General features: G+C 43.3%; 2 protein-coding genes across 2 annotated transcripts; both read right to left on the bottom strand.

Annotated features, from left to right (window-relative positions):
- Positions 1-11,378: 11,378 nt before the first annotated feature.
- LOC137361850 (putative DMBT1-like protein) lies at positions 11,379-16,215 on the bottom strand. Its single transcript, XM_068026453.1, has 4 exons — positions 15,991-16,215; positions 15,797-15,838; positions 15,340-15,396; positions 11,379-11,383 (listed from the first exon to the last, which is right to left on the bottom strand). Exons 1-4 carry the CDS (start codon positions 16,199-16,201, stop codon positions 11,379-11,381), a joined length of 315 nt encoding a protein of 104 aa, XP_067882554.1. The 5' UTR covers positions 16,202-16,215.
- A 1,619-nt stretch (positions 16,216-17,834) lies between these two features.
- On the bottom strand, positions 17,835-40,710 carry LOC137361851 (deleted in malignant brain tumors 1 protein-like). The gene is made up of 4 exons (XM_068026454.1): positions 40,398-40,710; positions 33,991-34,302; positions 25,368-25,680; positions 17,835-17,973 (listed from the first exon to the last, which is right to left on the bottom strand). The coding sequence occupies exons 1-4, from the start codon at positions 40,708-40,710 to the stop codon at positions 17,835-17,837; spliced, it is 1,077 nt and encodes a 358-aa protein (XP_067882555.1).
- Positions 40,711-72,089: the final 31,379 nt, after the last annotated feature.

The raw sequence follows: 72,089 nt of genomic DNA on the forward strand, positions 1-72,089 counted from the left end.
TTAGCACAGCTGAGGTTTCACTGTAAAGTTACCACAAGTAGAAAACCTTGAAATGAATTCATCCCCCGGATGTAAAACAGCAACTCTCCTGAAATGGACATTTAACCAAAGAATTCACAAACTGTATTGGAACCAGGCTAATAACTCTGATAACTTTGCCATCCACTCACTGGTTTCTGCAGGGATATCGGGTGCTGTCGGAACCTGATAGGTTTGTCCCCCTGAGTTATGTTTTGCAGGTATCAAACAGACTTACAATACAGTAAGTATGAGATATGGGTGTTGACAGCAACTGGTTGCCACAGCAACTTGACTGACTCGTACATAATGATGGAGGTTTAAGATGTTTGGTATGGGTCCCTTGTATCTGTGAGAAGCCGGCCAATCCTGTAAATCATAAATATTGGTACTTTATTCATTGAGAGATACAGCACTGAAACAGGCCCTTCGGCCCACCCATTCTGTGCCGATCAAAAACCACCCATTTATGCTAATCCTAAATTAATCCCACATTCCCTACCTAAACTCGGGGCAATTTATATTGGTCAATTTACCGAACAACCTGCAGGTCTTTTGCTGTGGGAGGAAACCGGAACATCCGGCAGAAACCCACACGGTCACAGGGAGAAATTACAAACTCCGCACAGGCAGTACCCATTCCTAAACCCGGGTCACTGGAGCTGTGAGGCTGCGGTGCAAACCACTGCACCACTGTGCCGCCCTGATTAGCCATTAACATTCTGAAAATGGTGCAAGTAACCAAGGAACATCCAGTTAGCACTGATATTCGGATGTAACTTATGCCACACATGCAGGATCCTGTATAAACGTTGAAATTCGAGGATCTCCTTGTCAACACGGTAATTTCCGAGTATCTCTGTCAATAGATAACATTAACGGGACACAATAAATACTGACAGTTGCAAGGTCTCCTGTAACGAAAATCTTATGGACACAGAAGATATTACCAGACTCCCAGAGATTCTTTTCAAATGCTGTCACTTCAATGGACAAATTGTATTCATTGCTAAGCAATCCCAGAACTGTCTGTCGATAACATAAATCCAGAGGTCTATTTGTAAATGCTGAGAATGCCCTACGATTCTGTAAAAACTAGTACATAGTCTCACTCCCAGTATTCTCTTGCAAATAAATTCTCGCACCCGAGGGATCCCCTGTACACACAACTCCCAATCCAGGGATGTCATGTAATTGTTCAAATGGCGAGATGCAATTACCGCCAAGAGCCGCGAATATACGTTGTTAAATGATAAAACAAATACAGTAAAGCATGCTTCATACAGTTACTAACTGGATATTGTAGTGTTTTGACAATTGTACTGGACATATTGTTCATTTGAGGCTACCATGCACACACGAGCCAGCAGATGGCACTGAAAGAGAAAGTGAAAGAAAACAGAGTAAAGAAGACTCCATTATATTCAAGAGTTTGCTGACTCGGTCCTCAGTCTTTTCCTCATATGTCTTACTAAACTCTGCGAAAGCACAGGCCAGTCCAGAGACCATCAGAGTCATTGATCCTTACAAGGAACAGGCAGCAGTAATGAGGTGGTTAATGAAACAAAAAGACAGTAGTTTACTGAATTAATAGTTGGAGATGGAGGCTCACCAGGAACTAACGAGCAGAGATAGCACAACCTGTGGACACTCTGAACTGCCATATGTATCATAATTTTTATATATACTATATGGCAATTTGAATATACACATTGAAACTCCCAGATCATACGCTTCCAGGCTATTGTTTTCAGATGTTGATCCATTCTCTCCCTCTTTGTAAAGCTACAGGTGACTGTCAGTCATTGACGCAATAGTAGAGTAACATTGCAAGGAGAATCTTATTGACATCAAAGAGAAACCTTGCAGTGGCACAAATAGGTCCCTTGGAAAGTGTCATGAATCACAGTCACTAAACAAACAAGGTCAGCAACATGCTTTCTTCTGAACACGTTATATGTCAAACCGTGTACTTGCCCAGATATTGCGCAGACATGAATTGAAACTTCCCAAAGCCCAGAATATAATTTGATTGACTGTTCCACTGGTGAAAACTGCACAGCGCAATAGTTATATTGGTATAATACTGTCCATATCTGCCTGTGGATTCTGAATGGTGTCATGCTTGCATTTAAACAGTATTGCCTCCCTCTGCTGGTGAATACTGCACAGTACAATTGTTGCATTGATACAGTAATACCTCCATTCTTTTGTAGGTATGACAGTGCAGTATTATATTTATATAGTAATGATGAGTGCAAAGACTAAAATGATATAGTAAAGTCTACCTCATTTGGTGAATACCAGCTTACACCTCTGGTGGGGAAGACAAAGGAGTGCACTGGCTACATTTTCACAGTATTATCCTCGACTCTTTGGAATACAGAATAGTGCATTGCTTATTGTTGCGATCAGGTGACGAGGGGTCACACTACACCCCAATTGTCCTTCTTCTCATTTGACCGCAGCAGGGTTTATTCCTTTCTAAACACTGGATGTACTTAACACTCCAGTGAGTGTTTTACCTTTATCCTTTGTTGTGATCGTAAAAGAACCAATTGGACAAGTTTTCTTGAGTTTAAACAAGGAAGAGGTGAGTTTATTATACTTAATAATTAAACGTTTAAAGTCGGTTGCCAATCCATGAATTTAAAAAAAAATCCCCTTTTTAGAGCAGGTTTTCTTGACAGTATGTTTAATATCATAATGCTTACCACCACTGGTAGATCCACTTCCATAAACTGCACCAATGGCTCCAACTGATGCAATATGTGTTTATCCAGTATTTCATAACTGTTTCATGGTCAAGAAAATAAATGTGCACGGCATCTACAGAATGGCACATTGAACATCAACTGGCCACTAACCATAAACGGACAGTATTTTCATAAATTGACCTCCTGCGGACAAACTGAACAAGTTAAAATAAACTGACCCCGACCACACATCTAAACTATTCAGAAAATGCTGCGTGACTCACTAACTTAACAGGTCTCTGAAGCGGACACATCGCAGCAAAATACATAACCATCGACATTGATTTGTTTTGCGAAAGGTTCTCTTCTTTTCTTCTTGTCTTCGATATGCATCTCTTTAAGGGAGCTGCGGCAAATTGTAGGTGCCTCTCCACTCTCACAGATATGAGGTTGCTTAGCCTGCCCAGTACTCATATTTCGCTTTTACTGTCTTTGCTGACAGATTCTTTTGCACGACTAGGCCCTTCAGAAGCTGGGAACCAAGCTAGCAATGCCAATCTGAACAGTCACCCCTCTGACTTCAACACGCACCAGTTCAGCATTTAGCACAATGCATGGGAATGATGGTGAGATAGCACAGTCTGTGCAGGGTGAAGTTAACATTGCAAGTGAGCAGCACGGGTAGTGGTGAAAGGCACAGTAGAGGACAGAGGAGGCAGGCGAGTGCGCCCTGACCCAAACATTGCTGAAGAGTGTGGGGAATACCAATTCAATGCCTGGGTGTTCACGCAAAGGAAATTGGAATAGTACCAGCAGAGAACGGTTGCGTGGGTAACCTGTCAAAGACTTTCAACATCATGGATGAGACTACGGAGGAGCCATTAGTCTATGACTGGCACCCGGACGTTCCTGTTCATGGAACGAGTTGCCTGTATTCTCTTATGAAGAATGTGTTGTCCTCTACGGAAGCTTACTATGCAAGAGCCCTGGTAGCCACCAAGGCCAGCTTTGATTGAAACCCAACCTGCTGCTATTGGGGCTTTGTTTTCTACAGTGACTTCCAGCCTCGAAAAGTCGTGAAGCAGCGTTGACAGATTTAGTGGTTCGAATGGAGAGGAGCTTTGGTCGGATCAGTGGTGTCCTTTAGTTTTCTCTCATGCAGATCAGTGAGAGATAATGCACAGTCCCATGGGATCAGACTGGCGCTACGGCAGCTGCAGGTAGTGTCCTCTTTCAAGAAGGAAGTACATCTGTGCCCTTGACAGACCCTCGTCCCATGCCCATGCAGGCACCAGCAATGCAGTCCAGATGCACCAACCTGAATCCAGTCCCATTCTCGGTCGCACCGCCGAAAATGCTGGTTGTAAATATCTGCAGTACCATTTTTACGACAGCTGCACGCGTCCACCACGCTGAATTAAAAGGGGCAGCTCCATAATTAGAAAATACCAGCCTTCAAGGGAACACTATTACGTGGGACATGAATGAATATTAATGTGAGTGCAATTTATTAACGTAATATTAGTCAAACTTTTATCCATGTCAATTTGTGCAAAATGTTTTAGTAATAACTTCGGGCCCTCACAGTGTGTGGGCGTGGGAATGCCTCATGCAGGGATTTTCTCTGTCCAGGTGCAGTGGAGATTTGACCTAAATGTAGGGGAAGAATCATCTTCGTGGGTCACTTGGTGCAGGGGTGGGAGGAAGGGGTTTGAGTAGCATTTCAATGCAACCAATATTTAATCACTTGTTCTCAGACTTCACATGTTACTCGCTGCTTCACCGTGCAATGCCAGGCACCACGTGGTCAGCTTTCGGTGTGGTCTCCAATTCTGCTGCACAATGACAGTGCAGTGACTGGCACGACAGAGCCATCTCTCAGTGTGGGCTCCAGGTCTGGCTGCTGATACATGGCAGTGGGAGGGAAATATGAAATAATTGTCAAAGAGGACCACATATCTGCCAACATGATAGGAAAGAGGAAGGTTGAGTCCAGGGTAACTGCTACTGCCGTGAGTCAATAGGGGATCCGGACACCGAGCACGAACCCATACTTCCGCCAATTCAACTTGCTCGTCCATTACAAATACCCGCTATTAAAAAATACAGGAGCAATTTTAGGGCTGAAAAGTGCTAATATAAAGTTGACGTGTTCATTGAAGCCTCATCAAATCGCCGTTTGTTCTCAACAGAATAGACTACATTGTGAGTAACAAATACCATGTATTCAGTTCGAAGTAGGTACAATTAGATGCTTGTTTCATCCAGAAAGAATGTTTGGGATGCTCTCTGTGAAAAGGGAAGAGGGGAAAGAACAGGTGTTGCATCATTCAACCATTGCATGAGATGTTTTTTGTTGCAAGAGGAGTGATTCTGGGATTGACAGAGGACTAACCAAGAGCTTGACAGAGGGAATAGTGCCTTTGGATTGTTGAATGGGGAAGGGAGGGAATGATGCCTTTAGTCGTCACATGGCGCTGGCGGCTGAAATTGCAGAAAACTGTTGAATATGTCGGTGTTGCTGTGGCAAGTGAGGACAAGGCGAACTGGATCATGGCTCTGGTGGTGACGAGAAGGGATGAGGGCGGAATTGCAGGTTACGTGCCTGAAGAAGGGAACTCTTCAGCCGATCAAAGACAGAAGCCAATTCGGAAATGATGATGTGGAAGGTGGCATCATTGGAACTGCTGTAACAGAGATGTAGATACCTGGAGAAGGCAATAGAGACCTGACACGAAGCAGGATGGGGGAGGTAGGGGTGCATAATCGAGCTAGGTCTCTGGGTTGGTGGCTACAGATAGACATTGTGAGCTACCTGCCGATCCTCAGTTTTAGAAATAAGATTTCGAGGAATCGAATTGGGGATGGGTCGTGTAAAGGTAAAGTAGGGCTGGCAGCTAGAAGCAAAGTTAATTCCTTTCAGCTGAGAATGAGGTCAGGAAACTACAATGAAATAGTCATCAATGTTACCAAACAAGATGTCGTGTGCTGGTGGGATGTAAAGGTGTCAGACAACTGGATGGCGAGGCGAGGGATTGCGATACAGAAAGGCTGCACGTCCTGTTCAGAGATACAGGTCTAGGTGGAAGATACATCCTGGTGAAAGATGGACTGTAAAGCGACTGGATATCCCGGTGTGGGACGGAAAAGTACTGACCTGAATATTTTGAATGGGCTAAGTTGCAGATGGTTTGAACATCCTGGTAAGAGATGGACATATTGAGGGTATGGCCGTCCTGATGAGGGATGGACATGTAGGGATCCGAATTTCCTGAATGGATTGAGTTTTAAAGGGATTGATCATCCTCGTGAGAGATAGAGTTTTAAGAGAATTACATGCTCTCGAGAGAGAAAGAGAAGTTTAAAGGGAATGAACATCTTGGTGAGAGATGTAAATGTAGAGTGGTTGGACGGCCTGGGGTGGGATGTAGTTGAAGGAATCTACATATCTCGTTTACAGTGTTGGACTGGATGTCCATGGTGAAAAGGAAACATTTATGGCCCGGAAACCAGAGTAGCTAAAATCGTGGATGGCGACAGAAGAAGACAAGGGGAGAAAGTGCAATGGAAAGAGTTAAGATCCATCGGAAAGGAACAGATTGAAATGTTGAGTCTTACGATGTAGCCTTGTTTGTGGATGTTTGGAGGATTTAGAAGGGGCTGTGCGCGGTCACAGGCACGGGGTGAAGATCTCAAGAGGAAATGAGTTCAAAGATAATATGGGAAAGGATGACATGATGTTCAGTGATGGACTCATGGTCTGGGGGAAGTGGAACGATATGTCAGAGAGTTCGTGTTTAGGCTCCCCAAGGTGGAGGTCTTTACAACAAACAACAACAGCGATTCCATTGTCAGCAGGTTTAATGACAATGTGAGGGTTGAGAGAATAAAGTGCTGCACATCACAGGGAGATAGATAAGAGAGAGTAAAGGGGGCGGAATTCATTTCATATCACTTGCCTCCATCTTAACACAAACCTTCACTCTTTTACTCTCTCCAGTCCATCCTTTTTCCCTGATTCTGTATTTGCTAAAAGTAATTAATCTCGACTAATATATATTTCTGACGAAATCGCAATAACGTTCAAAGCTATTCCTGTGTCTCTCGCCACAGATGATATCTCAGCTGTTAAGTGTTTCCAGCATAATTCGTTTTCAGTTCAAATGATGTTCGCCGTCTGCTGGTGGATACGGGTATTTCAGTAAGCCGACGAATCACAAAAATCACAATTTTCTGGAGAGTAATGCATGGTGTTGCTGCTCTCCCGACAGAGTAACAATTGTGCTCTGCTGATGACTAACTGAAATGTTTAAAATTGACGGCAAAAACGCATGAATTACTGACCAGTTTCTCCTGCTCTCCCACCATACTCCGGGATAGTGTAGCGCAGGAAAACATTATATTGCATCTCGAAATTGTTGTATATTTAGTCCTTGAACCACAATGCAGTCGTTAATATTGACAAAGGCACAAATTCCAACTGCAACATTGAATAAATCATTTTAATTATTTTGGAAGGTTATTCCCATTGTACATCAACACTTACATTAAAAACTGCAGTAATTTGTCCATATCGAGTATGTGGTGGTGGAGGAAGAAGTTACAATAAATGCAGATTAAAGAGACAGACCATTTATTTGTCACCTGACGTGTTCTAAACCTTTTTTAACAGGATATGGAAAAGTGAATCGGTTACAAAACGAACTTTGCATAAACTCTTTATTAATAAGCACTGGTTTTAATCTCTGTAACATTGTTGGTAATTACATCCGGAGTAATATATCTCAGTATTTGTGCAGACAGAGAAATGATCAGAAATCAATTCTGTTTGGTATTTTAATTAAACAGAAAACACGCACCTTCAGACAAAATAAAGAGAAAAGCCAAATCTAGTTATTTCAACACAATGTAAAATGATGGTTGATAAAAATAAAGTGATGTTTGTATCGTAAAACAAAGTACAATTATCATGTTCACACTGTTGGGAAAGTTCATGCCGTTCCTTCAGATTTAACACAGAATAACACATCAGTCTGTGATCCACCTCCAGACATCATACACTGGATTTGAGGCTGACTTTTACCTGAAAGAACAACAAAAACGACTTGAGAGGTTTACAGCAATGTTAACCACCAAACAAATACATCAAATACAGTATATGATCTCCTCAGAATATTTCTGCTTTAATAAGCCTCTTATTTCTTTAGTAAGTACAGAAAATGTTCTCTCTTTTTTTGAGATACAGCACTGAAACAGGCCCTTCTGCCCACCGAGTCTCTGCCGACCATCAACCACCCATTTTTACTAGTCCTACACTAATCCCATATTCGTACAAGATCCCCACCTGTTCCGAAACAGCTGGGACTGCACACTGTCAGCACAATACACGGAACAAATTATAAAACATTGGTCTTACCAGACTGATGGAGATGTAAGATGTTGAACCACACAGTCAGTGCCCATCTTTGGTGTAATGTCTGCTATTGTGAACGTGTCACAGTGAACATCCTCATTGTTTTCAGGAATGGAGGGAGGCATCAAAGCGGGATCAGCGCGGGTCTGAGAGCTGGAAACTGCGGAGGCAAAGATCATGGATTAATGATTGGACTGAAAGCGGGATCAGTGCGGGTCTGAGAACTGTATACTGTGGAGAGAAAGATTATGGATTAATGATTGGACTGAAAGCGGGATCAGTGCTGGTCTGAGAGCTGTATACTGTGGAGAGAAAGATTATGGCTTAATGATTGGACTGAAAGCGGGATCAGTGCGGGTCTGTGAGCTCCATACTGTGGAGAGAAAGATTATGGATTAATGATTGGACTGAAAGCGGGATCAGTGCGGGTCTGTGAGCTGTATACTGTGGAGAGAAGGATTATGGATTAATGATTGGACTGAAAGCGGGATCAGTGCGGGTCTGAGAACTGTATACTGTGGAGAGAAAGATTATGGATTAATGATTGGACTGAAAGCGGGATCAGTGCGGGTTTAAGAGCTGCATACTGTGGAGAGAAAGCTTATGGATGAATGACTGGACTGAAAGTGGGCTCAGTGCGGGTCTGAGAGCTGTATACTGTGGAGAGAAAGTTTATGATTTAATGATTGACTGAAAGCTGGTCCAATGCGGGTCATCTATATACGTATAACGTAAAGGGGACCGGAATTTGTTGGCCTCGGAATGTTTTCCATCTCCATTCACCGTGTTTTTTTTTTTTACCGCTGGGTGACAGCAGATGAAAAGGTTCAGCTAAGACTGAATCAGGCTGTTCAGATTGAGCACATGGAAGATTTCCAGTCAAAGTGTTAGCAAGAGAGATATCAGACAGCGAATAACATAAGGGTGTCTTTTCTAAAATATTTCAAGCATTGTTTTGTCTAATTTCCTTTAATCACAACATGTATTTAAATCAACCAGCAGTCTGTGACATCGCCGAGTGGAACGAAATTCAAAGTAGTGACAGAGAGCTGGTGACTGTGGGAGTTTAACTCACCGAGAGTGGAGAGATCACCGCCAGCACTTGTGAAGAGATCATCAGGACTACTGTCCAGCAACAAGTGACCATCCTGAGTGTCAATGGCTCCAGTCTCAACATCATCATAATCACCCGGAACCAGACCTGAGCGGAAATAATGATTTTCACTGAAATTAAATGGTATCACTGAATACTTAGAATTATATTATTTGACGTCAGTCGACACGGGCCAGCCAGGGTAAACTGTGATCTTCAGCTGTAGTGAGATTAGAGGCTGGCGAATGATGGGACCGTGTCGTGTCACGATAGGCGAGTCATAGCTCATGCTATGTTTAAAATGCAGCCTGTAATCGATTGAAAGGAAGGGGCAGTGTAGGATATTGGTTGGGAGACTGACAACCTGCATGTTTGGCAGATGGCAGCAGCCAGAACAAGGTTGGCGCCCAGGTTTTCGCATGCCTCCATGGAAGTGCTCCTCCAGGCAGCAAGGGCAAGGAGGGAAGCGCTTTTCCATCGGGACCGGAGGAGGAGGCCAGCGAGGCAGGTGGGGAGGACATGGCAGGAGATTGAGCAGGGAGTGAGCAGCCGTGAGGTAGTCCCATGTAAGAGGTTTCAGTGCAGGAACGGAATCAATGCCCTGATGTAGTATGACAAGGTGAGTGCAGTGCCTAACATTAATTTGACAGCCTTAAATGTCACAAATGATAAAAATTAAATTAGAGAAGGGGTGCCTCACTCATTTGTTCAGATGTTCCTACACCATGGAGCACAGCTCAGTGCCCACCTTCTTGGAGAAGCACAATCTTCAGTGACACAGCTATTCTGACATTTGCAGGAAGCAGAGTCTCTGATGGTAAGCCCTCTCTGGTGGGTAGCATCTTCTGCACTCAAGAAGCTGGTTGCGTGTGGCTGTGTGCCCTGCTTATCCACACTCTTTTCCAGCCTCATGAACTGGTCTGTCTGGGTGCTGCAGCGCAACTCCTGGGAACTACAGCTGATTCCATCTCTCATTCTCCTCCACAATGGGAGGCCTCAAAACCGGCGTGGCTTCGACCTATTGTAAATTGCTGCACTCACTTCTCAAGGTCTCCATTCTTTTTACTTGGTGTAGGTAAGTTTCAAGTCTGAGAGGATGCTCATCCTAAATACCTCTGTTATGATCGCCAAGATAGGTCAGCCTCCAGATTGCCAATACCGCGATACAGTATCTCTCCCCCTCCCTCCAGTGCCACAATGCTTTTCACAGCCAAAACTGACCTTCCTCTGACCTTCCCAATCCTTATAGATGGCGAGTCTCTGAAAACTGTTGTCACCTTTCATTAAATTGTGAATGGTTTGGAAAATTGCCATGAATTTCCTGTTTATTGACTCAATTGCCTGCCCAGTGCCTTAAAGTGCAGCCTCCACCCACCAGCTCGGCGGATTCCAGGAATATCACTTTACAGAGTAAATACGTCGGGCTTCCTTTGCACTGCTATCCAGCGGCAATTTCCCTCCCAGTCTGTCGCCACTGTGTGACAAAATTCTGCCCTCCGCTTTAAAGTCACATCTGTCCCATTGAATCACCCATTCAACATACACACAAATGTCACATTTCACCTCCCACACAAAAGTGTCAGAAATCACAATAATTGAATGTTTCATTCCATTAAAGTATTGGTTGCAATCGGTATTATTTTGCAGACATCCAAATTATTTCTCCTTTCTTAAAAACTAAAATCCCTCAGCAAATCCCCATGCATTCAGCAACATCATTTTACAGCGATTAAGTTCTGATATATTTAGTTGTTGATTTTAGATAACAGACTGCGTGATGGATTAAAAAAACGTGATGGTAACAAATAAAAATGTACCCACCCTGAATACTGGAGGAGTTCCCTTCAGGATATTCTAATCCAGGATCCGTATCACCCAAACTGTGACTGGTGTAATATTCAATCTGATTGAGGGACTCAATGGAATCAGTAACTGTTAAACACAAACATGGATGGTTATTGGAGAGATTGATTGGGACGTTCCAGCAAATAACATAATACCGTCATCATCTGGTGACAATGTCCTGGGACTTTGTATCTGACACGGTTGTGAAACATTTATCACAGGGACTGCAGTGGTTCAAGAGCAACTAGGAATGGACCATGAATGTTGGCTCATCCAGCGAGCAGTTAAAACAATACACAGTACAGCTGGTGGGTCAGACTTCAAACATCAGAGCAGAAACAATAGTGTAAAACATAATCAGTTAGCACATTTTCTTAATCCAGAACCCTTCCATCCTGTCCGTGTTTCTTTCCATTTCAGAGTCTCAAACGGACGGTGGTGGCTTTAAAACCGAACCCCACCCCGGATAATGGGGCAGAAAAGTGTAAAGAGTGCAAGGAGACGAATAACGGATTTGTTCTTTCCTGGTATTTTTTGCTACCTGAGAAATTAATCTCAATGGTTAAATTGCCCTCCAAATATATCGCAAGACAAAACTTTTATCGATTTGCCAGTGTTGTTGCCCCAGTATTGTGAAACATAATTTGTAGATTAATGTTAAACTTCAGAATGCAAAGTGTTCGGATATGTTTTTTGCAGGAACCACCGACTTCAGTTTAGGAGTTCCTGATGGAAGCGTGTTTCTGATCCAGAAATCCAGTCACTTAGAGAAATAAACTCTGAGTCAATGTGACTGTCTCCTCCTGAGAGCAGTGACTATTTATGGTCTAGCTTAAATGGAATAAAATGACATGATAGTTACAAACAAACAGAAATCACGTTCTTTAAGCAGTAGCAACGGGCGGGAATCTTCCCAAACCCATTGCTAATCTTGCTATACGCACAGATATAGACACACTCGCACTGTGATATGACTCCTTCACCGGGGATAGCGAGCGGATTTCTGACAGTGTTCAGTCAGTAAACTGACCATTAACATGGGGTATTTAAGTGGAAGTGACATTTGTCTTGTGAACATTCGGCATGAAATATAAAACACAGACCTGAACGCCGGATCTGATAGGAATCCTTGCCAGGTGGAATATTCCCAATCTCTTCATAAATTGCTTGGTATAAACCAGCCGGTGAACCCTTGCCACTAGTGACAGAACCTGTCAGATGGAGGGTGGGAAGATTAAAGTTTATTTGAAACCCATGAGCGTTTAACAGTAAATTATCTGCGAACACATCCAAATCACAGAGACAGAGAGAGTAAAGGGACAAAGTCGGATACAGTGAATGTGGAATAGTTTTGTTGTGTGTATTTTCGTACATGTCTGTGTCAATTTTACTGCATATCCCTATGTTCATCTGCAGCAGACTGAGGACAAATGTGCTAACTGAGGAAAAAATTCAATCAAGTTTGTTAGAAACGATCTCTCCCTAACAAAGCCATGCTGACTGTCCCTGATTAATGCCTGCCTCTCCAAGTGGAGATTAATCGTGTTCCTCAAAATGTTTTCAATATTTTCCCTTGCACTGAAGTTAGATTCACCTGCCTGTAATCACCTGGTTTAACCCTGCTACCCTTCTTGAATAATGATACCACATTCACTGTCCTTCAATCCTCTGGTACATCTCCTGTGGCCAGCGAGGATTTGAAAATGTGTGTCAAAGCCCCTGCTGGATCTTCCCTTACCTCACTTAACAGCCGAGGTCACATCTCATCTGGGCCTGGGGATTTTTCCATTTTAAGCCCGCTAAAACAACAAACACTTGCTGCCTTTCAATGCTAATTTGTTTAAGTACTTCACAACCCCGCTCCCTGATCTCTACACCGACATCGTCCATCTCCATGGTGAACACAGATGAAAAGTAATCCATTAAAGCCGCATTTACGTCATCTGCCTGCACATTGCAGACGGCCATTTTGATCCCTAATCGTTCCCATTCTTTCCCTGGTTATCCTCTTGCCCTTGATATACTTTTAAAAAATGCATTGGGCGTTCCCTTGATCTTCCTCACCAGTGTTATTGCATGCCCCCTCTTCGCTCTCCGAATTCAATTTTTAAGTACCCCCTATACTTTCTGTACTCCTCTCGGGAGTCCGCTGTTTTTCAGCGCTCTGAATCTGCCAGTAGCCTCCTTTTTGATCCTTATCCAATCCTCCATATCCCTTGACACCCACAATATCCCTGGAATTGTTCGTCCAACCCTTCAACTCTATGGGAACATGTTAGCCCTGAACTCTCAATATTTCCCTTTTGAAGGGAAGAGCCCATGGGATCCAGGGCAATTTGACAAATTGGATCCAAAATTGGCTGCGTGGTCGGAAGTAAAGAGTAATGATCGAGGGTTGTTTTATTGAGTGCAAGCCTGTGACCAGTGATGTACCACGGGGATCGGTGCTGGGACCCTTGCTGTTTGTCGTGAACATTAATCATCTAAACCTGAATATAGGAGGTATGAGGAGTAAGTTTGCAGATGATGCCAAAACTTGTGGTGTCGTAAATAGTGAGGAAGAAAGCCTTAAGTTACAGGACGATATAGATGGGCTGGTAAGATGGGCAAGGGAGCAGCAAATTGAATTTAATCCTGTGAAGGGTGAGGTGATGCATTTTCGGTGGAGTAACAAGGCAAGGGAATATACAATGGATGGTAGTACCATAGGAAGTACAGAGAATCAGAGGGACCTTGGTGTACTTGTCCATAGATCATTGAAGGCAGCAGCATAGAAAGATAAGGTGGTTCGGAAAGAATATGGGATTCTTGCTTTTATTAGCCAAGGCACATAATATAAGAGCAGAAAGGTTATGATGGAGCAGCATAAAACGCTAGTTAGGCCACAGCTGGAGTACTGTGCACAGTTCTGGGAACTGCACTGTCGGAAGGATGTGATTGCACTGGAGAGGGTGCAGAGGAGGTTCACCAGGATGTTGCCTCGGTAGGAGAATTTCAGTTATGAAGCGAGACTGGAAAGGCTGGGGTTGTTTTCTTTAGAACAGAGAAGGCTGAGGAGGGAGTATGATTGAGGTATACAAGATTATGAAGGGTATTGATAGGATAGATAGGAAGAAAACGTTTCCCTTAGTGCAGGGGTCGGCAACCAGGGGGCATCGTTTTAAGGTAAGGGGAAGGATATATCGAGGTGATTTGAGGGGAAAAGTATCACCCAGAGGATGGTTGGAGTCTAGAACACATTGCCTGAAGAGGTGGTAGAGGCAGGAACCCTCACAACATTTCAGAAGTATTTCGATGAACAATTGAAATGCCATCGCATACAACACCATGGGCCAAGTGCTGGAAAATGGGGTTAGAATAGATAGGTGCCTGATTGCCGGCAGAGATACGCTGGACCGAAGGGACTGTTTCAGTGCTGAATAACTCTATTAATCTATGACTCTATGACCTGATCTCCTGCTTGTGATCGTTTGTAAACGACTGCCTGTCTAGTGAGGTTACAAGGCTCGATCTCATCAGCTTTCGGACTGTCTTGTTACAGAGCCTGTTCTGGTCGGGTCCTTGGCAGTGCTAGGCGCCTATGCTGTCCCAGCTACAGAATCTTTCTGAAGAGAGAGAGGTCTATTTCTATAGGAACTTTATATTATTATGAAAAGTGTCATTTATTAATCGTCCCATTTCTTATAATAAATCAGGAGTGATTTGGATGGGTGAAATATGAGTGGAAGCGTCGTTTTGGAATGTTGAAGCACCGCTGGTGAATACAGAAGGTCTTATACAAGTATCACCTGTCAAAATAACAGTCAGACACGGTTAGACAGCTCGATATTGGATGCCCAGAGCCGGAATCTGAAAGGCTGGAACTGATAACCAATGGATGAAGGAAGATTAACAGACAAATAAATAGTTGAATGCACAGCTTAAAAAGTTGAATTAAATTTCCGGATCCTTTGTTACAATAAGTAAATTCTTCCAGAGTTTCATGTATGATGTGCTGAACTCTCACAGTGAATGTGGACACTTCAAATCACTCTCCATTTTAAATGTCACATTTTACTAAATCCAGAGCACATTGACTGGAGAAAATCAGCAAAAAAAAATGTGTTTCTAACAAGGCCACTTGACAGTCCATAGAAATATGCAAGGAACGAGAGTTTTGACTGCATATGACACAATATCTGGGACCTTTCGTTGGATCCGCGGGAAGATATGAACCTCACCTCTTCTGATTGACTTTTTCTGTATAACCACCATCAGTGAGATCAACACACAGAATAGCAGGACTCCGAAGCAGACCGCAACTAGGATGGAAGTAGTTTTATATCCCTGTTCTTAATGACAATAATACAGAAAGGTTTAACACATACACAGTCCGTCTTGCACAATAACATATTTACAAAAGGGAGTTAATAATTATATCCACTGCTTCCGGGCGATGAGTCAGGCTGAACATTCCGCAATATGTGTGGTGCACATTGCACCAGAGGGAAGTGTGAGCCAGTCTAAATTACAGAGACAGTGCCCCCATGTTTCTGATGAGAACACGACAGTTCAGGTCCAGCCAGAATCTGGAATTAGCTGAATTTCAACCAGACCATTTGAAATATGCGGTGAGGAAAAAATATTCCAGTCAGTGAGAAAGTGCTCATAGCATCTTGAGAAAATGACTACAATACCAATTCAACTAATTCAAACCCTAACGCTGGCGAGGATACTAATAATGGTAAGTACCTGCAGATGTGGACGGGACAGCAATTGGAGGCACATCGAGCCCTGTGGAGTATATTGTACAAAAGGTTCAGGAGGATGAAATTTCAGCACTTTCCATTTAAACAATAAATACTGTTCTTAATTTCCGGAACTAGTGAGTCAATTTAACAAAACAATGAACCCTAACCCCACTCTCCAAAACATGTCGCCCTCACCGGAACAAATCACACTGGCATCCTCCTTGTGATCACAGTCAGACTGAGCCGGCGATGAAGAAGGACAGTCGGCCAGAGAAGATTCGCTTCCACTGCATTTCACCTCATCCAGCCAGATAACACCGTCACCCTGGGAAAAAGTAGCTCCTCCTGGGGCCAAAAGAGCGTGACCACAATCCAGCTGTCTGCAGACAACATTGGCATCGGCCATATCCCAGGAGTCATCACACACCGTGCCCCAGCTGTTATTGCACAGTATCTCAACTCTCCCGGAGCAGTTGGTGTTACCTCCAAACAGGCGCAACCAATGTCCAGAATCTGGCAAAGAGAATCAATGGTTATTATTGATGTAGTATAAGAAAGGAGTACATGTCAGATAGTTGGTATAATAAAGAGGAAGTAGCACCTGGTGAAAGCCCACGTTTACAATCATATTCTCGAATGCAGTCCTTTGATCTGTGGTGCTGCTCCTTAGTTACTTTTGCTTCTGTTCAGAAGAGAAACATGCTGACTGTATCGGACACCAATGTTTGAAATGACACTCGCACATTTAGAGGTTTGTTGTGTTACCTGAACAAACAACACCAGCATCCTCCCTGTGTTCACAGTTGTGTTTACCCCACGGTTCTTTTTGACATTGCCAAAGGAACGATTCGTGTGAAATACATTCCATCCCATCAAGCCAAATGGGTCCAGATCCTTCTCCAAATGACTGAGCATAATAATCGATAGAACTGAGGGGACCGCACTGTAACTGTTTGCAGATCACTTCTGCATCAGGTCCATCAAGTCTCTCCGAGCACACTGTTCCCCAGGTGCCATTGTAGAACACTTCCACTCTCCCCTCACAGCGATGCTTCCCATTCACCAGCCGCAGCTCTTTGTGCTCTGTCAATGACACAAGAAATATCCAGATAGTTAGATTGATAACTCGTTGTATGTTCATACTGCACAGCTCAACACATGCTGCACCGGTTGTGTTCACTGATTTCCAGTAATTATTTCAGAAAAGCGATAGAAAAACACCGACTGCCCATAAAGTAATAAAGAATAATCAACACCGATTTCACAACAGAAAGACAAACAACGTTATTGAATTATTTGAAGAAGTTACAGAAAGATAACAGGGATAATGCAGTCGATGTAATATGCATGTTTTTCCTTCAGAAGGCCTCTGACAAGGATCATGACTGGGGTCCGAGCCTGTGAAGTCAAGAGATCAGTGGAAGAATGATAGGAAACCAGCTACAAAGCACACCGTCCGGGTACAATGTGGTAACCCAGAATGGCGCAAGGTGGGAAGTGGTGTTCCACAGGTCTGGGGTCACTGCTGCTCAACATTTACATGAACGATTTGGATTTAGACAAGGGAGACTTAATTTCAAATTTTAAGATGACAGCAATTTGGGGGTATAGTTAACACTAAGAAAGACAGAGACAAAATACGGGAAGACGTTAATAAACGGGCCGAATGGGCATACAATTGCCAAATGAGTTGAATACAGATAAGCCTAAGGTGCTCAGTGTTGACAGGAAGAATAAAGAGGCCACGTACTTCTTCTAAAATAAGAGTGAAAATGATATAGATCAGCAAAGAGACCTCGGGATACAGAGGCACTAATCACTTCTGAAGTGACAGAGACCGAAGCGAGTGATCATAAATATAGGATAATCCCGAATAAATCTAATAAGAAATTCAGGAGAATGTTTTTTTTACCTAGGGAGTGGTTTGAATTTTGAATTCCGAACACATGCAATTGCTGAGGTGATTTGCACTGATGCCTTTATGGTAAAGCTATGCAGGTACATGAGGCAGAAAGAAGCTAGAGGATATGCAAAGAGGGTTAGGTGCAGTGATGTGGGGCGATACTCGTAGGCAACGTAAACACCACATTGACCAGTTCGTCCGAATGGCCAGATTCCGTGCTGTCCAATGTATGTAATTCGAAGTAATATCTTCCCTGTGAAACCACGTGCACAACACTATGGAAAATGGGAACATGGAAGCACCTTTACCTGAACACATGATCCTCACATCTTCTTTATGAGAACAGTCGTGGTTACCCCACGATGCTGAGGGACATTCCCAGAGAAATGATTCGTTACTGGAACACTTCAGTTCATCCAACCAAACTGGCCCTGAACCTGGCCCACAAGATGCAGGAGGTGCCAGGTCCAATGCCTTTCCACAACCCAGCTGTTTGCAAACCACGTCAGCGTCCGCCAGATCCCAGGAATCATCACAAACTGAGCCCCAAGTCCCATTGTAATAAATCTCCACTCGGCCATTACATGGGCTTCCACCGTCAGAGAGCCTTAACTGCACGTGGTCTGTAGGATAACAGTACATGAGGATTATACTTTCAATAGACATTCACATCATCACTCAATACAACTGATTTTACCATCACCAGCTCAAAAAAAGAACGTTAAATGCACCTGTGGACAGGTAAATAAAACTATACAACAGAATATCTGTTTACACTTACTTCTTACATAGAATGTAAAGAACAGCAATGTTTCAGATGTGCTATTACATCTGGCTTTGACAAGTTCTGGTCTCCAGTTCCCCTCTTATGTTTTGAATGCTGTGTACGGTGTTAAACAGGCAATGACTCACACGATTAGCAGTTAATCTATACTCATGTTATATAACTGTATCTGTTCTTTATCCATGTATGTTACCCTTATTTGTTATCTTGGTCAGACATTTACTGCCATCTCCTATTTCCCTCATCTTCAATTACAAGTGACTTGCATTTATCTAGCGCCATTAACGTAATGAAACATCCCAAGGGGCGATACAGGAGTGATATCAAAGAAATTTTAACACAGAGCACCGAAAAATATATTAGGTCAGATGACCAAAAGCGAAGTCAAAGAGTTAGTTTTTATGGAACGTCTTAAAGCAGGAAAGACTGGTTGACAGGCAGAGAGATTTAAGGAAGTAATTCTAGAGCGTGTGACCTTCGCAAATAAAGGCACGGCCGCCAATGGTGCACAATTAAAACCAGGAATGCTCAAGAAGCCAGAACTGGGAGCTGTCAATCTGGAGCCGATTGCAAAGACAGGAGCTGTGAGGCCAGGAAGGGATTTGAAACCAAGGATGATAATTTTAAAACCGCTCATTGCTGGGAAAGGTAGGTCAGTGAGCAGAGGGCAGATGCCTGAGTGGCAAATGGTCGAGACAGCGGAGCTTGCAGAGGTTGAAACTCGTGAAGCCAGCCAGGAGTGCATTAGAATCATCGAGTCTGGAGGGAACAACGCTATCGACAAGACGAGATAAGGGCAAATGCGGGTGATGTCATGGAGGTGAAAATAGACAGTGTTAATGAGGATATGGAGATTTGATAGGAGGATCACCCTGGGGTCAAATATAACACCAAGATTGCAGGCTGTCTGGCTGAGTGACAGACAGTTGGAATGGCGAGAAATGGAGTTGGAGACAAGGAAACATGCGATGGGGACTGATGGTTTCTATCTTTTCAATACTGAGTTGGAGGAATTTTCTGCTGATGCAGTACTGAATGTCAGCCTGGAATTCTGACAGTGTGCAGGCATTGGAGGGCTCAAGAGTGTTGAATGCGAGGTAGAGTTGGATACAGTGAGATACATGTGGAAACTGAGGCTGTGTTTGCGGATATCACTGAAAGGCAGCATGTAAATGAGTAATGAAGTGTCAAAGGATAGATCCTTTGGTGACACTATAGCTGACTTTGCAGGAGCGGGAAGAGAAGCCATTGCAGGCCACTTTCTGACCATGACTGTATAGATAATACTAGAACAAGCTGAGTGCAGTCCCACCCAGCCGGGTGTTAATGGGGAGGAATTGGAGAAGTATTTCATGATCAATCATATCAAAATTTGAGACAAGTCAAGAAAGAGGAGGTGGAATCGTTTATATTTGTCACAATCACTTCGGATGTCATTTGTTTTCGTCCTGTGGTGTGGATAGAAAATTGACTTGCGGAATTGAAACATGCAGCTTCATATAAGATGAGCATGGATTTGGGAGGCGACAACACATTCAAGGACTTTGGCGAGGTACGAACAGTTGGAGCTGGGGCAGTAACCTGCATGGACAGGTGGTCAATGGTTCCTTTCTGAGGAGAGGTGTAATGACTGCTGATTTTAAAGAGAGGTGCCTGAACATGTAGAGAGAGAGGGAGAGAAAGATAATGGTTAATAATGCCAGCTAACATGGAACCCAGGAAGGGAATGTTTGTGTTCAGTAGTTTAATAGAAATAATGTGTAGACAGCAAAATGTGGATTCCATCAACAGCACAGGTTCAGAGAGAGAGTGAAGGATTCTAGGAGAGAAACAAGAAATGTGAATTCAGGGTGATCGTATGGGATGGAGATGGGAACTGATAGGAAGTTAGGCCTGGTGGGTTGGGGATGAAAGGGAAGTAGTGGAGGTGACTGAACGGATGTTTTTGAACTTTGTGACAAAATGTCTACGAGCTCCACTCACATATTTTTGGAGTTCAGGGTGGACGAGGCAGGGAAGTGGTTCAGGAGGAAGATTTATGATGGAGAATACTTGCTGTGCGTTTTCTATGCCTTCCTGGATAGTCTTTGTCAAACGGGTGGTTTTAGTGAAGATGAGGAGGACCCGATGATGCTTTATGTGATTGATCCATTCAGAATTATATTACCAGATAGTTCGCCACATGTCACCATTCCTTTCTGTTTTTTAATTATTTCAGGGGATGTTGGTGTCACTGGCAAGACCAGCAGTTTAATCCACCCTATGTATTACTTCCACTTCATATTGGAGAATGCAACGTCTGCAAAAATAGTACCCTTAAACATCAGCCTTGCAATGTGCAGTATCTTCGTGTAGAACTACGTTCTAGGGTTGTGTTGATTATAACATTATCATAAATCAATTTAATATTAATTGCATAGGAGAATCAATTACTTTTGTAAGGATGGGACTCTGTCTTTGACAAGGAACATATTTGAGTAATTTTAGAGACATAAACCGCATGTCTGAACAGAAAATATGCAGACCTCTCTGTCCAGACAGACTGCTGCAATTATGTTCAATGAGCAAACGAAACTTGTGAGGCAAATTAACAATTGTTATTGTCTGTAAAAAGTCAATGAACTAAACGACTAATTCTATCAATATATGACTGTTGGACCGGACCAAAGAAGGCAGAAAACAGGATCTCTCTGCAAAATGTTGGACAGGATCAGGAAGCACCTATGGGCAATTGAACTCCAGATGTGTAGACCTCCTGGATGAACAGAAACCAGTATTTAATCTGGACTGGACAAAAATGATTGGACGAATTGCATCAGGCACTTTGGAAAATAAACATCAGCAATGTGACCCATCAGATAGAGAAGTAGAAGACAAGGAGAAGACACATGGCTTCTGAAGGTGGGCATAAATGTTGGGTGGAGCTTAACATCTACCTAACTGAAGAACAAGATGACATACTCTACTCTGTCCAGGGACTGAGTGTGTAATAACCATTCAGCACTGTAAACTTCTGACGTGAAACGCTGGAATGTATTGATTTCCGCTGTTCCCGAAGAAATTATTTACTGTAACCAATCGGTATCAAATCTGAATCATTAACTATCTCATATGTTGTAAGTTCCACTCTGTCGTATGGAAATAAATGTTCATTGGAACAACCCGAAAACATCTGCCCACACTTACACTCTGCATAACGCAACATCCCCAGAACACATGCCTGCATTAACATGCTACACAATGAAACTTTAAAGCATATAGTCCAAAACATCTGTCTACTTTTATCCACAATATAATGAAACTTACACCAGAACAACTCCCACACAGCTACCTCCACTTATATACTGTACAGTAGAACTGATTGCAAGCTCGGCGCCGGATTTGATACCAGAGCTGAGATTCCAATTCCGTATTCTCTTTTTCATAAGGCCGTTATCTTTCACCTCTATCATCATTCACCTCCCTTCCTGCCTCAGCCCATCTGCTCACCCATGCTTTGTTTCCTGCAGAACAGAATATTTTAATGTTCTCCTGGGCGATCACCCATCTTGCATCCTCCAGAAACATCAGCTCATCCAAAGTTTTGTTGCCTGCCCTACATGAAGCCCCTCTCAGGAACGCCATGGCACTCGCCGATCTATTGGTTTCCCCGCCATCAATACCTCGTGTTTCCAATTATGATCTTCATGTTCAGCCACCTTCATGCTCTCCCCCTGCATCAGTATAACAGTCTCCAGCCTGAAACATTTCAGGAACTCTGCTTTTCTCTGAATACAGCTTCTTGTACTTCACCCACTTCAATTGCCTACAACTTTCAGTTTTGCCTTTAACCATCTAACCCCCAGATCTGAATTTCCACCAGAAATATTTCCGTGTCTCCGGCTCTTCAAATCCAACCATCTGACTAAGAATTTCGTCGCCCACTCTAACATCTCTTTGTTTGGCTCTGTGTCAGTTTTCTCTCCGTTTACATTCCTGTTAAACCCCTTGTGATGTATGTGTTAATTGAAATTTCTGTAATACAAACGTTCTTGCTGTTTAATTGTGTCCGTGTCCTCTCTCTCTGTACACCACCCCAGCTCCCCGACCGCCCACCATCCTCTCCCACTCTCCTCGAGTGAAATTACTGGTTTGAGAAACACAGGAACAAGTAACCGATATTATCACTTTTCTCAGCAGATTAGACATTTCACTTTTATGTTTTTGTAAAAGCAGTGAAGAATTTGCTTACCTGAACACAGGACCCCAACATCCATACTGTCAGTGAGAGACGAATTCAATGTGAATAAGATGCAGTTCTGGAGCTGCAATTCGTTTCCTTCACACTGGACATCATTCACCCAGACGGGTCCTTCACTCTCTCCGTCCTTTGAATAGTTATAAGCGGCTGTCGCTTCACCGCAACCCAGCTGTGTACAGACTACGTTGGCATCATTCACGGTCCAGTGTCTATCTTGCAATCTCCCCCAGCTGCCATTGTGGTAAATCTCCACTCGCCCATCACACCAGCTTCCCCCGTTAGTCAGCCTTAGTGACCAATTTTCATCTACAATATGAAACACATTGAGAATGTCGAAACTGAAGCAAAATATCTCAGAATTTACTGCCACCAGAAATGTCATTAATTTTAATGGTTGCTATTTCTGTCATCATTGTTCAGAAGGCTTGTTGAAAGATCTTCTTCACCATTACCTTTTCTCAGTAAATGCATTTCAGAGACGTACCGAGCAGCTTACGGTTGCTGAAATGGGGACAGAGGGTAAAATGAACTGGGGGTGAGACCCGAGGGACTGAAGGTCGTCCTCCTGTCCACATGTACTGATATTTCCAGCTCTCGCCCTGTACTTGAAAATATCATCAACCTTTCTTCCAATTTATCCTCCTTATCTTCACATGGTCCATCTTCAACTCTTCTGTTCTCTTCTTCAAAATCTCTGTCTCTGATTCTGGGGATAGGTTATTAACTAATATAAAGAATAAACCCAGTGACTCTCACAGTTACCTGTCTATGCTTCCTCACCCCCCAATTATTCGAATGACTCTATCACATTTTTTCACTTGCACCACGGCAATGTCTGGTGATTCAACCTTCCATACCAGTGGTTCCAGATATGTCTTCCTTTTTCCTCATCCGAGGACTCTCCTCACATCCTCATCCACCCACCATGGTTAACAGGGCCCTCAAGCACGACCATTCCATTCCCCATACTTCTGCTTTCACCCTTTCCCCCCTCCCAGAACCATGATAGGATCCTGATTCTCCTCATTTTCCACTCCATCAGCTTCCATATTCAACAGACCATCGTCCACCATTTCCACCACCTTTAATGTGATGCCACGACAAAGCACATCTTCCCCTTCCCTCCAATTTTAACGTTCTGAAGGGACCTTTCACTCTGTGGCACCCTGATGCCCTCTTCAATCATTGTCAACACCCCTTCCCACAGGACCTTCCCATGAATGCGCAGGAGGTACAACCACTGCCCTGTTACCTCCACCTTTCTCACCATCCAAGCCCCCAAATACGGCTTCCAAGTGAAACAGCGATTTTCTTGTCCTGCTTTCTCTTTAGTATACTGCACTCACTGTATTGACTGATCATGATACCGTCTCCTTTACATTGGGACACCAAACATAATTGAGTGCTTACTTTGCACAACATCTTTGTTCAGTCTGCAAGCTTTACCTTTAGCTTCCAGTTACCTGTCCTTTTCATTCTTTATTCCGCTCCCACACTGACCTCTCTCTCCTCTTTCTCCTACACAGTTCCAATGAAGGTTAACGTAAGTTTGAGAAACAGCACTTCCTCTTTCCACTAGACTCTTTACAGGCTTATGGAATGAACACTGAATTCAGCAATTTCAGATCAGATTCCCTCCCCTTTTTTTCTTTTTTTGGACGATATTTTGCCTTCCAATTTGCAACACTTCTAGAAATGTGTTTTTTACTTGGCCCATTCCTATCTATTTTTGCCTTGCACTGTCCCATTTACCATTTAATCTCTCCTGTCTTCCACCATATCACAGATTGTTCCTTTCGCTCTTTCCTTGCTTTCCCCTTTCTTTAAAAACTGTTAAATCTCTAAGTTATGATGAAAGATCTGCAAACTGCAAGGTTGATTCTGTTTCTTTCACCATAGATGCAGCCAGAACCTCTGAGTATTTTCAGCACTTACTGTTTTTATTACCTATATTTTAAATTGTGAAACGTGGGAGCAATTTGCGTTGAGCAATGTCTCACGTACAGCGATCAGATAACAGAGCAGATAATCTGTTATAACAGGGCGTGGGTTGAGGGATAACTGGGAGAATTGTAATTTACATCAAGTTTGTGAAATAATCAAAGACATGGCATATTGGTGAAATAACGAGTTACTTCACTCGCTGTCATTTTAATGCCCTTGATGCAATGGAAATTAAAATTTATCTCATGTTATTTAGCTGGAAACAAGTTCACAGTGTTTTCTATTGTACAGCTGATCTTTGCAGAGACTTCCATGATAATTCATATTTGAACGGCCAACATTGATCACAGTTTCAATGCTCGAGCAACATTTCTATGCTTTGGCAGTGGTCCTGGGAGCAAATTGCTGATTCTATGCCCCTTGAATAATGCCCTAGATTTACCACAAAAGAGATATTATATGAGCGATTAGTACTAATCATGAGACATTGTATGTATTCAATGTTTACTAGAGTGAAGCTCTTTGATTCATTTGTAATTTAATTTAGACACTTAAACCCACAAGCACATCTCGGAATCTTAGTGTCAAAGGAAGCATGGGATCAGCAAAACTAGTGAATCAGCGACCTGTGGAAATAGTCAATGATGCTTGACAGCAGAACAGTTGGTGTATTTCAGTTCAATGACTGAGATGACTCACCCGTACAGATGACACTGGCGTCATTTTCATGTGAGCAGCTAAACTGATCCCAGGATGAAACAGGACACTCCCACAATCGCGTCTCATTCCCCCGACACCTGTAACTTTCCATCCACACTGGACCAGCTCCCTTCCCAAAGTGAGCTCCTCCCGGTATTGAGGTTACTGTCCCACACTGAAGGTGCTCACAGACCACGTTGGCGTCTTCCAAATCAAAGTAAACGTCACACACCGTCCCCCACTGGTCTCCATGTAGCACCTCCACCCGGCCTGAGCATCTGTTCGTCCCATCAACCAATCGAGGTCCATGTTTCCCTGTATTGGAAACAAATACAAATCCAAATAATTTATAAATCATCCTCTGCATAGAAACAGCAAAATAGAAAATGGGTATAACATTTGAATCTTATGTACACGATTATCTATCCATACTTTACACAAATTATCTATCAAAAAACAATTAGAATTACCACAGCAACACAAAAGCAAAATACTGCGGATGTTGGAAATCTGAAATATAACAGAAAATGCTGGAAATACTGAGCAGGGCTCGCAGCATCTGTGGAGAGATCAAGAGAGTTATGTTTGAGGTCTGTGTCCTTTCATCATAATAATTACTAAAGGACCTCTTTATGAAGTTGGCTGAACACTCAAAAATTAACACCTCTTGTTGCAATTGCTAATCGATTGTTGGTCTTTATCTCTTGGATTTTGGAAGATAAAGATGATGGATTTGATGTTTCTGTTGTATCTGTTGTCACTTTTGGGCACTGCACTTCATAAAACCATTGCCTTTGGAGGTGGTTAAGGACAGAGTCACGAGAATGGCAACAATGCTTAAAGCGTTACATTATGAAGACAAGTTTCATAAACTTTGTTTGTAGTAGCTTTAGTTTAGAAGGATTACAGCTTATCGAGTTGATGTGTTGAAAATGTTTAAGTGGTTTGATAGATGAGCGATAGAAGATCTGAAGAACAAATACAGAACAAGTTCATTTGGGAGCTGCTTTTCTTTATGAGGGATGTGGACATCTCTGGCAGAGGTGGCAGTTATTGCTCAACTTTATTTGCCCTTGAAACCGGTGTCAGGACCGTCCTCTTGAACTGCAATTGCCTGCATGGGGAATGTTCTTCTGCAATTCAGTAAGGTAGTTAGAGTTAAGGCAAAGTGTGCAAGCATAGACTGTACCTTTAGGTGCATGTGTTGCAACCAGAGTGGGAAGTTTGGAATTTGGTAATTAGTAGCTAAGACTGAAATCTAGCCTTAACATTTAGCGTTTCGCTTGTAATTAAAAACCAAACTGCAAGGCAGTTCATTGAAAGCAGTTAACATTGCAAGTCAGGTTAGCAGTAAGCAGTCAATCAGCTGTGCTTGTCCGAACTGGGGTAATTACTGTCAGCTGGAAACTGTCTAAACTGTTGCATCTTGAATGTGCCTCAAAAGGCATATAATACTGGACGTCATTGCAAGAGGCTTTGAGTAAAGGAGCAATGTCTTACTGCACCTATACAGGGCTTTGGTGAGACCTCACCTGGAGTATTGTGTGCAGTTTTGGTCTCCTTATCTGAGGAATGATGCCCTTGTCATGAAGAGAGTGCAAAGAAGATTTACGATGCTAATTCCTGGGATGGCAGGATTCACGTATGAGGAGAGATCGGATTGACTCGGACTCTTTTCACTAGAGTTTAGAAGAATGAGAGAGGTACTCAGAGAAACCTATAAGACTGGAACAGTACTAGACAGGCTAGATACAGGGCGGATGTTCCCGATGGCTGGAGAGTCCAAAACCACGGGTCACAGTCTCTGGATACGGAGTATGCTATTTAGAACCGAGATGAGGAGAAATGTCTTCACTCAGAAGGTGGTGAACCTGCGGAATTCTCTACCACAGAAGGCAGTGGAGGCCAGATCACTAACTATATTCAAGAAGGAGATAGATATCTTTCTTAATACCAAAGGAATCAAGCGATATGGGGAAAAACGGGAACAGAGTACTGAATTAGATGATAGGCCATGACTTTTTTTGAATGGTGGAGCAGGCTCCAAAGGGCTGTCTGGCCTACTCCTACTCCAATTATCTATGTTTCTATTTTTAGACTTCTAGTAAGGCAGAGTGTAAACAAAGATTGCAATGTTAACTGAAAACAATTATGAACATAGTGGGAAGTTAGAGTTTGCTAAGAGTAAGAATTCGGTTCAGAGTGGGAACAGGAGGTATTTTTTATTATTTCACAGGGGGTGGGACTTTCGGGCTCGGACAGCATTTAGTACCCATCCCGAACTGCCCTTGCAAAGATGGTGGTGAGCTGCTTTCTTGCACCACTGCAGTGCATGCGCTTTCAGTGCACTCACATTGCTGTAAGGAAGGGACTTCCAGGATTTGACAGTTCCAAATTAGGATGGTGTGTGCTTCGGAGGAGAACATGCAGATGGTGTTCCCATGCATCTGCTGTCCTCGTCCTTCTCGGTAGTAGAGAGTGAGCGTTCGGATGGAGGTGTTCTGTTGTGTCTGTTAAACTGGAGTCAGTGACTCGAGCCACCGGTTTAAAAGAGCGTCACAGCCAGCAGCAGCAGAGCCTATTGGAAGGGGCTGAGGGACAGACACCAGGCAAATAGTGGGAAAAACTCACTCAGTGAAGCAATTGTCAGGTCAGGGTGTGAGAGGGCGTGGGTAAGTTGTAAATAAGTATTAAGTTAATTGATGAGTGTTTAGTGTTTCGGCGTTAGCTAACCAGTGAAATAGCGTTAAAGCTAAAATGCATCTAAAAATAATTTTACCTCAAAAATAAAGACAGACTAAGTTCTGGCAGTGCAGGTTTTTTTCTGGATATTGGAATTTGTAGATAATGGAACTGCCGCGAGGGAACTTGTCTGTAGTAGATATCTCAACCTGGAATCTCTCTGGCTCAGGATCATAGAGCTGTTGTGGGAATTGGAGAAACGCCAACACATATGGCAACAAGAAGAGTATTTGACAGTTTGCTGCAGATTTCAGTCACACCTTGTAGAGAGCTGCAGGATCAGAATGAGGTTGTTGCAGCTTATAATGCACAGTAATGGAAATCCAGATGTAATGGAGAACGAGGATATACAGAAGTGAAAAGGAACAAAGTCCTGGCTATTTGTGAGGATAAGGATGAAGACGGTCAGAAGGACAGCCAGAATGTTGACCGTGATACCTTGGAATAGGAAGCTGTTCAAAAGGAGGAGGAGTGGAGCATAATGTGATACCTTTAAGTGATTCAATAATTAGGGCATTAAGAGTTCCACACAGTATTTTCCCAACTTGTGCGAAATGAGGGTTATCTCAAATCAGATTGCAAGAATGGAGGGGAAATATCCAGTCGTTGTGGACCATGTCGGGATAAACAACATAGCAAAGAGTAGGCAAGAGGTTCTTTTCAGAGAGTACCAGGAGCTGAAATATAAAATAAGTTCACAAGGATTATAATCTCTGGATTATTATACAAGCCGCTTGCACTTTGGCATCAGAAAAATAAACGATCAGGGAGATGAACATGTGGTTGAAGGTTCTGATGTTGGACAGAGGTTTTACCTTTCATGGGACCCTGACACCTGTACTGGGATATTAAAGAACTATTCTGTTGGAATGTGCAGCACCTGAATCGGGTTGGGATCAGTGTCCCAGAATAAAGGATGAATAGGGTTGTTACAGGAACCTTAAACTAGTAAATGGGTGAGGTGAGGCTGGTGGGGGGCGGGGTGAGGGGTCAGAGCACAGTTGTAAATGTAGCATATCTAGGTGCTACAGGGAAATGGAAAACTAAAATATGCAACATTTGAGTCAGACCATTTTCCGGTTTTACATCACGTGCCTTTGCGCTGAAAACAGCAGTTGCTTTCTTGAAAAAGCAGTTGTTCGAAATTCTGACAGACCGTGACGTTTTGGGCCATGTCCTCTGCCCATTGTCTGGAGAAATAATTGTAATTGGTGGAAGCTGTCTGTTTATGTGTAGTGCAGAACGGGAATGTGGGCAGGATCTGACTACTGTTAGGTTATTACATGTTCCTGTTCTGGCTGTTATTAGTCAGTTAATTATATTCCATGAGAGGTCAGTAGATGTCATTATTCTTGCTGCTGATTCGTCAGTTATTGTGCATTGTGGCAAGTCAATCCATGCTACTGTTCTGGTCGTGGTATGTTGGCTGCACAACAGGTGCTTGTGCGTTTCTTGAGGAGGGAAACCCTGATATTCACTGAGGAACAGGCCACTTTTAGGGGGAAGGTCTTGTGTTTATCGATCTCCATAGCTTCCCTGACGCAGTGAACGGCACAAGCCTGCCATCAAAGAAGCTCAGCTCAATGACCACAGCATTGAATGGTCCAATTCCAAACTCAACCTCATCTATTATGGACTGGCTTGCAAGACACGGTAACATCATAAGTATAAAAGAGACCAAAAACATGCAAAAATGCAAAAAATAATGCACAGATCTTCGCGAATGGCAGAGATACAATGAATAGCAAAGGATGACAAAACAGTTCGCAAGAGCTCCAAAGCTTTTACAATAACTTCAGAAATATATTGTCATTAAAAGCAATGTGGTCTCATTACGATGACAGTTGTGATATTATAAATGAAAATAAGGAAATGGCAGGAATTATGCAGAATTACTTTGCATCAGTATTTACATGCACACAACTTTTATTAAGGTTCTTTGTTGCCACAGTCGGCCAAATGCTGCCCTGACATTGAGGGCAGTCACTCTCATCTGGAATACAGCTATATCATACATGTTTGTATAAAGGGTGTGATGAGGTCTGAAGCTGAGTGGTCCGAACAAACCCAAACTGAGCTTCACTGAGCAGTTTATTGGTAAGTACTGCATGATAGCGCTGTAAACAACACCTTCCATCCCTTTGTTAATGATAGGGAGCAAACTGCTGGATCAGTAATTAGAAAATTGCAATTGTCACACTGCTATTTAAAGAAGGTTATCGAGTGAACCGAGGGAATTATAGACTGGTTAGCATAACAGCAGTTGTCAGGAAATTAATAGAGTGTACATTTAAAGATGGAGTGTCTGATCACCTTGAAAAGTTACAGCTAATCAGAGAGAGCCAGCGTGGATTTGTAAAAGGTCGATCATGCTTGATGAACCTGATCAAATATTTTGTGGCGGTAACTGAAGTGGAGGACAGGGGAACCTCAATGGATGTTACTCAGATGAACTTCCAGAAAGCACTCAACAAAATCCCTCGTAACTGATTGTTGGCTAAAGTTGAAGCTCATAGAATTTAGGGAAAATTATTGACCTACTTAGGACGTTAGTTTAGTGGCAGGAGATAGACAGCAGGGATAATGGACAGATCATCTAACTGGCAGGATGTGAAGGCGCCGTCCCGCAGGAACCTCAACTATTCACCATATTTATTAATGGTTTAGATGACTGGATAGAAAGCCACATATAATTGACATACTCAATATTGCCATTAAAAGAAACCATCAGCCATATTGTAATCATGTATACTTTAAGCATAACTTTACAAAAAAAAAGATTCAGTGACTGTGAAAAACTATTTCAATATTGGTGAGTGTGAGGTGTCCAATTTGGACTTAAAAAGATTACAGTACTTTATAAATGGTGAAAAGCCGGATGCAGCACATTGAAAAGAGACTTCAGGATCATGGGTAAGTACAGGAACGAAAAGCAAAACAGCCAATGGAATGCTGTGCTTTTTATCTAGTGGAATGGAATACAAGGGGCGAGAAATGATGCTACAGCGAAAAAAAGAAAACAGGCCAGGCACCATCTGGTGTAATGTTCAGCTATGGGCAATATGCGTTGGGAAGGATATGTTGACCAGGGAGACTGTGCAGCATAAGAGATGCTAGAATGATTCATCGGCTTCAAATGTTTCTGTTTTTTATTCATTCACAAGATGTGGGTGTCGCAGGCAAGGTCAGCATTCGTTGTTCATGCCTCGAAACCTTTCACAACTGGGTGACTTGTTAGGCTATGTAAGAGGACAGTTAAGAGTCAACAACATTGCTGTGGGTCTCTTGTCACATGTAGGCCAGACCAGGTAACAATGGCAGATTTCATCCCCTAAGGATATGACTAAACAAGATTTTTTTTTAATGACAATCGACAATGGTTTCATGGTCACCATTACTGAGACTAGTTTTCAATTCCAGATTTATTAACTGACTTTAAATTGCACTGGCTGCGATGGTGGGAATTGCACCAGCGTCCCCAGAATTAGCCTGGGGCTCTGGATTGCTAGTCCAGTGACATTAACACCACGCCACTGCCTCACCTCACTATGAAGTAGGATTACACAAACTGTGGCTGGGTTCCCTGAAATTTGGAAGAGACTTGTCTTGATGTACAGAGAGATTTGGGTGTTCAGGTCCATTGTTCCCTGAAGGCGGCAACGCAGGTCAATATAGTGGTCAAGAAGGCATACGGCATGCTTTCCTTCATCGGACGGGGTATTGAGTACAAGAGTTAGCAGGTCATGTTACCGTTGTATCGGACTTTGGTTCGGCCACATTTGGAATACTGCGTGCAGTTCTGGTCGCCACATTACCAAAAGGATGTGGATGCTTCGGAGAGGGTGCAGAGGAGATTCACCAGGATGTTGCCTGGTATGGAGGGCGCTAGCTATGAAGAGAGATTGAGCAGATTAGGATTATTTTCATTAGAAAGACGGAGGTTGAGGGGGGACCTGATTGAGGTGTACAAAATCATGAGAGGCATAGACAGGTTGGATAGCAAGAAGCTTTTTCCCAGAGTGGGGGATTCAATTACAAGGGGTCACGAGTTCAAAGTGAAAGGGGAAAAGTTAAGGGGGGATATGCGTGGAATGTTCTTTACACAGAGGGTGGTGGGTGCCTGGAATGCGTTGCCAGCGGAGGTGGTAGACGCGGCACAATAGCGTCTTTCAAGATGTATCTGGACAGATACATGAATGGGCAGGAAGTAAAGAGATACAGACCCTTAGAAAATAGGCGTCATGTTTAGATAGAGGATCTGGATCGGCGTAGGCTTGGAGGGCCGAAGGGCCTGTTCCTGTGCTGTAATTTTCTTTGCTCTTTGTTCTTTGTTTTCACATTCCCAGCCTATCTCTTCCAGCTGCTGAAAAGTCTTTGGCAATTCTGCAGGTGAGCTACTTGCCACAGAATGCCGATCATCTGACCTGCTCCACTCGCCACTACATTATGGTAAATGGTCTAGTTCAGTTTCTTGTCAATGACAACACTCAGGAGGACTTGATGATGGTAGTAAATTCACTGATTACAATAGCTAGGGGAGATGTTATTGTCTCTCTTGTTGGAAATAGTCATTACCTGACATGGAGGTGGTGAGTATGTTACTTTCTGCCCATTTGCCCAAGTCTAAATAATGTCCTGATCTTGATGGAAGTGGGCAGGAACTGTTTCTTAATCCGAGGAATTGTGAAGGGAACTAAAGTCCATGCAATTACCAGCTAAAAGCCCAACTTCGGACATTTTGATGGTGGGAAGGTAACTGACCAAGCACCAGAAGTTACTTGGGCCTCAGAGAACAATTAGAAAACACATTTTTCTATAAAAACCGTGGAAATCTGGAACATTCCCGAAAGTAAAGAGCGGTGGATGTAACATTTAATCTACATTTTCAGGACTAATATTGATACATTTTTGTTAGCTCTGTGTATCAAAGAATCCGGTTCAAAGCGAGGTAAAGAGACTTGAAGAAAATATCATCTATGATATAACTGAATGATCGAACATGCTAGTGCAACTGAAAGCTGTGTACTGATAATGTGGATATGTGTCCGATCCTGTCATATTTAGCGGGTAAAATACACACATTCTATAAAATAACTTTGTAATCTTTCACTTCTGGCCTGATTGCACTGAGCAGTGCTAGAGTACAGCCGTTATTTTATACCCTGCCGTTCAGTAGGTGTTAACGTGGGCACAGTGGAGCAGTGGTTAGCATCACAGCTCCAGTGACCTGGGTTCAGATCTGGGTGCTGTCTGTGTGGAGTTTGCACGTTCTCCCTGTGACGGCGTGGGATTCTGCCACGGGCTCTGGTTTCCTCCCACAGTGAAAGACTTGCAGGTCGAAAGTAAGTTGACCATTGTAAATTAACCCTACTGTGGGTAGGTGCTTGGAGAATGATAGGTAATGTAGGATTAGGATAAATGGGTGGTTGTTGGTCGGCAGAGACTCGGTGGGCTGAAGGACCTGTTTCAGTGCTGTATGATAAGAATAATAACGTGGTCAGGGAGGGTCAGAAGGCTATTGTAATGTCGGATCATTCGTGGTGTTCAAATTAAAGTATCGAAATAGGCCAGTGCATATTCATTTAGTCAACTCCCAACTGTTGCAGCTAATATTCAATTCTAAATATACATTCGGTGCAGTGGTAAACAAACTTGTGAAAATTCTGCTTCTTGCAGAATAAATGTTAAGATTTAGAACCATCTTGTTTACGATTAATTGCGGATATTTTGTACCACGTTCCACCAAACCTATAGCAGTAATAGTAAACTATAATGACTAGTTTAGATATGAACCTTTCAGACAGATTCATGGGAATGCCACCTTCTTCAGTTTTCCAAATATTAAGCAGGATGTTGACTGCTTTTCAGTAAGTCTGTACTCACCGGAACAGATTACACTGGCATCGTTCCTGTGGCTGCACTCCTGGGTTCTTTGAAAAAGACGGCAGTCCAATAAACTGGACTCGTTTCCAGTGCACTCAAAGATATCAGTCAGTACGAGCCCAGTGCCCTCTCCAAAATGGGCATATCTTGGCACAGACACGGCGACTCCACACTGAAGCTGACTACAGACCACATTGGCATCTTTCAAATCCCAGTCAAGGTCACACACTGTTCCCCAGGTTTCACCGTACTGGATCTCCAGTCTGCCTGAGCATGGGGAGTCTCCGGATGTTAGTCGAGGAGATCTGTGATCTGAATAAGCATATTATATCAAAATTAGCATAATACGTTAATAATCACAATAATACAAATATTTATATTTCAATACTCATCTGATTAATCACAGATCTGGCAACAGTCGTTCTCAGATTCTGTTCAAAACTGATTATGCTGGATTTCCTGTATCACTACTGCTTATAATGTGACAGGAAAGGACAGCATTACCCCTGAAATAATCAAGAGTGCCAAGCCTGCTATACTCTCAGCACTACATGAACTGCTATGCCTGTGCTGGGACGAGGGAGCAGTACCCCAGGACATGCGCGATGCCAACATCATCACCCTCTATAAAAACAAAGGTGACCGCGGTGACTGCAACAACTACCGTGGAATCTCCCTGCTCAGCATAGTGGGGAAAGTCTTTGCTCGAGTCGCTCTGAACAGGCTCCAGAAGCTGGCCGAGCGCGTCTACCCTGAGGCACAGTGTGGCTTTCGTGCAGAGAGATCGACTATTGACATGCTGTTCTCCCTTCGTCAGATACAGGAGAAATGCCGTGAACAACAGATGCCCCTCTACATTGCTTTCATTGATCTCACCAAAGCCTTTGACCTCGTCAGCAGACGTGGTCTCTTCAGACTACTAGAAAAGATCGGATGTCCACCAAAGCTACTAAGTATCATCACCTCATTCCATGACAATATGAAAGGCACAATTCAACATGGTGGCTCCTCATCAGAGCCCTTTCCTATCCTGAGTGGTGTGAAACAGGGCTGTGTTCTCGCACCCACACTTTTTGGGATTTTCTTCTCCCTGCTGCTTTCACATGCGTTCAAATCCTCTGAAGAAGGAATTTTCCTCCACACAAGATCAGGGGGCAGGTTGTTCAACCTTGCCCGTCTAAGAGCGAAGTCCAAAGTACGGAAAGTCCTCATCAGAGAACTCCTCTTTGCTGACGATGCTGCTTTAACATCTCACACTGAAGAATGCCTGCAGAGTCTCATCGACAGGTTTGCGTCTGCCTGCAATGAATTTGGCCTAACCATCAGCCTCAAGAAAACGAACATCATGGGGCAGGATGTCAGAAATGCTCCATCCATCAATATTGGCGACCACGCTCTGGAAGTGGTTCAAGAGTTCACCTACCTAGGCTCAACTATCACAAGTAACCTGTCTCTAGATGCAGAAATCAACAAGCGCATGGGCAAGGCTTCCACTGCTATGTTCAGACTGGCCAAGAGAGTGTGGGAAAATGGCGCACTGACACGGAACACAAAAGTCCGAGTGTATCAGGCCTGTGTCCTCAGCACCTTGCTCTACGGCAGCGAGGCCTGGACAACGTATGCCAGCCAAGAGCGACGTCTCAATTCATTCCATCTTCGCTGCCTTCGGAGAATACTTGGCATCAGGTGGCAGGACTATATCTCCAACACAGAAGTCCTTGAAGCGGCCAACATCCCCAGCTTATACACACTACTGAGTCAGCGGCGCTTGAGATGGCTTGGCCATGTGAGCCGCATGGAAGATGGCAGGATCCCCAAAGACACATTGTACAGCGAGCTCGCCACTGGTATCAGACCCACCGGCCGTCCATGTCTCCGTTATAAAGACGTCTGCAAACGCGACATGAAATCGTGTGACATTGATCACAAGTCGTGGGAGTCAGTTGCCAGCATTCGCCAGAGCTGGCGGGCAGCCATAAAGACAGGGCTAAATTGTGGCGAGTCGAAGAGACTTAGTAGTTGGCAGGAAAAAAGACAGAGGCGCAAGGGGAGAGCCAACTGTGCAACAGCCCCAACAAACAAATTTCTCTGCAGCACCTGTGGAAGAGCCTGTTACTCCAGAATTGGCCTTTATAGCCACTCCAGGCGCTGCTTCACAAACCACTGACCACCTCCAGGCGCGTATCCATTGTCTCTCGAGATAAGGAGGCCCAAAAGAATAATGTGACAGGACTATAATGTTTAAAATGTTCCTTTATTTATTTACAACTTACCCAGTCTCCGTAACTGCAACTGAGAAACATGCACTGTATCAGCAGTTTGAACTGGGCAAGAAGTATTGTGTGACAAGAACTGGTGCTAGGAGTAATGTTGTTCATATTTAACATAAATGATTTCGACTCAAAAAAGGGACGTACAATTGTAATATTCACTAATGACATCTACTTGGAGCAATAGTTAATACAAAGGCAGATTGTGAGAAAAATACTTTACATTAAATGTACACTTACACATTTGGGTTGGAAGACTGAGAACCCATATTCCTTGGACAATGATACTGTAAATTGTGTCGAGGAGCAATGGGACTCAGGGGTACAGATATAAAAATCAATAAAATAGCAACACAGGTTAACAAAGCTCTTGAAAATACAAAAAAAATTGAGGTTTATCTATGAGAGATACGTTGAAAGGAGAGTCACACCCAGCACAAGGAAAGATTTGGTGTTCCGAAGAAGGGTCACTGACCCGAGGCGTTGACTCTGCTTCTCTTTCCACAGATGCTGCCAGACCTGCTGGGTGAATCCAGCATTTCTTGTTTTTGTTAAAGATTTGGTGTTTATTGGGAGTAGGTTGATTGGGTGCTAACTGGTCACTGTTTCCCTACTTATCTGGGCAGTGAGCAACTTTACACCATATCCGTTGAATGCTAGTGCTGTAACTGCTGTAACTATACTGGATCAGCTTGGCTGGAGTTGTCGCTAGTTTTAGAGCACTGATCTGCAGCACTACAGCTGGAGTGTGATCGGGCTTTTGCTTTGTGCTGTGTGCTCAGCCGCTTCTTAATCTTCGGAATGGACCAAACAATGGAACGCATTTGCACAGCGCTAACCCATTGACATGAATTGTCAAACAATATTTCTTACCTTTTGTGAGTCTGAATAACTACCTTTAACACACTTTGTTGACTGTTTTGTAGCCAGTTTGCTACAGTCTGTCATGATCACACTTCAAAGCCCTTCGTATGCAATTAATTACCTTGAAACCACATTCACAGTTTGAAGTTTAAAACTGGACAGACAGTTTGACATCAACTAGATGCAGCAGTCAGCATATAATCATAGAATGTTTACAGCACAGAAGAAGGCCATTCAGCCCGTTGTTTCCATGCTAGTTATCTGTAAGAGCACCTCACTCGTCCTGGTGTTTGCAATTTTCTTGAGTTCCCCCTCCCTTCCATTTCCTGACTTACAGCTAAAGCTGAGATGTTAATTTTATCCTCAATAGTGAAGACCGATGCCAAATATCTTCTCAATTAATCTGTCATCTCCTTATTTTTCATTATTAATTCCCCAGATTCACATTTTATAAGTTCAACGCTCACTTTGTTACCTCTTTTCTTTTTTTTAAATATATATATATATATATATAAACTCTTACTATCTGTCCTTCTATATCTATCTGGCCTTCTCTCGTCCTCTAATGTTACCTGCCTTATCAATCTTTTAGTCATCATTAGCTTTTTATAAAATATTTTGTCCAATCTTTTGACCAGCCTCCCATCTTTGCGCAATTATTGGCTGTAAGTTTGATACGACCTTTGGCTGTTTTACTTAACCACGGATTACGGGACCCACTCTTGGAATGTTTCTAACTCATTGAAATAAGTGAAATTGTGTATTCTGAAATATTCCCTTAAATGTCTGCCATTGCATCTCTATGGACCTATCCCTTAACCTGATTTGCCAGTTCACTTTAGCTAGCTTTGCATTCATGTCCTTATAATTGCCCTAATTTAAGTTTAAATTGTTAGACTTGGTCCCACTCTTCTCTCCCTCAAACTGAATGTAAAATTCAATCATATCATGATCACTGCTACCAAGGGGCGCCTTAACTGTGAGGTTATTAATTATTCCTATCTCGTTGCACAATACCAGGTCGAGTATCGCCTACTCTCTGGTTGGCTCCACAAGGTATTGTTCCAAGAAAGTATCTCGAAAATATTCTATGCATTCCTCATCTAGGCTACCTCTGCCCATCCGATTTTTCCAGTCCATATGTAGGTGAAAATACCACCCCCCTCCCCCCCAACATAATTATCACTGCACCTTTCTGATAAGCTGCCATTATTTATTACTTTATACCCCGGACAACAGTGTGGTTAATGTTAGGCGGCCTGTGCATCACTTCTTACAAGTGACTTCTTGCCTTTATGATTTTTCATCTCTACCCGAACAGATTCTACATCCTGGTCTCCTGAACTTCGGTCATCCCTCTCTGTTGCGCCAATACCGTCATTAATTAACAGAGCTAGCCCTGCACCTATTCCTGGCTTCCTGTCCTTCCTAAATGCCATGTATCCTTCAATATTCAGGTCCCAGTCTATATATATAGAAATGACCCGGACCTTGGTTCACAGGCACAATTTCAAAGTTTGCAGATGATACAAAACTTGGAAGCATTGTGAACTGTGAGGAGGATAGTGCAGATCTTCAAAAGGACATTGACAAGTTGGTGGAATTGGCAGGCAGTTGGTGGATGAAGTTCAATGCAGAGAAATGCGAAGTGATTCATTTTAGTCGGAAGAACATGGAGATAAAATATAAAATGAAGGGTTCAATTCTAAAGGGGTTACAGGAGTTTAATAGTGCATAAGTCATTGACGGTGGCAGGCCAGGTTGAGATAGCGTTTAATAAAGCATACACTGTCCTGGGCTTTATTAAAAGATGCATAGAATACAAAAGCAAGGAATTACGTTGAACTTGTATTAGACACTGGTTCGGCATCAGCTGGAGTATTGTGTCCAGTTCTGGGCGCCGCAGTTGATGAAAGATGTGAGGGCATTGGAGAGAGTACAGAGACGTTTCATGAGAATGGTTCCAGGGATGAGGAATTTCAGTTATGATGATAGATTGGAAAAGTTAGGACTGTTTTCCTTGGAGAAGAGAAGGCTGAGAGGTGATTTGATAGAGGTATTCAAAATAATGAGGGTCCTGGACAGAGTAGATGGAGAGAAATTGTTTACACTCGTGAAAGGACCGAGAAGGAGAGGGTACAGATTTAATGCATTTGGTAAAAAAAGCGAAAGTGATATGAGGAAAATATTTTTTTCATGCAGCGCATATTTAAGATTGGGAATGTTTGTCTGAGAACGTGGTGGAGGCTGGTTCAATTGAAGCATTCAAAAGGGCATTAGACAGTTATATAAAAGGGAAGAATGTGCAGAGTTATGGAGAGAAGGCAGGGGAATGGAACTGAGCGAATTTCTCTTTCAGAGAGCCCATGCAGGCATGATGGGCCGAATAGCCCCCTTCTGTACTGTAACAGTTCAGTGATTCTGTGATATTGCCTCTCCTCCTTGTTCCAACCAGAATGTATCAGTTCCCACTTCTCTGCATTCAATTTCATCTGCCACCTGTCCGCCCATTTCACACGCCTTTCTTTGTCTTCTTGAAGTCTATCACTATCCTCCTGACAGTAACTGGTCAGGATTTCAGGAAAACCCGGCGCTTTTCTTCCAATAGTTCAACTGTGTTGAGTTTAATCGTTGCAACTGCTTCCTGAACTATCTGAGCTCCTTTGTTTAATATTCTGTGCATTTCACTTTCTCAATATTTGCCAAAATGTAAATGGCAATGCGCAGGCAGCGGTGGGATCTTACTGTGCAGTTTCCTCTTGAGGTTCCCATAATAACTGCCTGCCATTACTTCGGCTCCCCGAGGCTGAGAAACCTGCTTCCCTCCCTCCCTTTTGTCCCCAGTCTCAGCTTCACAATCTGTGTGATGGATCAGATCTGAGGCCAAGCTCTCACTGCAGGTGGACAGCCGGGCTGACAGTGCATGCCCGGTAGCGGCTGTTGGGTTGATGAATGGCGAGTTGGATTGAGATTGTGACATTTCCAGCCGTTCAGATCATTGACTGCGGATTTAGGGAAAATCTCAATGGAAACTGCTCAGTCTGTATTGTAAATGTGCTGAGTATCAGGTATTTGCTGCTCCCGGTGGAGAATGTTTATTAAATATAATGCTAATGATATAATTATAAACAGTGATACTAATATTAACAATAATTCTAACCGCAGATTACTGGAATTATTATCATCTGACTTTCCGGGTACGGACCATCCTGATTTGTTTTACTTTCACTTCTTCACCGTGGCGGAAGATGAGAGACTGAGAAAGATTTTTACCTGAGCAGATGACGCCGGCATCGTTGGAGTGTGAGTTGGAATAGTGACTCCATTGAGCTGACTTACAGTCTCGCAGAGTGGCCTCGGTCCCGCTGCACTTTACATTATACGTCACAATGGGTCCGGAGCCTTCCCCAAAGAGAGCCCGGCGCGGTGCAGAGACCGCGGTCCCGCAGCCCAGGTCCTGACAGACAACAGCAGCATCCGACAGGTCCCAGAGATTGTCATGCACAGTCCCCCACTGTCGCCTGTAGTGAATCTCCACTCTCCCAGCGCACCGACTGCCCCCATTCACCAGTCTCAGCTTCGCCATCTCTGTAAAATATCAGAAATATCATCAAGCAGTTACCGTGTGTTAAACCCACAGGTTCCCAGCGCACAGACCCTCCCCATTCACCAGGTATGAATTGACAGGAATATCAGTCTGCACTCAGAACACTAATAAAAATCGGAGTATATATTACACACGAAAAAAGGAAAGGGAAATACTAATACACGGTGCAAACGAGCAGGAAACCAGGAGACAGCCAGATATTCCCACCAACACAGCGGCTCCAATGAGAACTGGATGGGGACAGGCTCAGAATAGTTCTAACCTGCAGAAGTGGGGAGATGGGCGTGGCTGTAATGATCACATGTTTACGTGCTCAGAACTCATTGGACGAACACAGTGAGACACCAGCACCAGGAAAGAGCAGAGGAAATTTCACCCGCACCCAGTACAGCCAATGAAGACAGGGCTGGATGGTGATGTGATCTTGATGTCAACGCAGATTGGTTAGCTGGACCTTTGGACCGGCAGCAGTGTCAGTGGAGCTGATCCTTCACACTTTGCATTTAGAGACCCTCAGTTATTGTCCTTCTGCATGAAGACAGCAGTCATCTCTCAGCTAGGTAACAGTGTCAGTGGAGCTGATCCTTCACACTCTGCTCTTCAGAGACCCTCAGTTGTTGTCCCTCTGCATGAAGGCAGCACTCATCTCTCAGCTAAAATTAAAGATCTTTAGTCACAGTATGAGGGACACCCTCCCTTTCTGACTCTCAACTGGGCAGCGGGTTAATCCGTGATCAAAGAAAATTGCTGAGATTGTTGCCCAAGCTTAATATTTAATGGGATGGATTAGAGCAGAGAGAGAGCAGATAGTGTGAAAATAAAGGGCGATTACCTGACGGGTCAGCCTTACTGTTCCCAGGTCTGCCTGAAATGAGAAGTTAACAATTAGAGTTCACTTGGGCAAGAAATGAATGAAACTGTCAGAAAGAAAAAACACAAATACAACTAACTGCAGGGTCATTATTCCCGTGCCTTGCAGAAGAAATTATATCGGGATCTGTGATTTCATTCCTTAAAACAGAAAATACAGTTTCTGCAACACATTAATATTGGTAATGGGATAAAATATATCCAGAATTGTTTTCACATATACACACACTGACATCCGGATACACTCTCTCCTTGTGCTGATGGTGGGTGGGCTGCATGTATTCCCAGTGTGAAGATGCTCTGAGAAGGCGATGGTGATGGTCCTCTCCATGACAGAATCTTACAATGAAACAGCACAGAGGGAAGCCATTCGGCCCATGGTGCCTCTTCGTAAGAGCTGTCTAATTAGTGCCACTCCCATTCCCAATCGCCCTGTAAATTTGTGCTGATGGTGCTCTGATCATTGATGACTCGTATGTAGATGCCCTGAGAAGAGGGTGGTGATGGACACACTTTAAAACCCGCTGGTGATGGCACTCTCAGTGAATTCAGCTTTCCGATCGAAAGTTCGAGAAGGGATGGCAACACAAATTAAAGATTTTCCGATCCTGTGGTAGATTTCAATGCCTTTCAACTTACTGCAAATTCTTCCACCTGTAACTTTCAAAGTTTCTGTAAACGTGTAATTCGGCTATTCTGCCGTTCAATAAATTATATTGCTTCCTCAAACGAAACAAAACACGATTAACGGTCTGTCAGCCTGCTGACTCCGTGCTGACTGTTTCTTACTAAGCTCCTGCAGTTCTGATTCTCTTGTAACCTGCCATCACCGACGTGCCCTGTTCTTTTACCCATTAATGATGTTCGATCAATGGTCCTCCCGTTTACTGGTTAAGCGTTTCTGCTTTTCAAAAATTCAGTCACTCGGTTGACCTGAACCCAATCCCCCTGATCACAATGTGTCTCACAGATCTCCAGGTGTTCTTCTATTCTCAACATTATATACTACAGACGGTGTGTTGACCTGATCCCAATCCCCCTGATCACAATGTGTCTCACAGATCTCCAGGTGTTTTTTCTATTCTCAACATTATATACTACAGACGGTGTGTTGACCTGATCCCAATCCCCCTGATCACAATGTGTCTCACAGATCTCCAGGTGTTTTTCTATTCGCAACATGGGGTGGCACAGTGGCGCAGTGCTTTGCACTGCAGCCTCACGGCTCCAGCAACCCGGGTTCAATTCTGGGTACAACCTGTGTGGCGTTTGCAAGTTCTCCCTGTGTCTGTGTGGGTTTTCTTCGGGTGCTCCGGTTTCCTGCCAAAAGACTTGCAGGTTGGTAGGTAAAGTGACCATTATAAATTGCCCGTAGGAAAAGTAGGTGATAGGGGAATGTAGGGATAGTTGAGGATGTGGTAGGAATATGGGAGTATTGTAGGATTAGTATAAATGGGTGGTTGATGGTCGGCACAGACTCGGTGGGCCGAAGGGCCTGTTTCAGGGCTGTAGCTCTAAACTAAACTAAACATTATATACTGCAGACGGTGTGTTGACCTGCTCCTCAACTCACTGGTGAAATTATATCTCCCATGCATTATTGTCTCTTTGCATACTCTGGTGATATATTATAGACAACGGGACACCGATTCCTGTCCTCAGCTGTGCTTCCCGAGTAATTTTGAATGTGTTACTGCTTCCCAACTATATCTCACTGGTCTCTTAATGATCCTAATTCTGGAATGTAAAGAGTGTGTGACTTCCTCCCAGTCCTGGAGCCTTAGCATTCCTACTAACTTTCCCTGATAATAGTCAGTTCCCACTAATTCCCCTTTTCCAGTGACCCAATGACAGATGCGGGGGGGGAGGGGGGTGGAATAATCTTTCAGTATTTACTGAAAAAACGGTTCCAGTCTCAGTGTTTCTGCAGAGTCCGTGAATCTTCTTCAATTCACGCAGTCATTTCCCCTACTCTTCATGCATTTATCATTTCAGCCTGTAACCATCCATGTCACGTGGGATTTTTTTCTCCAGATAATCCAGTGGTTCAAGGAGAAAGCCCACGAACACCCTCTTAGATAAACTAGGGATAGACAATACATGGGTGGAGGACAACATCGCCAACATGACGAAAGTGGTTCAAGAAAACACCCCGCCATCCTGTCTGGCTAACTCGGGTTGTTCAGTAAATTCTGTCTGGCCAGCGAGCTCATATCCCAAAAATGAATCTAAATAATTATAACCGAGATTCTCATACTTGTCTAATCGGCAAGTTTATCTCTTACTGTCTCAGAGAAATGTTCAGTCAATTCCCTTTCTCAATCATTACTATTTTTCCATTTATCTACACTACTCCTCATTTTTGCTGATTCCTCCACTTTGCTCTCAGATCCCTCCTCGCAGTTTCTAACTGCTCTCATTAATATTCTTGAAAAAGTTTGAATGCATTTCTGTGTATGTTTTTCAAATCTCCGATATATGCAGCGAAAATACCCACTATTCCAAAACTCTTCTGGTCGGCCTCCAACCCTAGGTAAACTTCCACTGATCTAAAACTCTGCTGCTGTTCTCCTGGCATGGACAGTCCCGCTGTCACTGACTCCCGGATCCCAACCCCTTAGATTTCAGTGTTTGCACCGTTACCTTCCTGATGTTTAGACTAATGGGTTTGGTGCAAAACTGTTAAGTTATTTTCACATTTTATACATAGGTTAACTTACTATTGTACCGTATTACTACAAACAGTAATGTAGAAATCTTAATTATAAATAACAATAAACTCAAAGGAGGTGAACTGAAACGGGACAAACGTGGGATATTCAAAGCCCAGAATTTAAACTCTTGAATGAGTTACAAAACCAGGGACAGCGGTGGTTTAGGGGATACAAAATACAGTCAATGCAGAGAGTGTATGAGTTAACGCTTCGAACAGCAGATTATTAGGTGGGTCAAGAATCAAAATAATTATATTATATCAAACTATTTCAGGTCCAATTTGAACTACTTCCACAATTAATTGAGGTCTTGTGGATTTCAGAAGCAAATTAATTGATAGAATTACAGTTATTGTAGCTTACACTCACAAGTGAAGCACCGGACAGAAGGAACTCATATCAAACAATCCGGATTCTGTGTGTCAATACTATTATCAGTAAAGTTTAGCCATCTATCTCCATAACACATCAACTAGTGTCTGAAGAAACGTTACCACGGTTCGAAATAACCAAAGATGCATCGAACATTTACAGTACCGAGACAAATTGCTCTGGGCACTGTCTGTTGAATTTAAATATGCAAACAAATTCAGGATTTGTTCCACAAGGTGACCAGAGTATGGCACATGTAGAATGACATTAAATAATTTAATAGGAGTCGGATTAGGCCATGCTGCCTACCCAGACTACTCCACCGTTCAATAAGATCATGGATGATCTACTGCCCCAGATCAACTTTCCCAACTTTTCCCAGAGATTGGGAAACAACTCCGGATCTTTCATTAAACACTACATCGCACCATATACAAAGTATGGGACATGTGGAAAGAGATTCAGAAATACGTCTGGATATTAAATACTACATCAAATGTATGAGTCATGTAGAAAGAGAATGAGAAACACTAATTATTACACAACACCGTGCATATAAATGTATGAAATAGAAATCATGATTTAATGTCAAAAGACATAGTTTTGAAGATTGTCGGTGACGAAATAAAATTGTTCATCCGCCAAATCGCCTGAAAACAGTAGCATAATTTCTGGAGGGTATAATCGATAACACTATTAATAATCAGTACAAATGAAGCAATATGGATTCCACCTCCAGCTAATATATTATACAATATTTATTGTCCTTTCTGAATATTCCAAATGCTGTACAAACTATGTAATCTAATTCTCTCCAGCACATGGCACTTCACTGAGAAATTCCGGGGACAGAAATCTCAATGTGGGATGAGTCGACTGGATGCAGATCCCAGTATTCTACAGTTCTGACTCCCACACACTCGATTGTAAACACTGACTACTTTCTACTTCCAGGAGTCTCCGTTTTAAACGTCTGATTAGAATTTTAACTCCAGTCTGCTGCGTCCGTACGAGAGCCATAGGAAACAATATAAAACCAACTCTTGCTGCACTTCTGTTCGATTTTGGTAATAAAACTAAATTTAACTCAAATTATCTCTGGAAATGCAATTAAATATTAATCAGATGACAAATATTAGATCCGTTTTTGCTTTTTGCGACAAAAATGAATAACAGTTCCTTATTTGAATTTGATGAACTTAAAATCAAACAGGACAGAATGTGTTCAATGACAAATTTATAAATTAAGGAAACTGTTTCAATATTCACTTGTTCGATTTCAATAAATGACAAATCAAAATAAATATGCACATGCCCCATAAATTGATTTTGATCTGGGGCTAATAGCTAAAAAAAAGTTTCAGGGAGTCAGATAGATTTCATACTTTCTCTCTGTCCTATGGCTTGCAGAAAATATTCTTAAATTACCTTAAAAATCAGAATTTTAGAATGCAATCCCTTTCACAAAACCAAAAAGAAAATTAATCATGGAAGTCTGTAATAACATTAAGGGAGCGTTTCCCTGTCGTGAATCAGCATTTGCTGTCGATAGACATTAACAAATGTAACCAAACCCGCAATGGAAACAGTGAGAAACTGAATCGAATCATTGACCGAAAAACTGCGCAAAAATATCGAGCAGGTGGAAGGAGACTATTCATGATATCTCATTAAACACTTCACGATGCTTTACATAAAAGGAGCATGTGGAAGGAGACTTTGTCATATTAATTATTACTTGACGCTGTTCATATGAATATGTGAAATAAGTTGAGAATTTATAATACAAAGTTCTAAAGTTCAAGGTCATCATTAAGTAAACAATAACAAATGGAAAATCGTCCGGTGATTTTGGAATATTCATTAACATTATCTTTGGGAACGGCACTTCACAATGACAGTAATAACATATGCTAATTGAAATAATATTGGTTCTGCCTACAGTTAATACATTATACAATATTTATAGATCATGTACAACACTCGAACGTGGAACAAACTATTTAAATCATTTCAGTTCCACTCAGTATATCACACAGGGTCAGACAGCACTTCTACTGTGAAATAACTGGGACAGAAATGCCCGCGTGGCTTCGGTCAGCAGTAGATTTAGCTTTGACTGCTGTTCTATAATCCCTGCATTACCACCGAACCCAAACCCCGAGACCTTCTATTCTCACTGTGATCACTTTCTACTGCTAGATTGCTGTGTTTAAATAATTTGTTTAGAATTTCAACTTCAGTCAGTTGTGTTGGTACGAGAGCCGCAGAGGAGCAAATAAAACAAATTGCCACCGTATTTGTTTTCAATTTTGCAATTAAATCAAAGTTTTGCACATGTCCCACCTGGCAATTTAGAAGACGTGTTAATCAGATGCAAGATATTATAAAAACAATGTTTTCTGAGGGCGAAAGAATGGATAATTGTTCCCTGAAGGTTGCTACCCAGGTTAATAGGGCTGTTAAGAAGGCACATGGTGTGTTAGCTTTTATTAGTAGGGGGATCTAGTTTCGGAGCCACGATGTCCTGCTGCAGCTGTACAAAACTCTGGTGAGACCGCACCTGGAGTATTGTGTGCAGTTCTGGTCACTGCATTATAGGAAGGATGTGGAAGCTATGGAAAGGGTGCAGAGGAGATTTACCAGGATGTTGCCTGGTATGGAGGGAAGGTCTTACGAGGAAAGGCTGAGGGACTTGAGGTTGTTTTCGTTGGAGAGAAGGAGGAGGAAAGGTGACTTAATAGAGACATATAAGATAATCAGAGGGTTGGATAGGGTGGATAGTGAGAGCCTTTTTCCATGGATGGTGATGGCAAACACGAGGGGACATAGCTTTAAGTTGAGGGGTGATAGATATAGGACAGATGTCAGAGGTAGTTTCTTTACTCAGAGAGTAGTAAGGGCGTGGAACGCCCTGCCTGCAACAGTAGTAGACTCGCCAACTTTAAGGGCATTTAAGTGGTCATTGGATAGGCATATGGATGAAAATGGAATAGTGTAGGTCAGATGGTTTCACAGGTCGGCGCAACATCGAGGGCCGAAGGGCCTGTACTGCGCTGTAATGTTCTACTTTTAATTCTAATTTAATATTGATGGAATGTAAAATCAAACCAACAGCCCAAGATTCGTATTCAACGTGAATTCTACAAATGAGATAAACTATTTCAATATTCGCTTCATATGATAGCAATGAATCACAGTGTTTTTTGTCATAAAGCATGCCTGCTTTTTAAAAATGATTCTGAGCAACTAGCGATTGGAGAAACGGATACAGGGAGTCATGTGCAATTCATTGTTTATCTTTTCTGTGGCTTGAATACAATTTTCTTTAAATCATCCACAGAACAGGCTTTTACGATCCAATTAGTTAATATTCACGGAAATACAATTCGTTAAACACATCAAGTATCTGATAACACTGGGACTAAGCTGGCCTGTCAGTAAACCAATAAAGTTTGTAACAGACAGAGATTAATAAATGTAACCAAACACACACGGGAAATAGTGAGAAACAGAATGGAATCATCAATGGAATAAAACAACAAATATCGAGCCGTTGGAACAATCATAAAGAACAATATCGCTAACTCTTTACACACAACATGACACTGTGTGAAAATATGTGATTGGGAAAACTTAACTATCTTCAGGCACTGTACAAAAAAATGGAGGCAATAGAATAATTAATTTAATATAAAAGATACTAATTTTGAAGATCATCACTAACTGATCAATAATACAGAGCAAATTCCCCAATGATTTAGGAACTTACAGTGACATCATTTTTTGCAGAGTGCTCTTGATAATTCTACTAATCATGAAAACGAATTGAAAAATATTGGTTCCACCTCCAGTTGAGTGGTTATTATAGATTGAAGGTAACACTTCAACATTGAACAAATTATTTTAAAATATTTAGTTTCATGAACTGTATCACTCGGAGAGCAGACAACACTTGTGTTGAGAAACATCTGTTTCAGAAATGTGTGTGGCGGTTCATGGCGGCAGTAGATGTAGTTTTGACTGGTGATCTACACTCAGTGAGATAACTTACACCTGACTCTGATGCACTCTGTTCAAACAAAGCCGGCGCTCTCCTTCTATCAGACTCGCTTTAAATACTCAGATTAGAATTTCAATTCCAGCTGGCTGTGTCAGTATAAGAAACACAGGGGGCAATATAAAACAAACTCCTGCAGTCTTTGTGTTCGATACAAATTCAACTGGGAATTTAAAATACCTGTTAATTAGATGTAGAATATTCCAAACTCGTTTACTGTAACCAAAACAATATTACTGTCAGCAATAGCTCAATTGCTAGCACTCTCGCCTCTGAGTCAGGAGATGGTGGGTTCAAGTCTAATTCCAGAGACTTGAACACAGAATCTGGGCTGCCACTCCAATGCAGTACTGAGTGTGTGCTGCACTGCCCAAGTGCTTTCCATCGGAGGAGAAGTTAAACCGAGGCTCCGTCGGCCCTTTCAGGTACACTATTTGGAGGAAGGGCAGGGGAATTATCCCCAGTGCTCTGGTGAATGTTGATCCCTCAAAAAACATCACACACACAAAAAAAGTATTCTGGTCATTATCACATTGCTGTTTGTCGGCGCTTGCTGTGTGTAAATTGGCTGCCACGTTTCCTATATTACAGTATGGACAACACGACAAAACAATATCGAATTGACAGCAAAGCCCTTTGGGACGTCCTGACGTCGTAAAATGCGCTAGATAAGCGCAAGGCATTTTTTATATAAATGGAGGTTTATTCCTATTTGTAGTTGAAAGAACTTAAAATTGAAGCATTCAATCCAAAATGTGTAGTAAATGAAACTACTACAAATTATATTACACAGTATCCATTTCATACCATCCCAATGAATGACAACTGTAAATAAAATAGATCCGTTTTCCGTAAATTGATCTCAGACACTGACATATTCTATTCTAACAGCGAAGTGTCTCTTATTCTAACAGACCCTGCTTAAATCGACCCATGAGATTTTCAACGCCTGTCTGCTCTGTACGAGCGGCTGGTGGAAGGCAATAAACAAGTGCCGATATTCATTAAACTCTACACAAGAAAATTAAAATGTATAAAGCATTATTTACTTTCTACATCTCCTGAATTTGTTCTGTATTCAAGATGATAATTAGATTAATAATATACATCTTGTAATAATAATCAGTGTATCAGTAAATAACATAATGCATTCAATAATCTGTAACTTACAGTTCAAAAGCTGCAGTAGAGACAGGGTCAGGAAGGTTCGCATCATCGTTCCAGCGCTGGGTACAGCGATGAGAACAGAACATTAACCGAACGCTGTTCTCAGACACTAAGAGCTCCTTCCAGCAGCTTCTGAAACTTTGGCTGTTGTGGAAATTAATTCTTTGAGAGAAGTTTCTGCAGAAACCAATGTTTCCTTCCAAATACCCAATAGATTTTGACTTGTGTGAACCATGAATTACAAGCTGGTAAAATAAACCAATGAGACGAAATGTGACCATTAATGGATAAAATGAACCCAGGTTCCAACTACCAGCCTATCCTGTGAGGATAATGACGTGTGACAGTGTGAAAAGTAAATGAATCACTGATCTGGCGTCCAGATCCTAGATTCATAGATGCACAGGAAAGGCCATTTGGCTACTTTAGTCAGAGTCGTCCCTTTGAAAGAGCTGTCTAATTTATTGTCACATATGTAGCTTTTTCTCGTAACCCTGCAAATTATTCCATTGCAAGCACTTGTTTAATTGTCTTTATAAATTCCTCTGGAATCTGATTTCATCACTCTTTCGGGTCGTGCTTTCCAGATCGAAACAAGCCTCAGAGTGAAGAAATGTCTCTTCACTACCTTTCTAGTTATTCTGCCGGTTCTGCAGAAGGTCTCGGACCCAGGCCCATCTCTGGAACTGCAGAGAAGAGGGAGGTGAGGCAGGGTCACCAGAGCAAGTACGCAAGGCCCCAGTGAGAGGGCCTGGGCGGTTTTCTTGTAGTGCAGGTGGAGGGAGGTCCCGGGGAATGAACTGGTTCCTGGTGGGGGTGCTCTGTGCGTCACAAATTGGCCATGAAGGAGGCAACGCCCCACCCCACCCACAAGGCCACAGGGAGAATGCTTCGTTTTTCAAGGTGTCCTCTCCATGTGGTGGAGGACATCGGTGCTGGTAAGATCCCAGCGGCGGTGGAATGATCCCATAATTGTCTCTTAATCGGCCACTTAAGATCCTCAATCTGCCATTGGACGAGAAGGCTGTTGTTGGCCTATCCTGCCTCCGGGATCACTGGACGATGGGGAAGCGCTGGGATCCCCATCATGCCAAATCCCTAGCCACACACCGCTTTTCCCTATGCCCCCTCCCCACCCCTCCTGGCTTCCAATCACGCCTCTGGGGGCCAGTAAAATCCTGACCATGATCTCTGATGACAAACGTAGTCATGAGGGGAAATAATTTCCGCATTCTTACTCTACCATAACCCCTCATTATTTTGAACTCTGTTAGATCTGGGACGGCGGGACTGACGTACGAGGAGAGATTGAGTCGGTTAGGATTATATTCGCTGGAGTTCAGAAGAGTGAGGGGGGATCTCATGGAAGCCTACAAAATTCTAACAGGACTTGACAGGGTAGATGCAGGAAGGATGTTCCCGATGTTGGGGGACTCCAGAACCAGGGGTCGCAGTCTAAGGATGCAGGTAAGCCTTTCAAGACAGAGTTAAGGAGAAATTTCTTCACCCAGAGAGTGGTGAGCCTGTGGAATATGCTCGCAGAGAAATCAGTTGAGGCCAAAACATTGTATGTTTTCAAGAAGGGGTGAGATGCAGCTCTTGGGTCTAAAGGGTTCAAAGGGCATGGGACGAAAGCGGGAACAGGTTACTGAGTTGGATGATCAGCCATGATCATAATGAATGGCGGAGCAAGTTCGAAGGGCCGATTGGCCTACTCCTGCTCCTATTTTCTATGTTTCTATCCCACTGAACTTTCCATGCTCCAATAAGAAAAATCCAAGCTCCTGAATTCTCTCCATGTAAATGAATTCCCTCACCCGTGGTGCCTTCTTGATAATCCTCACTTGTACGTTTTGCTGGGCCTTGAAATTCTTCCAAGGTATTCATGCCCGGAATTGCACACAGGAGGACAACTGAGTCATAACAATTGATCTATAAAGTCGTAGCTTGATGCCCGTTATGTTTGAATTCAATAACCCCATTTTCAAAGCAAATATCTCGTACAATTTCTCAATTAGCTTCTCTACTTGCCCTGCAATCCTTAAAGATTTATGAACATGCATTCCCCTGTCCCTCTGTTCTTGCACCTCCTGAAAATGGTACTATTTATGTTATATTGACATGATGTTTTCACAATGAACATCACTTCTGACTTGACCACAATAAGTTGCATCTACCGTTGATTTGTCCATTTCAGCAGACTGTCTACCCTGAAGTCTGCTATAATAATATTCACGATTTAATGCAGAGCCATGTTTTTCACCATCCACAAATGTAAAAATTATACATTCTAATCCCAAGTCTATGTAATTTGCATGTAGAAAGAAAAAACAGTAGTCTAAAGACCAACACCCGGCAACAGCCACTCTCGCCTGTCAGAAGAGCATCCATTCACCATTGTTCCCTCCCTCCTGTCTCTTACCCTATCGACTACTCGAGCTGACATCGTCCCTTTAATAATATGCATTCCCATTTTCTGAATAAGTCTGTTATGAGGTACTTCGACATTTTTGGATGCCCACATACACAAAGCCTGCTTCAGCCTCTTACTTGATTGAAGAACTCAATCAGCTAAGTTACACGCAATTGGCCTTTCATAAATCCGAGATGGTTTTCTCATCTTACCCCATGCTTCTGCAAGTGAGAATTAATTTTGTCGTTGATGAAGGCCTCTAGTAGATCTCTCAACCTTCACTGTGGTTAGACAGATTAGCGTGCAGTCACAAGATTTACCCTCTCCTCTCGTTTTGAAAACATTTGCCAAATTCCAGTCCTTTGGCCCCAGTGCGATATACAAGGAGGATTGAAACATTGTGGTCAGGGCTGATCTTATCTCTCCCCAGCTTCCTTTATCTCCCAGAATGCTTCCCATCTGGACCAGGGGTGTTGTCGACATTTACTGACAAACTGTTTAGCAACGCGTTCCCATCTATTTTATCCTATGCAGGATCTCTACTTACCTCTCCTCGATTGCGACATTAATTTCAGCCTCTTCTTTTTTGAAACCAGTTGCAAATTACTCATTCTGTACCTCAGTCACGCCCTCTGCCTCGACAGGAATATTTATTTGCTTCTCCATAATCGGCTGCACCATTCCTTTATTTTTACTTGTATATGTTTTACAAGATTTCTGATCCCCTTTACTGTCAGCTGTTAATCTTTTCTATGCTTTCCCTTTGTCCTTCTTGTATTCTTTTCCAATTCTCCCTGTACACTCTGCTTTCTATTTGGTTTGAGATTATATTCTTGAATTGGAATTTGTAATGAATCCCTCCTTTCTCTTTTCCTTTAACTGACAATTCATTTTTCATCCAGAGAGTGCAGCATTTAATTCCCCATCTTCACCTCTAGACTTGAGTATTCCAATGCATTCCTGGCCAACCTCCCTGTTTGCATCCTCAGTCATCCTGAGGACATCCAAACCTCTGCTGCCTATATACAACTCTCGCCAGGAGACGTTCATCCATCACCTCTGCACTCGCATTAGCTTCTGGTCATGCACCGTAACAATATTGAAATTCCCACGTTTATTTTATAATCTCTCCATGAGCTCTTCTCTCCCTATCTCTGTAATCTCTTTCAGTCCTATCAGATATTTGTCCTCCTTCAATTCCGGATACCTGAGCATTCCCAAATTTAATCGCTCCACCGCTGGTGGTCTTATTTGCATCTGCCTAGATCCGAAATTCTGGAATTCTCTCCATAAACTTCTGACTCTCTACATCTTTTTCCTCCCTTAAGATGCTGCTTAAAACTTACCACCTTGACGAAGCATTTGGTCATCTGCCATAATATCTGTTAACGCTGCTCGCTATCAAATTGTGTTTGATAATATGACTTGGAAATTTTAACTATGTAAGGACACCTCATCAATAAGAAGTTGTTGATCTTGTTTTCCACCTTCTCCTTTACTCTTCTCCAGTTAGAAGTGTGCTTTAGAATGAAGTGTATTTAGCTCTCGGTGGCTGAAAGGGCCTTTGAACCTTTCCATTCCAGTTCCACTATTATTCCTTCCATCCTTCCTTAACTGTAATGAAGTTGCCCTTACCCTCAACTTTCACTCCACCAGACTCTACATTCAATGAAATATCCTCCATCACTTCTGCCAACTTCACCACAATGCTCCCACCAGACATCCTCTACTCCATTTTCAGCATTCTGAAGGTCCAGCTTGACCCACTGTTCCTTCACTCAAAACACCCACTAGTCTTCCAATGCCACCTTCCCATGCAAGTGTTGGTGATGCATGACCTGCCCTTTTACCTTCTCTCCTTCAACTGTCAGGACCACAAACAGTGATTTATTTGCATTTTTGTCTTTGTTTAATCAATGTATTAATTCTTAACAATTGTCCTCCACACCATGGAGATGAAGCATACCTTCTGCAATTACTTTGCTGAGTACTTCCTTTAAGTCCCTTAGCTTCCATTCACATGCCATTATAATTCGCTGTCCCACTCACAGCTGACCTCTCTGTACTCAGCCTCCTACATTGTTCCAATTTTTCTGACTCAGCATCAACTTCAAAAATAAACACGTGGGAACTACTGCCACCATTTGTTTTTGACAGCAGGTTCTGGTAATGATTCTGTTCTTCATTTAATCACTACTGCCTTCCACCCCATCACAGTTTCTCTCTTTATCTCCTTCCTCTGTTCCCATTTTCCCTGCCTCTGTCCTTACTGAAACACTGTTACAGCACAAACATTTCCTGTTCTGAAGAAAATTCTCTTTCTCAAAATGCTGCCTCGCCTACTAAGTAGTTCCAACATTTTCAGTTCATGATTTAGATTTCCAGCATCTGCAGTATTTTGACTTTTTAAAGAAGTTGATGTCATAGAGAAATGTGGTGAGGTTGCAATTGAATGTAAATACATACACACAATAGATAAATAACTTCGGAGAGAGTGGCAAATGGGAATATGATGGGATCAGGAAAGTAATCTTCTTCGGCACACACTTGGTCAAATGTTGACTTGTTGCCCAGGGCAGCCACCTCGATTACCATTACCACCATTACTAGCAATACAGCAATCACTGTTTTTCTGCTCAGTTTTGCTGTATTTGCCCACTGTAGAACAGCAGAGTGTATCTGAGACATTCCTCTCAAAACTGCTGCACTCCATATAAGGACTGTGCAGCTTTATTGGGAAAACTGCCAAATATTTGAGGAAATGTGATCTCTAATTGAGACTGTCGAGAGACGCAGAACACACTGAGACACTGAGTGGTCATCATAAGTTGTGAATATTCACCATCATTGAACTATACAGGGAGGGATGTGATGTGTTTCCTCTAAAACAAAGGAATCTGTTTTCTGGAAGTTGATCACTTGGACTCAAGAATGGCTTTCCATTGCCGAAATATGTGAAAAGCAGCTCACAGTCTGCAGAGCCTCAGAACAGCCACTGGGTGTTTTTCTGTTCTGTTGAAATGAGAGGAAGCACCTGGCGTTGTGGTGATTTCTCTGCTTCCGTTTTTCTTGCCTGCTGCTCTGTAATGTCAAGATACTGCAGCAGCATATTAAAACTCGGAATCTGAAATTACGTTGTTTAAAATCCAGAAGGCCTAAGTATCGGGGGAAGCATTTCTGGGCAATATCATTAATTCATTGGAAATATTTGACAGCTTAGTGTCTGCAAATAAACGTAACTCATCACAAAAACTGAATCACAGCACAGAATATCTGTAATCTGTGTACAATTTCCAAATGTATAACACACAAAATCAACGGGCCATGATAAATCACTCTGAGTCCAAATCAATCAGCAAAGTCAGATACACCAATGCATCAATTCTCGCTGTGGTTTTAATTTAAAATAGAATAACCCATGAGATGTTGAGGCTGTTGCCTGTATAGGTTAATGAAGCAGGAATACTGTTAACAATCAAATACAATCAGGAGGATTGAGCCTGTTTTAATGTAAAGTGTTAACTCGCTGTGGTCCGATCACTGGAAATGCAGCCTGTGTCAATGTCAGTAGTTCACTTGCCGTGATTCAATTCAAAGAGGGGATCTGAAGGTAGACAGTGGTTTCAATAAACTATCCACTGTGCCCCAATAAATAACATATAATGTCAGCCTGATTTCTCTGGGAGCGAAAGTAGACCTGGGAAATGAAAAGAGTCTGAAGAACTAAAACAGATCAATAAATGAACACAGCCGAGCAGCTACCACAGAATTATCACAGGTAGAAAGTGTTCAAATGATTAATTCCTCCGGATCTCACATAGAATGAAACAAAAACTCCCCAGAAATGGACATTTAATAAAGGAATTCCACAAGCTGCATTGTCAATCTAGACAAAAATGATTTGAAACAAGGTAAATCCCCCATAACACTGCCACACACTCTTTTGTTTCTGAGGATATGTCCGGTACTTTCCCAATATTATGGACTTGTCCCCCTGAGGTGTGTTTTGCAGAAATCACAGACTGACAATTTCATTATGAGCCAAGGGTTGTCAGAGAAACTTGAAACACATGCACAGAATGGTGGGGATTGAAGATATTTGGGTCAATCTCTTGTATCTGTGAGGAGCTGATCAATCCTGTAAACAGTGGCACTTACACATGAACATACTGAGAAATGGTAGCACTAACCAAGGAACTTGCAGTAAACACTGATACTCAGCAAAGAACCTAGATAAATTATGTTATACATGCAAGATCTCCTCAGACTTTTTCAAACACTTAAGAGAATGCAGTATGAAAGTCGAGATCTGAGGATCTCTCTGCCAATACTGTCATTTTCTGGGGTCCCTGTTAATAATGTGACACGCAGGCAACCAAATAAACACTGATCTCAAATCAGAAAGTGCTAGAAATACTCAGCAGATCTGACAGCATCTGTGGAAACAGAGTTAGCATTTCAGGTCTGTGACCTTTCATCAGAACTGGAAAAGGTTAGAAATGTAACTGTTTTTTTCACAAAGTGAAAAGAAGGCGGCAAGAAGAAATAAAATTTCGATGTATGATAGGATGGAGGGCAGGAGAGATTTTTTGTTGTGACTATTCATTCATGGGGAGTGGGCGTCCCTGGCGAGACCAGCATTTATTGACCATTCTCGATTGCCTTTGCGATGGTGTGAATTGCCTTCTTTAATTGCTGCAGTCCTTGGGGTGTAGGTACACCCAACAGTGCTGTAAGGAAGGGAGTGCAAGAACTTTAATCCAACGACAGTGAAGGAACGACGGTCTTTTTCTTAGTCAGGATGGTGAATGGCTTGGAGGGGAATATTAAGGTGGTGGTGTTCATATGCATCTGCTGCCCTTGTTCTTCTCGGTCATATGGGTAGCGGCTTTGGTATGTGCTTGGTGTGTTGCCGCAGTGCACCTTGTTCTTGATACACGCTGCTTCCACTGTGTGTCGGTGGTGGAGGGAGTGAATGTTGGAAGTTGTGAATAGGGTGCCAATCAAGCGGACTGCTTTCCTGGATGGTGTCGAGCTTCTTGAGTGTTGTTGGAACAGCACCCATCCAGGCAAGGGGAGAGTATTCCATCATACTCCTGACATGTGCCTTGCAGATGGCGGACAGGCACTGGGGTGACAGGATACGAGTTACTTGTGGCAGAATTCCTTAACAGCTGACTTGTGTCTGTAGCCACAGCGTTTACCTGGCTGGTCCCGTTCAGTTTCTGGTCAACGTTTACCCACTGGGTATTTATAGTGGGGGATCAACCTTTCTAATACCAGTGAGCATCAAGGGGAAATGGTTAGATTACCTCTTGTTTGAGATGGTCGCTGACAAGCACTTGTCTGGTGCAAATGTTACTTGCAACTCATTAGCACAAGGCTTGATGTGGTCCATGTGTTGCTGCATGTGAACACAGGCTGCTTTTGTATATTATGAGTCGCAAATGGTGCTGAACATTGTGCAATCATTAGCAAATATCCCCACTTCTGGCCTTATAATGGAGGGATGGTCATTGATGAAGCAGCTGAAGATGGTTGAGCCGAGCACACTGCCCTGAGGAACTCATGCACTGATGTCCTAGGGCTGACATAATTGAACTCCAACAACCACAACCAACTTCCTTTGTGCTAGATACTACTCTAACCAGTGGAGAGCTTTCCCTCTGATGTCCTTCGGTTCCAGATTTGCTGTGGATTCTTAATGCCATACTCAGTCAAATGTTGCCGTGATGTCAAGAGCAGTCATGCTCCCTTCATCTCTCGCATTCAGCTCTTTTGCCCATGTTTGGACCAAGGCTGTAATGAGATCAGGAGCTGAGTGGCCCTGGCGGAAACTAAACTGAGCGTCAGTGAGCATATTATTGCTGAGCAAGTGCTGCTTGAAAACACGATTGATCAACCCTCCCATCTCTTTGCTGATGATCGAGAGTAGCCTGATAAGGCGGCAATTGGCCAGGTTGGATTTGTCCTGCTTTTTGTGCACAGGACATACCTGGGCAACTTTCCACATCGCCAGATAGATGTCAATGTTGTAGCCGTAATGCAACAGCCTGGTTCGGCGTATGGCTAGCTCTAGAACACAAGTTATCAGTACTATTACCAGAATATTGTCAGGGTCCAGAGAATTTACAGTATCCGGTGCCTTCGGCTATTTCTTGATATCAGGTGGAGTGAATAAGAGTGGCTGAAGACTGACATCTGGGATGCTGGCGACCTCAGCAGGAGGCCGAGATGGATCATCCACTCTGCACTTCTGGCTGAAGATGGATGTATGTATTGCAGCCTTGTCTTTTGCACTGATGTGCTGGGCTCCACTATTAGTGAGGATGTGGATATTTGTGGAACCTCTTCCTCCTGTTAGTTGATCATTTGTCCACCACCATTCGCAACTGGATGCGGCAGGACTGCAGATCTGTTTCAGTGTTATTGGACCTGCACTCATCCAGGCAAGTGAGTGGGGACAGTATGAAGAATGATTTTTTAACTGTTAGCTTGTAGGTTTAAGACCGTACACAAAGCTTGTGGGAGGGGGAAGGAGGATTTTTATATGAACTATGGGGAAAATGGAGTTCATCGACCAAGAGACGTACCTGTTTTCTCTACAAGTTATTTTATCTGGTGTGTCATGTGGCTGTAAGCCTTTCCTGATTCAACAGGCTGGATTTTTCAATCCTTTTGGAGGTGGCCTGAGAGTCAGGATGGTTGGCAATACGGATGGGGAAGGCATCGGGTTGGGAGCTGATCTGTGTGTTGTGGAATTGTTTAACTCTGTCTATCACATGTTGCTTCCACTGTTGGGTATGCAAGTAGTCCTGTGTTGTCACATCACCAGGCTGACACCTCATTTTTAGGTATGCTTGGTGCTGCTCCTGGGAAGCCCTCCTACATTCTTATTGTACCAGGGTTGATCCCACGGTTTGATGCTAATGGTAAAGGGGGGATATGCCGTGCCATGAAGTTACACATTATGGCTGAATATAATTCTGCTGTTGCTTCTGTTGCCTATGGCACAAAGCGTCTCGCGGATACCCAGTTTTGAGTTGCTAGATCTGTTTGCAATCTATGCCATTTAGCATGGTGGCAGTGTCACACACTACAATGGTGAGTATACCTCAATGTAAAGACAGGACCTTGGCTCCAGAGGGACTGTGCAGTGGTCAATCAGAGAGCCATAGAGTAATACAGCACAGAAACAAGCCCTTTGGCCCAACGTGTCTGTGCTGGCCATCAAGCACCTAACTATTCTAATCCCATTTTCCAGTACTTGGCCCGGACCATTGTATGCTGTGGCGTTTCAAATGCTCATCTACATAATTGTTAAATGTCGTGAGGGTTCCTGCCTCTACCACATCTTCAGGCAGTTCGTTCCAGACTCCAATGACCCTCTGGGTTCAAATTCATTTCCTCAAATCCCCTCTAAACTCCCTGCCCCTTACTTTAAATCTATGCCCCCTGATTATTGATCCCTCAGCTGAAGGAATACGTTTCTTCCTATCTAACCTATAAATACCCTCAGAATATTGTATACTTCAATCACGTCCCCCCTCAGCCTTCTCTGCTCTATGGAAAACAACCCTAGCCTTTTCAGTCTCTCTTCATATCTGAAATACTCCAGCACAGGCAACATCCTGGTGAATCCCCTCTGCAATCTCTCCAGTACTATTACATCCTTCAAATAAGGTGGAGGCTAGAACTGTACACAGCACCCTAACTGTGGCCTAACTTATATTTTATACAGCTCCATCATAACCTCCCTGCTCTTATATTCTATGCTTCGGCTAAAAAAAGGCAAGTATCCCATGTGCCTTCCTAACCACCTTATCTACCTTTGCGGCTGCCTTCAATGATCTATGGACAAGTACACCAAGGTCCCTCTGACCCTCTATTTCCAAGGGTCCTACCATCCATTTTATATTTACTTGACTTGTTAGCCCTCCTATGCATCACCTTTTCAGGGTTAAACTCCATTTGCCACTGCTCCGCCCATCTCACCAGCACATCTATATCGTCCTGTAATCAAAGGCTTTCCTCCTTCACTTTTTACAATATCATCAATTTTAGTGCCATCTGCAAGCTTACTAATCATACTTCCTATATTCACGTCTGAATCATTAATGTACACTACAAACAGCAAGGGTCCCAGCACAGATCCCTGCGGTACAACACTGGTCACACGTCTGCACCTCCAAAAACAAACCCTCGGCCATCAGCCTCTACCTCCTGCCACTCAGCCAAATTTGGATCCAATTTGCCAAATTACCCTGGATCCCATGGGCTCTTACCTTCTTAACCAATCTCCCATGCGGGGCCTTAGCAAAAGCGTTACTGAAGTTCATGTAGACTACAGAATCCACTTTACCCTCATCTACACATCTAGTCACCTCCTCGAAAAATTGCAATCAAGTGTGTTAGACAGGATCTTCCCCTAACAAAGCCATGCCAATTATCGCTGATTAACCACGGCCTCTCCAAGTGAAGATTAATCCTGACCCTCAGAATGTTTTTCCCAATAGTTTCCATACCACTGATGCAATTATCTGTTAGATCCCTGCTCCCCTTCTTGAATAATGGTACCACATTCAGTGGCCTCCAGTCCTCTGGTAACTCTCCTGTTTCCAGAGAGGATTTTAAAATTTGAGTCAGGGCCCCTGCTATCTCCTCTCTTGCTTTATATAACAGCCTGGGATGCATCTCGTCTGGGCCTGGGGATTTATTCACTTTAAATACCACTAAAACAACTAATACTTCCTCCATTTCAATGCTAATTTGTACAAGTATATCACAATCCCCCTGCCTGATCTCTATGCCTACTTCCTCCTTCTCCATCGTCAAAGCAGATAAAAACTAATCACTTAAAACTGTACCTCTGTCCTCCGGCTCGACACACAGATTGACACTTTGGTCCCTAATGGGCCCTACTCTTTCCCTAGTTATCCTCTCGCCCTTAATATACTTATAAAACGCCTTGGACCTTTCCTTTCCCTGCACATTCTGCAGGCTCGAGGGGCAGAATAGCCTACTCCTGCTCCTATTTTCTATGTTTCTATTCTCCTCTACGGCCTCCACTGTTTTCAGCGCTCGAAATAGGCCATAAGCCCTCCTTTTTCCTGATCCGATCCTCGAGATCCTTTGACATGCAGAGTTCCCTGGGCTTGTTAGACCTACCCTTCACCTTTACGGGTACATGCTGGCTCTGAACTCTCACTATTTCCTCCTTGAATGACTCCCAATGGCCTGATGTAGACTTTCCTTCAAGTAGGTGCTCCCAGTCCACTTTAGCCAGATTTTGTTTTTCATATTGATATTGGCCTTCCCCCAATTCAGTACTTTCATTTCCGGTCCCTCCTGGTCCTTTTCCATAGCTACCTTAAATCTTACAGATTTATGACCACTAAGCACGAAATGCTGCCCCACTGATACTTCTATTACTTGTCCAGCTTCATTCCCTAGGATTAGGTCCAGGACTGCCCTTTGTCTTGTCGGACGTTCTATGTACTGGCTCAAAAAACTGTCCAATATGCATTTTAAGAAATCCACCCCCATTCAGCCTTTTGCATAAAGAATATCCCACTTAATATTGGGGGCACATGAACTCCCCTACTATAGCCCTATCAGTGTTACACCTGCCTGAGATTTGCCTACGTATCTGCTCCACTATCTCTCACTGACTGTTTGGAGGCCTGTAGTACGCTGCCAGCCAAGTAATTGCCCCTTTTTTTGTTTTGAAGTTCTACCCATATGCCCTCATTTGAGGATCCCTCTAAGATATCATCCTTCCTTACTGCAGTAATTGACCTACTTGATCAACAGTGCAATGCCACCTCCTCTTTTACCCCCTCGTCTGTCTCGCCTGAAGATTCTATATCCTTGAATACTGAGCTGCCAGTCCTACCATTCCCACAAATATGTTTCTGTGATAGCATTAATATCAAAATCCCATGTGCTAATTAATGCCCTCAAATCATTTGCCTTGCTAGTAAGACTCCTCGCATTAAAAAAATAGATGCAATCCATCCTTGCATTATTCGCTCGTGCCTTTACAGGTCTGTATTTGCTCTGCCTTCCAAACTGACTTGGATATTCTTCTGTATTTGACTGCATCATCCCGACTGTACCTCCAGTCATATACCATTGCGCTGCCAAATTAGTTTAACCCCCAACAGCAACTGCACCCCCCCTAACCACCCCAACAGCACTAGCAAATCTACCGGCAAGGATGTTGATAAAACACACACACACTCACACACACACCGACCAGACCCCAGGTTCTGAGCCAGACAGATCTACAAACAGACATACACAAACAGAGATACACACAAACACACACACACACAGAGACACACGGAGGGACGGGAACCTTTGCAAAGAGTCAGAGGAGGGACGGTCAAAGACAAGGACAAAAGACAGTAAGGGGAATAGGAAAAGTGAAAGGCAGAGAAATCAAGGGCCAGAATCAAACATGGCCGCAGTGAAAAATAGTGGGAAGGGGCCAAGTAATGTTTTAAAAACAAGCCTTAAGGCTGTGTGCCTTAACGCGTGGAGCATTCACAATAAAGTGGATGAATTAATTGCTCAAATAGATATAAACGAGTATGATAGAGTCGGGATTATGGAGACATGGCTGCAAGGTGATCAAGGATGGGAAATGAACATCCAGGGATATTCTGCATTTTGGAAGGACAGATAAAAAGCAAAAGGCATTGGTGTTTCATTGTTGGTTAAAGAGGTTTTTAATGCAATAATCAGGAAGGTTATTAGCTCTGACGATGTGGAATATGTATGGGTAGAGCTGAGAAGCGCTGAAGGGCAGAAATGGTTGGTGGGGGTTGCATATAAATCCCCAAACTGTAGTGGTGATGTTCGGAATGGCATTAAACAGGGAATTAGAGACGCATGCAATACTGCAACATTTGTATGTTCGGGTGTCTTTAATCAGCCGATAGATTGGGCAAATCAAATTAGTCACAATACCGTAGAGGAAGAATTCTTGGAGTGGTTCTCTGGACCAATGCGTTGAGGAACCAACTGGAGAAGAGGCCTTCCTAGACTGGGTAATGTGTAATGTCAGAGGAATAATTGATAATCTGGTTGTGCGAGACCCCATGGGGAAGAACGACCATAATATGATAGAATTCTTCATCAAGATGGGGAGTGACATAGTTGCTTCTGAGACGAGGGCCCTGAATCTTAGTAAAGGAAACTATGATGGTATAAGGCGCAAATTGTCCATGATGGACTGGGAAACGTTACTTCAAGGGACGATGGTGGAAAAGCAATGGCAAACATTCAAAGTGTGCATCGATGGACTGCAACAATTGCTTATTGCTTTCTGGCGCAAAGGTAAAATGGGAAAGGTAGCCAATCCATGACTTACAAGGGAAATTAGAGAAAGAATTAGATCCAAGGAAGGTGCATATAAATTCGCTACAAAAAAAACAACAAACCTTAGGATTGGGAGCAGTTTAGAATTCAGCAATGGAGGACCAAGGGATTGATTAAGAAGGGGAACATAGAGTATGAGAGCAAGCTTGTGGGGAACATAAAAACTGACTGTAAAGGTTAGTGAAGACAGATGTAGGTCCCTTACAATCAGAAACAGGTAATTTATTATGGGGAACGAAGAAATGGCTGACCAACTAATTGTATACTTTGGTTCTGTCTTCACAAAGGAGGACACAAATATCATACCCGAAATGTTGGGGAACACAGGGCTTAGTGAGAGATGGGAACTGAAGGAAATCAGTATTAGTAGAGAAATGGTGTTGGGAAATTTGTGGGATTGAAGGCTGATAAATTCCCAGGGCCTGATGGTCTGAATCCCAGAGTACTTAAGGAAGTACCCGAGAAATGGTGGATGCATTGGTGGTCATCTTCCAAGATTCGATAGACGCTGGAACAATTCCTTCAGATTGGACGGTAACTAATGTAACCCCACTATTTCAAAAGGGAGGTAAAGAGAAAGCAGGCTATTATAGACCAGTCAGCCTGACGTCGGTAGTGGGGAAAATTCTAGATTCCATTATTGAGGATTTTATAGCAGAACACTTGGAGAACAGTGGTAGAAACGGCCAGAGTCAGCATGGATTCACGAAAGGGAAATCATTCTTGACAAATCTACTAGAATCCTTCGAGGATGTAACTGGTAGAGATGATGAGGGGGAATCAGTGGATGTGGTTTATTTGGACTTTCAGAAGCCATTTGAAAATGTTCCACATAAGAGATAAACATGTAAAATTAAAGCTCATGGGATTGGGAGAACTGTATAGCGATGGAGAGAAAATTGGTTGGCAGACAGGAAAAAATTAAGTCGGCATAAATGGGTCTTTTTCTGAATGGCAGGCGGTGACTAGTGGGGTACCACAGGGATCAGAGCTTGGACCCCAGCTATTCACAATATATATTTATGATTTAGATGAGGGAACTAAATGTAATATCTCCAAATTTGCAGATGACACAAAACTGGGTGAGATGATGAGTTGTGAGAAGGATGCAGAGAGGCTTCAGTGTGATTTGGACAAGTTGAGTGATTGGGCAAATGCATGGCAGATGCAGTATAATGGGGATAAATGCGAGGTTATCCAGTTTGGCAGCACACACAGGAAGGCAGATTATTTTCTGAACGGTTAAAAACTGAGAGAGGGGAATATGAAATGAGTCCTGTGTGTTTTCATACATCCGTCGCTGAACGTTAGCATGCAGGTCCAACAGGTGGTAACAACTCAATGGTATGTTGGCCTTCATAGCGAGAGCATTCGAGTACAGGAGCAGGGCAGTCTTGCTGCAATTTTTAGGGCCTTGGTGAGGACGCACCTGGAATATTGTGTCCAGTTTTGGTCTCCTTATCTGAGGAAGGATGTTCTTGCTATCGTGGGAGTGCAGCGAAGGTTTACCAGACTGATTCCTGGGATGGCAGGACTGACGTATGAGAGGAGATTAAGTGGGTTAAGATTATATTCGCTGGAGTTCAGAAGAGTGAGGGGGGATCTCATAGAAACCTATAAATTTCTAACAGGGCTTGACTGGGCAGATGTAGGAAGGATGTTCCCGATGGTGGGGGAGTCCAGAACCAGGGGTCATTGTCTAAGGATATGGGGTTAACCTTTTAGGACTGAGATGAGGAGAAATTTCTTCACCCAGAGAGTGGTGAGCCTGTGGAATTCGCTACCACAGAAAGCAGTTGAGGCCAAAACATTTTAGTTTTCAAGAAGGCGTTAGATATAGCTCTTGGGTTTAAGGGGATCAAAGGATATGGGGCGAAAGCGGGAACAGGTTACTCAGTTGGGTGATCTGCCATGATCATAATGAATGGCGGAGAACGCTCGAAGGGTTGAATGGCCTGCTCCTGCTCCTACACACATACACACAGCGATCACACCACAAGCACTGAGCCAGACAGATATACACACACACACATGCACTGATCAGACTCCAGGCACTGATCTAGAGCGATATACAAACACACACTCGCAAAGAGACAGACAGACACAAACACACAGCACACACACATACATTAACACACACACACGCGCGCGCGCACACACACACACGCGCGCGCACACACACACACAATCACTGATCAGACCCCAGGCACTGAGTTGGAGCGATATACAAATAAATGCACACAAACAGAGGCAGACACAAACACACACACACCGATCAGAACACAGGCACTGAAACGGACAGATGTAGACACACTCACAAAGAGAGACAGACAGGCACACATACACGTGCACTCAAACACAGATCAGACCCCAAGCACTGAGCCACACCGATGAGCAAGCACATCCAGTCAAACGCAGTCACACACCACACACCCACAAATGCACACCGATCAGACCCCAGGCACTGAGCCAGACAGATATCAAAACACACAGACACAGGCACACACAAACACACACACACACAGATCAGGCACCAGGCACTGAGCCCGACCGATATACAAACTCACACACACACCCCCACACACACATAGACAGACAGACAAATACTCGCCATTCACACACAAATCAGACCACAGGCACTGAGCCAGACAGATATGGAAACACATACATATAAACACAGACAGACAGATACACAATCGTGCACACACACTTATCAGAGCCCAGGCACTGCGCCAGACTGAAATACAACCACATACACACAGACAGACAGAGAGAGAGAGACACACGCACACACAAACACAATAACACCAATCAGAAACCAGGCTGTGAGCCAGACAGATATGCAAAGAAGCACACACACATGCACATGCACATACACACACACACACACACACCGATCAGAACCCAGGCACCAAGCCTGACAGATCTACAAACGCAAACACACACACGTGCACACAGATGCAAACACAAACTCACACACACACCGACCAGACCCGAGGCACTGAGCCAGACAGATATACAAATAAAGACATGCGCCCACACACACACACACACACACACACACACACACACACACACACACACACACACACACACACACACACACACACCAATCAGAACGCAGGCTGTGAGTAAGACAGACATGCAAAGATTCACACACACACGCATACAAACACACACACACACAAACATACCGATCATACCCCTGGCACTGAATCGGACAGATATACAAACACATAGACACAAACAGAGGCAGACAAACTCACACACAAACACACACACACACACACACCGATCAGAACCCAGGCACCAAGCCAGACAGATCTACACAGACAAATACAGACAGACGCCACACACACAGCACACTCACCGATCAGAACCCAGGCACCGAGCCAGGCAGATATGCAAACACAAACAAACATACACCGACTCACACAGGCCAGATTTGATTAAAGACTAACCTGCTGCTGTTGGGGCACTGGCTTCCACAATCCCTTCCAGCCTCGAAAAGTAGAGAGGCAGCATTGACAGATTTAGTGGTTCGAATGGAGAGGAGCTTTGGTCGGATCACTGCTGTCCTTTAGTTTTCTCTCATGCAGATCAGTGATAGATAATGTGCAGCCCCATGGGAGCAGACTGGCGCTATGGGAGCTGCAGGCGGTGTCCTCTTTCAAGAAGGAAGTGCATCTGCGCCCTTGACAGGCCCTCGTTCGATGCCCATGCAGGCAACACCAAGTTAGTCGAGATGCACCAACCAGAAGTCAGTCCCACTCTCGGTCGCACTGCCGAAAATTCTGGTTGTGAATATCTGCAGTGCCAATTTTATTACTGCAGAAAGCGTCCACCACGCTGAGGTCAAAGGGGCAGCTCTAGAATTAGAAAACACACAGCCTTCAGGAAAACACTATTAGGTGGCCCATGAATGAATATTAATTTGAGTGCGAATTGTGAACGTAATATTAGTTAAACGTTTATCCATGTCAATTTATGCAGATTGTTTTGTTAATAACTTTAGTTCCTTCACAGTGTGTGGGCATGTGAATGCCTCATGGAGGGATTTTCTCTGTCCAAGTGCAGTGGAGATCTGAGCTAAATGTAAGAGAAGAATGATGTTCTTGGATCTCTGGGTGCAGGGGTGGGAGGAAGGGGTGTGGGTAGCATTTGAATACATCTGATGTTTAATCACTTGTTCTCAGACTTCTCATGTTACTCGCTGCTTCACCGTGCCATGCCAGGCACCACATGGTCAGCTTTCGGTGTGGTCTCCAATTCTGCCTTCACGATGACAGTGCAGTGACTGGCACGACAGAGTCATCTCTCAGTGTGGGCTCCAGGTCTGGCTGCTGATACAGCGCAGTGGGAGGGAAATATAAAATATTTGTCAAAGAGGAGAATTTCTTTTGTCATCTCCCAATGTGATGTCCCAGTCTCACTGCAGTTACTGTCCCCCTCCCACCATCTCCATCTGCTGGTGTCCCTGTCTCACTGCAGTTACTGTCTCCCCTCTCACTATCTCCATCTGCTGGTGTCCCTGTCTCACTGCAGTTACTGTCCCCTCTCACCATCTCCATCTATAACTCTGCCACACTCTCCTTGGTTTCTGCAAGTGTATCCGGTCCTTTCTCAATCTGATAGACTCCTCCCCTTGAGGTGTGTTTTGCAGATATCACAGACTGACAATTTCAGTATGAGACATGAGTGATGACAGCAACTGGTTGTCAGACAAACTTGAAGCACACGCTCAGAATGGTGCAAGTTTATGATACTTGGGTCAATTCCTTGTGTCTGCGAGGAACTGATCAATCCTGTAAACGGTGGCACTTACACATGAACATACTGAAAATTGTAATAATAACCAAGGAACTTGCAGGAAGCACTGATACTCAGCAAATAACTTATATAAATTATGTTACACATGCAAGATCTCCTCAGAATTTCGCTTGAGAGGATGTCGGATGAAAATAGAGATCTGAGGATCTGTCTGCCAACACTGTCATTTTCTGGGATCCCTATTAATAATCTGACACTCGGGCAAACCAATAAACACTGACCTTAAATCAGAAAGTGTGGGAAATACTCAACAGATCTGACAACATCAGCGGAGACAAAATTAGCATTTCAGGTCTGTGAACTTTCAGCAGAACAGGGAAAGATGAGAAATGTCATAGTTTATTTTTTGGAAGTGAAAAAGGGGTCAAGAAGAAATAAAGTTAAGATGTGCGATAGGACGTCGGGCAGGAGAGATTATTTTTTTATTATTATTCATTTATGGGGAATGGGCGCCCCTGACGAGACCAGCATTTATTGACCATCCTTGATTGCTTTTGAGATGGTGTGAGTTGCCTTCTTTAATTGCTGCAGTCCTGGGAGTGTAGGTACACCCATAATGCTGTAAGGAAGGGAGTGCTAGAATTTTAACACAGCGACATTGAAGGAACGATGGTACAGTTCCAAGTCAGGATGGCGTGTTGCTTGGAGGGGATTGTTTCAGGATGTGGTGTTCATATGTATCTGCTGCCCTTGTTCTTCGAGTTAGTAGTGGTAGCGGTTTTGGTAGGTGCTATTAGAAGGAGACTTGGTGTGTTGCCACAGTGTACCTTGTTCTTGATACACTCTGCTTGCACTGTGCGTCGGTGCTGGAGGGAATGAATGCTGAAGGTGTTGGCTGGGGTGCTAATCAAGCGGGCTACTTTCTCCTGGATGGTTTCGAGATTCCTGTGTGTTGTTGTAGCTGCATCCATTCAGGCAAGTGAAGAGTATTCCATCATACTCCTGACATGTGCCTTGTAGATGGTGAACATGCATTTGGGAGACGGGATATGAGGTACTAGCGGCAGAATTCCTAACCTCTGACTTGCGCCTGTAGCCATAGTGTTTACCTGTTTGGTCCAGTTCACTTTCTGGTTAATAGTTACCCACTGGATTCTGAAAGTGGGGGTTTCAACAATTCTAATGCCATTGAACATCAAGGGGAGATAGTTAAATTATCTCATGTCTGAGATGGTCACTGACTGGCACTTGTGTGGTGCAAATGGTACATGCCACTTATTAACACAAGAGTTGATGTTGTCAGGTCTTGCTGCATATGGGCACAGGCTGCTTCAGTATATTATGAGTCACAAATGTTGTTGAACATCAGCGAATATCCCCACTTCTGACCTTATAATGGATGGAAGTTCATTGATGAAGCAGCTGAAGATGGTTGAGTTGAGCACACTGCCCTGAGGAACTCCTCATCGTGGGGCTGAGATGATTGACCTCCAACAACCACAACCAACTTTCTTTGTGCTCGGTAATACTCCAAACAGTGGAGATCTTTCCCTCTGATGTCCTTGGATTATAGTTTTTCTTGGGCTTCATAATGTCATGCTCCGTCAAATGCTGATGTGATGTCAAAAGCTGTCACACTCCCCTCACATCAGAACTTCAACACTTTTGCCCATGTTTGGACCAAGGCTGTGATCAGGTCAGGAGCTGAGTGGCCCTGGTGGGAACCAAATTGAGCGTCAGTGAACAGGTTGTTGCTGAACAAATGTCGCTTTAGAACACTGACTCCCCCTACCCACCCCACCCCCCATCACTTTGCTGATTATCGCGAGTAGACTGATAAGGCGATAAGTGGCCAGGTTTGATTTCTCCTTTTTTTTTGTGGACAGGACATACCTGGGCAATTTTCCACATTGCATGGTGAATGCCACTGTTGTTGGCATACTGGAACAACGTAGTTCGGCGCATGGCTAGCTCTGGAAAATAAGTTATCACGAATATTTCCGGAATATTGTCAGGGCCCATAGCATTTGCAGATTCGGTGCCTTCAGCAATTTCATGATCCGTGGAGTGAATAAGATTGGCTGAAAACTGACATCTGTGATGTTGGCGGCTTCAGGAGGAGGCCGAGATGAAACATTCACCCTGCACTTCTGGCTGAAGATAGATGTAAATATTGCAGCCTTGTCTTTTGCAGTAATGTACTGGGCTCCCCTATTAGTGAGGATGTGGATCTTTGTGGGACCTCTTCCTCCTGTTACTTGTTCATTTGTCCACCACCATTCGTGGCTGAATGCGACAGGACTACAGATCTGTTTGTGCTATTGGACCTGCACTCATCTAGGCAAGTGAGAGGGGACAGTATGAAGAATGATTTTTCTTTTAACTGTCAGCTTACAGGTGTAAGAGAGTAAGACAAGTTTGTGGGAGGGGGGAGGAGGCGTTTTATATGAACTGTGGGAAAAGTGGAGTTCATCGACCAAAGGGCCTACCTGTTTTCTCTACAAGTCTCTTGTGTGTCATGTGGCTGGAACCCTTTCCTGATTCAATAGGCTGACTATTTAAAGCCTTTTGGAGATGGCCTGTGAGTCAGGAGGGCTGGCAATACGGGTGGGGAAGGCATCGTGTTAGGAGCTGATCTGTTCGTTGTGGAATTTTTTAGTTCTGTCTGTCGCACGCTGCTTCCACTGCTGGGCATGCGAGCAGTCCTGTGTTGTAGTTTCACCAGGCGGACACCTCATGATTAGGTATGTTTGGTGCTGCTCCTGGGAAACCCTCCTGCACTCTCATTGAACCAGGGTTGATCCCACGGCTTGATGGTAATGGTAGAGTGAGAGATATGCCGTGCCATGAAGTGACACATTGTGGTCGAATATAATTCTGCTGTTACTGATGGCCCAAAGCGCCTCATGGATACCCAGTTTGGAGTTGCTAGATCTGTTTTGCAATCCTTTTAGCATGGTGGCAGTGCCACAAAGCACAATGGTGAGTATACCTCAATGTAAAGACAGGACTTCGTCCCCACAATGACTGTGTAGTGGTCACTCCTACCAATACTGCTATTGACAGATTCATCTGCATCAGGTAGATTGGTAAAGACGAGGTCAAGTAGGTTTTTCCCTCTTGTTGGTCCCCTCAGTAGCTGCCACAGACGCAGTCTCGATGTTGTGCCCTTTGGGACTCAGCCAGCTTGGTCAGCAGTGGTACTACCTAGCCACTCTTGCTGATGGGCATTGAAGTCTCCCACCCAGAGTACATATTATGCCCTTGCTCCGCTAAGCGTTTTTTCCAATTGGTGTTCAATATGGATAAGCACTGATTCATCAGCCAAGGCGTGGGGTAAGGGGGCATGCAGGCGAGGTGGCAATCATCGGGAGGTTTCCTTGTCCATGTTTGATCTGATTTAATGAGACTTCATGGGGTCCAGAGTCAATGTTGAGGGCTTCCAAGGCAACTTCATCCTGACTGTATACCGCTACGCCACCAGAGTCGGTGGACATGTCCCGACAGTGTGACAGGACATATCTGGGGATGATGATAGTGGTGTCTGCAACATTGTCCGTTATGTATGATTCCATAAGTATGACCAAGTCAGGCTGTTGCTTGCATA

The sequence above is a fragment of the Heterodontus francisci genome, unplaced genomic scaffold (genome assembly GCF_036365525.1).
Source record: "Heterodontus francisci isolate sHetFra1 unplaced genomic scaffold, sHetFra1.hap1 HAP1_SCAFFOLD_101_1, whole genome shotgun sequence".
Lineage (NCBI taxonomy): Eukaryota > Metazoa > Chordata > Chondrichthyes > Heterodontiformes > Heterodontidae > Heterodontus > Heterodontus francisci.

What these genes read in the sequence shown, in the direction of transcription:
- LOC137361851 (XM_068026454.1), bottom strand. Translation starts at nt 40,710, where the DNA reads ATGGCGAAGCTGAGACTGGTGAATGGGGGCAGTCGGTGCGCTGGGAGA. An exon ending in TGCCGGCGTCATCTGCTCAG is followed by an intron (nt 34,303 to 40,397) that starts GTAAAAATCTTT and finishes ATGCTTATTCAG; the next exon opens with ATCACAGATCTCCTCGACTA. An exon ending in GACGCCAGTGTCATCTGTAC is followed by an intron (nt 17,974 to 25,367) that starts GGGTGAGTCATC and finishes CATTTTCCATAG; the next exon opens with TGTTGTGCACGTGGTTTCAC.
- LOC137361850 (XM_068026453.1), bottom strand. Translation starts at nt 16,201, where the DNA reads ATGGCCGATGCCAATGTTGTCTGCAGACAGCTGGATTGTGGTCACGCT. An exon ending in TGCCAGTGTGATTTGTTCCG is followed by an intron (nt 15,839 to 15,990) that starts GTGAGGGCGACA and finishes TATACTCCACAG; the next exon opens with GGCTCGATGTGCCTCCAATT. An exon ending in TGTCCCGTCCACATCTGCAG is followed by an intron (nt 15,397 to 15,796) that starts GTACTTACCATT and finishes ATTGTCATTAAG; the next exon opens with AACAGGGATATAAAACTACT.